This window comes from Oncorhynchus nerka, linkage group LG7 (genome assembly GCF_034236695.1).
Source record: "Oncorhynchus nerka isolate Pitt River linkage group LG7, Oner_Uvic_2.0, whole genome shotgun sequence".
NCBI classification, from domain to species: Eukaryota; Metazoa; Chordata; class Actinopteri; order Salmoniformes; family Salmonidae; genus Oncorhynchus; species Oncorhynchus nerka.
Genome location: NC_088402.1, coordinates 51,645,090 through 51,717,178, shown reverse-complemented (window position 1 = coordinate 51,717,178; position 72,089 = coordinate 51,645,090). Strand labels below are relative to the sequence as shown.

General features: G+C 42.9%; 1 pseudogene; it reads right to left on the bottom strand.

Annotated features, from left to right (window-relative positions):
- Positions 1-15,521: 15,521 nt before the first annotated feature.
- Positions 15,522-63,793, bottom strand: LOC115131891 (cadherin-like protein 26; annotated as a pseudogene).
- Between the last annotated feature and the right edge of the window lie 8,296 nt (positions 63,794-72,089).

Genomic DNA, 72,089 nt, shown 5'->3' with positions numbered 1-72,089 from the left:
TTCAGAGCTCGTGCTGCTAGGCGACCTAAACTGGAACATGCTTAACACCCCAGCCATCCTACAATCTAAACTTGATGCCCTCAATCTCACACAAAATATCAATGAACCTACCAGGTACCTCCCCAAAGCCTTAAACACGGGCACCCTCATAGATATCATCCTAACCAACTTCCCCTCTAAATACACCTCTGCTATCTTCAACGAAGATCTCAGCGATCACTGCTTCATTGCCTGCATCCGTAATGGGTCAGCGGTCAAACGACCTCCACTCATCACTGTAAAACGCTCCCTGAAACACTTCAGCGAGCAGGTCTTTCTAATCGACCTGGCCGGGGTATCCTGGAAGGATATTGATCTCATCCCGTCAGTAGAGGATGCCTGGATATTTTTTTCAAATGCCTTCCTAACCATCTTAAATAAACATGCCCTTGGTTCTCCCCAGAACTGACTGCCCTTAACCAACACAAAAACATCCTATGGCGTTCTGCATTAGCATCGAACAGCCCCCGTGATATGCAGCTGTTCAGGGAAGCTAGAAACCATTATACACAGGCAGTTAGAAAAGCCAAGGCTAGCTTTTTCAAGCAGAAATTTGCTTCCTGCAACACTAACTCAAAAAAGTTCTGGGACACTGTAAAGTCCATGGAGAATAAGAACACCTCCTCCCAGCTGCCCACTACACTGAAGATAGGAAACACTGTCACCACTGATAAATCCACCATAATTGAGAATTTCAATAAGCATTTTTCTATGGCTGGCCATGCTTTCCACCTGGCTACTCCTACCCCGGTCAACAGCACTGCACCCCCAACAGCAACTCGCCCAAGCCTTCCCCATTTCTCCTTCTCCCAAATCCGTTCAGCTGATGTTCTGAAAGAGCTGCAAAATCTGGACCCTTACAAATCAGCCGGGCTAGACAATCTGGACCCTTTCTTTCTAAAATTATCTGCCGAAATTGTTGCCACCCCTATTACTAGTCTGTTCAACCTCTCTTTCGTGTCGTCTGAGATTCCCAAAGATTGGAAAGCAGCTGCGGTCATCCCCCTCTTCAAAGGGGGGTACACTCTTGACCCAAACTGCTACAGACCTATATCTATCCTACCATGCCTTTCTAAGGTCTTCGAAAGCCAAGTCAACAAACAGATTACCGACCATTTCGAATCTCACCATACCTTCTCTGCTATGCAATCTGGTTTCAGAGCTGGTCATGGGTGCACCTCAGCCACGCTCAAGGGCCTAAACGATATCTTAACCGCCATCGATAAGAAACATTACTGTGCAGCCGTATTCATTGATCTGCCCAAGGCTTTCGACTCTGTCAATCACCACATCCTCATCGGCAGACTCAACAGCCTTGGTTTCTCAAATGATTGCCTCGCCTGGTTCACCAACTACTTCTCTGATAGAGTTCAGTGTGTCAAATCGGAGGGTCTGCTGTCCGGACCTCTGGCAGTCTCTATGGGGGTGCCACAGGGTTCAATTCTTGGACCGACTCTCTTCTCTGTATACATCAATGAGGTCGCTCTTGTTGCTGGTGAGTCTCTGATCCACCTCTACGCAGACGACACCATTCTGTATACTTCTGGCCCTTCTTTGGAACACTGTGTTAACAACCCTCCAGGCAAGCTTCAATGCCATACAACTCTCCTTCCGTGGCCTCCAATTGCTCTTAAATACAAGTAAAACTAAATGCATGCTCTTCAACCGATCGCTACCTGCACCTACCCGCCTGTCCAACATCACTACTCTGGACGGCTCTGACAACTACAAATACTTAGGTGTCTGGTTAGACTGTAAACTCTCCTTCCAGACCCATATCAAACATCTCCAATCCAAAGTTAAATCTAGAATTGGCTTCCTATTTCGCAACAAAGCATCCTTCACTCATGCTGCCAAACATACCCTTGTAAAACTGACCATCCTACCAATCCTCGACTTTGGCGATGTCATTTACAAAATAGCCTCCAATACCCTACTCAACAAATTGGATGCAGTCTATCACAGTGCAATCCATTTTGTCACCAAAGCCCCATATACTACCCACCATTGCGACCTGTACGCTCTCGTTGGCTGGCCCTCGCTTCATACTCGTCGCCAAACCCACTGGCTCCATGTCATCTACAAGACCCTGCTAGGTAAAGTCCCCCCTTATCTCAGCTCGCTGGTCACCATAGCATCTCCCACCTGTAGCACACGCTCCAGCAGGTATATCTCTCTAGTCACCCCCAAAACCAATTCTTTCTTTGGCCGCCTCTCCTTCCAGTTCTCTGCTGCCAATGACTGGAACGAACTACAAAAATCGCTGAAACTGGAGACACTTATCTCCCTCACTAGCTTTAAGCACCAACTGTCAGAGCAGCTCACAGATTACTGCACCTGTACATAGCCCACCTATAATTTAGCCCAAACAACTACCTCTTTCCCAACTGTATTTAATTTATTCATTTATTTTGCTCCTTTGCACCCCATTATTTTTATTTCTACTTTGCACATTCTTCCATTGCAAAACTACCATTCCAGTGTTTTACTTGCTATATTGTATTTACTTTGCCACCATGGCCTTTTTTGCCTTTACCTCCCTTCTCACCTCATTTGCTCACATTGTATATAGACATGTTTATACTGTATTATTGACTGTATGTTTGTTTTACTCCATGTGTAACCCTGTCTCGTTGTATCTGTCGAACTGCTATGCTTTATCTTGGCCAGGTCGCAATTGTAAATGAGAACTTGTTCTCAACTTGCCTACCTAGTTAAATAAAGGTGAAATAAAAAATAAATAAAAAAATCACCCGCAACTTGCATTCAGAATGACTGCCAGGGTAGGGAAGATTGAAACTGAGAGATTGAAAATCTCAATCATCTAAACTGGAATAACCATCTCAGTAATGGATGCAGTAAAAACAATTACTTGGATTAGTTCAGAAAACGCTATGTTATTCATCTTTGTGTAGCATAACATTTATCAAACCAATCAATGCAAAAACAACAGGTATAACAGTAAATCAACATTTCAGAACATCTCCCTGCAATCTCCCTGCAATATATGGTTCTTTATAGAACCATTCTTGCTTTTCAAAGAATCCTTCTTGCCTTCCAAAGAATGATTAAAGAACCCTTTCTTGCAAAAAATTGTTATTCTGATAAAAACAGTTCTTGGTAGAACCCTATTTCTCCACAAATAACTCCTTTGTAACCCTTTTTTTTTCGAAGAGTGCATCACTTTCCTTGCAGTAGCAGAGAGAACAGTCTATGGCTTGGGTGGCTGGAGTCTTTGACAATTGTCGGGGTCTCCCTCTGACACTGCCTGGTATAGAGGTCCTTGATGGCAGGGAGCTCATCCCTAGTGATGTAAGTTTTTCCTGTAAGACACCAGTGAACATGCACAATGCATGGTGTAATGACTGTCTGCTGCTTTTTTACTGCAAGGTCCACACACATTAAAAGGATATTGGTTGACTTGAGAAAGATTCCACGTGTCTGCCAGGATGTTTGTTGTGACTGTGTGGTGATACAAAATACAATCGTACAATACTGTAACACAAACGCAACATGTGAAGTTGTTACGGTTTTCTCTGACGAGGAGGTGTAGCAAGGATCAGACCAAAATGCAGCGTGGTAATTTTGATACATGTTTAATAAAGAAAGAACACGAACAATACAAAACAAGAAACGTAACGCGAAAACCTAAACAGCCTAATCTGGTGCAAACTAACACAGAGACAGGAACAATCACCCACGAAACACTCAAAGAATATGGCTGCCTAAATATGGTTCCCAATCAGAGACAACGATAAACACCTGCCTCTGATTGAGAACCACTTCAGACAACCATAGACTTTTCTAGAAAACCCCACTATACCACAATCCCAATACCTACAAAAAAAAAAAAAATTAACACACCACATAATAAACCCATGTCACACCCTGGCCTGACCAAAATAATAAAGAAAACACAAAATACTTAGACCAGGGTGTGACAGAAGCATTGGTTGCACGTTTCATGAGCTGAAATAAAAGATCCCAGAAATTTGCCATATGCACGAAAAGCTTATTTGCACAGATGTTTGCACAAATTTGCACAGATGTTTGCACAAATTTGTTTACATCCCTGTTAGTGAGCATTTCTCCTTTGCAAAGATAATCCATCCACCTGACAGGTGTGGCATATCAAGAAGCTAATTAAACAGCATGATCATTACACAGCTGCACCTTGTGCTGGGGACATTAAAAGGCCACTCTAAACACAACACAATGCCACAGATGTCTCATGTTTTGAGGGAGTATGCGATTTGCATGTTGACTTCAGGAATGTCCAACAGAGCTGTTGCCAGAGAATTGAATGTTCTCTACCAATGCCATTTTAGAGAATTTGGCAGTACATCCAAACGGCCTCATAACCACAGACCATGTCTAACCACGCCAGCCCAGGACCTCTGCGTCCGGCTTCTTCACCTACGGGATTGTCTGAGACCTGCCACCCGGACAGCTGATGAAACTGTGGGTTTGCACAACTGAAGAATTTCTGAAGAAAATGTCAGAAACCGTCTCAGAGAAACTCATCTGTGTGCTCATTGTCCTCACCAGGGTCTTGACCTGACTGCAGTTCAGCGTCGTAACCAACTTCAGTGGGCAAAGGCTGACCTTCGATGGCCACTGGCACGCTGGAGAAGTGTGAATCCTGGTTTCAACTGTACCGGGCAGATGGCAGACAGCGTGTGCAGTTTGTTGATGTGATCAGCGTGTCCCATGGTGGCGGTGGGGTTATGGTATGGGCAGGTATAAGCTATGGACTACGAACACAGCTGCATTTTATCGATGGCAATATGCACAAAGAGATACCATGAGGAGATCCTGAGGCCCATTGTCGTACCATTCATCCGTCATTCACACCTCATGTTTCAGCATGATAATGCACTGCCCCATGTCGCAAGGATCTGTACACACAGTAATTCCTAGGAGCTGGCCTGCATACTCACTAGACATGTCCCACATTGAGCATGTTTGCACAGCCATTGAAGAGGAGTGGAACTAAATTCCCAGGCTACAATCAACAGCCTGATCAACACTGTGCAAAGGAAATGTGTCAGGCTGCCTGAGGCAAATTGCGGTCACATCGGATGCTCAGTCGATATTGGATAAATTATAACAATTCTAAACGTTTGGAGTATCTTTGATGACCGTTGCAAATGTATTCTGATGAAAGCCATGTGAGCCAATACAGAGCATACGTCTGATACTTTGCCAGGAGTAATTTCAACACCTTTCTCCACCCTATACCCATTACCATCACACAGGAAGCATCAATCTGTTGAACAAATACTAAGACAGAAAGCCACTGTAAGTCAGTATCAGATCAGATAACAGACGTGTTATGACAAAGGAACTTCCTCGAACCCAGAGGGTTGTAACATTTGACATTATTTTGATTTCAGCCATTGTGCTATGATTATGTGTGGGTTGGATAGGGAGGGTGAGGATATGATGGTATAATATTTGATTGGGAAGACAAGACAGGCTCTGTCCATTTATGACGGCATAGAGTAACACATATTTTATACAACGATACACTTTTTTTATACACGCATGTTCTGTCCTGAAGATGCATCATCGAGGCAGGCCAAAAACAGCATGGTGACAAACAGTGGTGGCTTGGCTAGAAGAGGTCTCTCAGGGCACAAGCTGTGGCCAAAGACAGACTCCAGTGTCTGAAGATTGTTGCGACCTTATGTTGCACCTGGAAGACAGTAATACACTTTTTAGACAATCGTCAAAATGTGATTCAGATTATAGAATGCTTATGACTACAACGCTACACATGCATCATAAAGGTCACATTGCTCCATCCAACATCCACACTCTCTTTTTCGTGTCAAACCGGTATAACATCGTCTGTCGACATACGCTTATCGAGAAGGCCAGAGCAGGCTGTGAGCGTGTGTTCCACTACAGGTGTCTGTGGAGAATAATTTGCATATTTACAGGGCTTATCAGTGGTGATCTGATACGCACACACAAGGATAGTCATTGCAGTGTCTTGTTACTATCTGTCCCTGTGTCAAAGGTCTAGGTGATGCTGGTAAGGCGGAGCCAGGCGCAGGACACAGAGATGAGTAATAACCGTAACTTTACTCAAAAACAATATTCCATGAAGAGGACAAATAATCCAGGTATCAAAACAAGACAACTTGACAATAACAAACACGCACAAAACCAAGGGGGAAACCAGAGGGTTAAATAGGGAACAATGATTATGGAATGGAAACCAGGTGTGTGCAATGAAGACAAAACAAATTGAAAATGAAACGTGGATCGGTGGTGACTAGAAAACCGGTGACGTCGACCGCCGAACGAACAAGGAGAGGGACCAACTTCGGCGGAAGTCGTGACACCCGGACAGGTAAAAAATAATAAACATCACAGATTTCGGTAATGGAGCAAAATGAAGGCAGTTGTACCATTTAAAAATAAATAAAAAATACATCTACAACAGATTTCACAACCCATTGTGTGCCCTCAGGCCACTACTCTCCTACCATATACAGTACAAGTCAAACGTTTGGACACACACATCAAATCAAATCAAATTTTATTTGTCACATACACATGGTTAGCAGATGTTAATGCGAGTGTAGCGAAATGCTTGTGCTTCTAGTCCGACAATGCAGTAATACCCAACAAGTAATCTAACTAACAATTCCAAAACTACTGTCTTGGGTAGGTGTAAGGGGATAAAGAATATGTACATAAGGATATATGAATGAGTGATGGTACAGAGCAGCATAGGCAAGATACAGTAGATGGTATCGAGTACAGTATATACATATGAGATGAGTATGTAAACAAAGTGGCATAGTTAAAGTGGCTATTGATACATGTATTACATAAGGATGCAGTCGATGATATAGAGTACAGTATATACGTATGCATATGAGATGAATAATGTAGGGTAAGTAACATTATATAAGGTAGCATTGTTTAAAGTGGCTAGTGATATATTTACATCATTTCCCATCAATTCCCATTATTAAAGTGGCTGGAGTTGAGTCAGTGTGTTGGCAGCAGCCACTCAATGTTAGTGGTGGCTGTTTAACAGTCTGATGGCCTTGAGATAGAAGCTGTTTTTCAGTCTCTCGGTCCCAGCTTTGATGCACCTGTACTGACCTCGCCTTCTGGATGATAGCGGGGTGAACAGGCAGTGGCTCGGGTGGTTGATGTCCTTGATGATCTTTATGGCCTTCCTGTAACATCGGGTGGTGTAGGTGTCCTGGAGGGCAGGTAGTTTGCCCCCGGTGATGCGTTGTGCAGACCTCACTACCCTCTGGAGAGCCTTACGGTTGAGGGCGGAGCAGTTGCCGTACCAGGCGGTGATACAGCCCGCCAGGATGCTCTCGATTGTGCATTTGTAGAAGTTTGTGAGTGCTTTTGGTGACAAGCCGAATTTCTTCAGCCTCCTGAGGTTGAAGAGGCGCTGCTGCGCCTTCTTCACGATGCTGTCTGTGTGAGTGGACCAATTCAGTTTGTCTGTGATGTGTATGCCGAGGAACATAAAACTTGCTACCCTCTCCACTACTGTTCCATCGATGTGGATAGTGGGGTGTTCCCTCTGCTGTTTCCTGATGTCCACAATCATCTCCTTAGTTTTGTTGACATTGAGTGTGAGGTTATTTTCCTGACACCACACTCCGAGGGCCCTCACCTCCTCCCTGTAGGCCGTCTCGTCGTTGTTGGTAATCAAGCCTACCACTGTTGTGTCGTCCGCAAACTTGATGATTGAGTTGGAGGCGTGCGTGGCCACGCAGTCGTGGGTGAACAGGGAGTACAGGAGAGGGCTCAGAACGCACCCTTGTTGGGCCCCAGTGTTGAGGATCAGCAGGGAGGAGATGTTGTTGCCTACCCTCACCACCTGGGGGCGGCCCGTCAGGAAGTCCAGTACCCAGTTGCACAGGGCGGGGTCGAGACCCAGGGTCTCGAGCTTGATGACGAGCTTGGAGGGTACTATGGTGTTGAATGCCGAGCTGTAGTCGATGAACAGCATTCTCACATAGGTATTCCTCTTGTCCAGATGGGTTAGGGCAGTGTGCAGTGTGGTTGAGATTGCATCGTCTGTGGACCTATTTGGGCGGTAAGCAAATTGGAGTGGGTCTAGGGTGTCAGGTAGGGTGGAGGTGATATGGTCCTTGACTAGTCTCTCAAAGCACTTCATGATGACGGAAGTGAGCGCTACGGGGCGGTAGTCGTTTAGCTCAGTTACCTTAGCTTTCTTGGGAACAGGAACAATGGTGGCCCTCTTGAAGCATGTGGGAACAGCAGACTGGTATAGGGATTGATTGAATATGTCCGTAAACACACCGGCCAGCTACTCATTCCAGGGTTTTTCTTTATTTTATTATTTTATAAATTGTAAAAAGACATCAAAACTATGAAATAACACACATGGAATCATGTAGTAACCAGAAAACAAATCAAAATCCTTGTGTTCAAGCATTCAAGAACAAAACAAATATAGATAGATACTACAGTATGCCAAGTTAGTGCTACCAACAGAAAATGTGGGAGGGTAAGACTGGAAATGGTCAAAATGAACAAAGTTACACAGCAGCATTTTTGGAGAGGGAGGACCTCTTCTGATTTTGCAGTGAAGCATAGCAGGTACAGCTATGGCAGCTTGCTGGTTGTTACTGACTGACGTAAACCATTGCCTTTTATCTGGTCTATAATTACCTGTTGCCTATTTATCCGTAACTCTTTCAGTCTCAAATATCCAGCACTAACCCCTATCATCTTCTGTACCGAAACCCTATTCCAATCTGTTACAGTAGCATAACCTCCTTCTTTACCACGCCCCTAAGGAGACAATGAAAGATTTGATAAATGCCCAAGCTAAGCCCATGCTGTTTGTCTCTATTGCTGCAGTTAAACATTTTTATACTGCATAACTTGCCATAACATGGGAAAAAGTGTATATGTCAGTACAATTGCTCTAATCCATTATTAACGAATGGAGTGAAGGACCCACCCCTCAGTCAATCAGTGTAATCACATTCTCCATTCATGAACAAAACCAACAAGGTTGTTGACTGTATGGGAGGCGAATTCATCTCCCATGTCATTTACAGTAGATGGTGGGTACCAGTGTTGGGGAAGCTACTCTGAAATCAGTTTACCAAACTACTAATTACTTGACACTGGAAGAAGTTAAGCTACACTAAATCTAACCTTCAGAAAAATACAGTTTATTTAACTAAAGCTACTTTTAAAAAAATAGTTCACTACATCCAAGCTACTGTACTTCGTGAAAACGTGTCATATCTAAATCTGAAATGACTACAAATTGCAGGAACAAATCCTTCTGGGGTCATTTCTTTTTACAGAGTGTGTAATTTGGCCTATTAAACACAAAACAATATGTTTCAAGTGATAATTAAGATGGTCTGATGCTGAAAAGGAAAGGCAATTTGGTAACACTTCATTTGAAGGGGTCCTAATTACAGTGAAATTACATATGTACTTATCTGTAATTACAAAGATGTTACAACGAATGCTTGATATCATGCTTGTTACAAATATTAAAGTTCACAATAGCATCCCATCCAGTGGAGGCTCCTCAGAAGAGGTCAACCATCCTCCTCAGTGAATTTCATACAAATAAAAATAGTGAAACATAAAAAAAACTATACTAAATATATTCATGTCACCAAATAATTGATTAAAACACTCTGTTTTGCAATGCAGGTCTACAGTAGTTTCGGCAGCACTCTGTAGAGTGGCACTATGGTGTAGCCGGAGGACAGCTAGCTTCTGTCCTCCTCTGGGTACATTGACTTAGGAGGCTCATGGATCAGGCGTGTATTCATTATGCCGATTGTGTTAAAAAAGTTTCTTAAACGAAAGCAAACGAAACGGGAATGAACATACCTAAATTTGTCCAATAGAAACTCTAATTTGCAAATGTTGGCTTTATGATTACACTCTAGATTAGCTAGATGCAGGTGAGAGTCTGCAAGGCGGTATTGATTGTGTCATTGTCTGTCACCTTGACTATTCAAAATTCTCTCAACCTGTGCAACTACATTGTAAACTTTCTTTCATAGGCTAGGTTGTAGCAGGGTAGCCTTGGGCAGCAGGGCAGGGTAGCCTAGTGGTTAGAGTGTTGGACTAGTAACCGGAAGGTTGCAAGTTCAAACCCCTGAGCTGACAAGGTACAAATCTGTCATTCTACCCCTGAACAGGCAGTTAACCCACTGTTCCTAGGCCGTAATTGAAAATAAGAATTTATTCTTAATTAAAACCTCTTGAGACTCTAGGGGCATTATTTCATTTTTGGATGAAAAAATCGTTCCCGTTTTAAACAAGATATTTTGTCACGAAAAGATGCTCAACTATGCATATAATTGACAGCTTTGAAAGAAAACACTCTGACGTTTCCAAAACTGCAAAGATATTATCTGTGAGTGCCACAGAACTGATGCTACAGGCGAAACCAAGATGAAACTTCAAACAGGAAGTGAGCAAAATTTTTGAGGCGCTGTTTTCCATTGTCTCCTTATATGGCTGTGAATGCGCCCTGAACGAGCCTACACTTTCTGCCGTTTTCCCAAGGTGTCTGCAGCATTGTGACGTATTTGTAGGCATATCATTGGAAGATTGGCCATAAGAGACTACATTTACCAGGTGTCCGTCCGGTGTCCTTTGTCGAAATTGGTGCGTAATCTTCAGCTGCAAGCATTCTTCCATGTGATTCAGAGGAGAAAGCAGACTTCCACGAACGATATATCATCGAAGAGATATGTGAAAAACACCTTGAGGATTGATTCTAAACAACGTTTGCCATGTTTCAGTCGATATTATGGAGTTAATTTTGAAAAAAGTTCGGCGTTTTGATGACTGAATTTTCGGGGTTTTTTGGTAGCCAAACGTGATGAACAAAACGGAGCGATTTCTCCTACACAAAGAATCTTTTTGGAAAAACTGAACATTTGCTATCTAACTGAGAGTCTCCTCATTGAAAACATCCAAAGTTCTTCAAAGGTAAATGATTTTATTTGAATGCTTTTCTTGTTTTTGTGAAAATGTTGCCCGCTGAATGCTACGCTAAATGCTACACTAGCTATCAATCTATTTTATTTCATTTGCGATTTTCATGAATAGTTAACGTTGCGTTATGGTAATGAGCGTGAGGCTGTATTCACGATCCCGGATCCGGGATGGCTAGTATCAAGAGGTGTTCTTAACTGACTCGCCTAGTTAAATAAAGGTTAAAAAAACACAAAAAAAAAACCTCATGATGGAAACAGGGAAAATGTTAGTATCATGTAGGAGCCTAAACCTATCCATGTTACATTGAGCTGGATGAATGGAATATGAATGACAGTCATCCAATATGCTGTAATAGAAATAAGGCCATGTTCATAAAAATAGTGATCATCCTCCCTCATCTTAAATGGCACTGATCTCAACAACTCACCAGTGCTATTGGTCAGTGCTATTCAGTATCCCGGGGATGTCCTCACCTAACCCTAATCTAATCTTAACCCCTTACCTAACCTCAACCTAACCCTAACCTTACTCTTACCTTAACCATTTAAAAACTGTCAACTTCAATTGGGTAGGGACGTCTCTAGGATCTGAATAGCACGGACCACAACATATTTCAAACTGCACAAACCACTGTGATTAGTGTTAGCCAATTGAAAACTGACCACCTCACTGACATAACTCTGCAAAAAAGGCCTCTGGAGTCTGATGCACAGGCCTAATGGCAAAGACGGGTTTACAAACGGTTCACTTAAAAAATACTTTAAATTGTTAAAAACATTTTAACGGTGCATTTGACAATTGGTCAATTACTTTAACCGCCAATATTTTTTTTTTACACATTAATAAACAGTTATGGTTAAAATTGTGAGATAATCATTCCTGCTTGCCAAATTGTCATCCTATTAAGCTTGGTTAAGTAATGGTTTAAAATGATAAGACAAACTCTTATTCCATCATGTAACCGTGGAAGGGTTTAACCGTTGAGGAAAATGTGCACTTTTGGATGGGATGCATTGGGGGCAATTATTTACTTATAGCAGGAATTAAGGCATCTTGTCAAGATCTGCACAACACCCTCTAAATAAGGACGACCTCGAATGTGCCCAAGTCTTAACACTGACGTCATGTGACAGTGCACAAAGAACAAGGTTGTGAACATCAGTGTGCAAAGTGTTGTAGGTCAAAATCGCCAACACAGTAGAGAGAAAGTATGTTTTTCATGCAATTTGAGGAGCTTTTTTGGATACATCTGCTGGACAATTTAGCATAGGTAGTTAGCTAGCTAGCATTTGCTAGCTAGCTAGCCTACTGTGTTGGCTAGCCAGTTAACTGTGGCTAGCTAGCAAACTTTAGCTGGCATTTTTGATCTGCCTACAAACTAGGCTAGCTTAGTTTACTAACCACAGAATATACTTTCCATGCAATCTGTTGAGTTGTTTGGGATTAGCTAACAAGCTACCTAAAGCTGGAAATTATGCTATGGTCACGACTAGCTAGCTACCTAGCTAGCTAACGTTAACTGGGCCCGATGGTCTTATCTTCCCTGAACCTTGTTAACAGGGTATCCGTACCCCAAGGGTTATACGTGAGACACACCCAGCATGTTAACATTAGCTAGCTACTTGTGTCAACACACTATGCATAACATTCATTTTCAATGTATCTAAACGCTAGGTAAGCACTATTATTGCTAGTGGGATAACACAACAACTAGCTAGGTAGCTAGGTATGCCTAAACTATAGAAATCACGATGATGAGTGTCTATGAAAAAATTGTCATATATCATTTTTCTCTACCACAGAATTCTGCAAGGTCTCAGACTCCAGGACGGGGAAATTCAAGAAAGAAACAGATGAAGACAGAAACAGTTGTAGATGTCCATTTTGTAAGATCAATGTCTGCTGAAATTGAATTTGCATAATGCAAAAATCCCCATAAATATCTGTCAGTTTAAGCTAAAGATGTATCAATTTTGTATGGGATGCGTCTTAATCCACCTATGTAACACTTCCTCGTCTGCGGCGAAACAGAGCTAAAGCAGTGTCTGTTAGACCACGAGACATCCCGAAAATCAGTCTTCTCCCAAATCGTCTGTAGCGTCTGCAAACTATTACTACCCCTCTATGGGAAGATAAGACTCCCGAACGCGACGGTGTCCTCCATTTTGCAGTATGTGACAGTGCACAAAGAACAGGGTCACCTCCACAGGCGTCTTGGGACTCTGAAGTCAATCTGCCAACTTCTGTCTGTAGCGTCCGAAACAGTTTGGGCAAAAACAATAATATGACCCATCTATGTAAAGGTGAGACTCTCACAAACACTTACATGCTTTGCTCTATGATGCCCACAGGCCTAACAAGACTCGTCTGAAGGTTCCCCAGTACCAGTTGAAAAAAAATGAATGGTAAGTACAGTATACTGTATATAGAGACTGCTTGGATACAAAAAAATAACTCATGTTTCCTGATCATTCTCAGATATAGGACAGAGACTTCAGAACAAACATCATTTAGATTTTTTTGGGGGGGGACTATCTGTTGTTCCATGTAGTGAATCTGTTATTCATTTAGTTTGTATGGGCTAATAGCACAATGGGAATAAGGACCAAACATTTTTTTCATCAAATAATGTATTTATTTATATTTACAGGTACATCAAGGGGTCTTAACATTCAAAATCAAATAGCTACGTAAATGATCCTTGGTATGACATCCCCCCTTAGACTCTTAAGGCTTATTAAAAAGCGAAGAAAAACACAAGCATGTTGTTCTAAATTAACTATCTAGGTCAGTGTTACCCAACTCCAGTCTTCGGGTATCCCAAACAGTACACATTTTTATTGAAGCCCCAGGCAAACACAACCTGATTCAACTTGTCAACTAATCGTTAAGCCCTTTATGAGTTGAATCAGGTTTGTCCAGGGCTACATCAAATGTTTAATGTTGGGGATAGTCCAGGACTGGAGTTGGAAAACAATGATCTAAGCTACTCACCAAATTAGGCTACATATGTATGTTATTGAGGAGGCCTATATGTTTGTTTAATCTAATTAATCAATTTATTAACAATATAAACCCTTAATTTTTGGTAAGAAATGTAAGATATTTTTAGATGTTGCAATAAAGTTGACTAAAGTAGAAGCTCATCTTATGTTTGTAGGTATTTTCACTTGGTAATGAGTAGTAAGTAATTACTGTAACGATTGTCGTTGGTGGAAGAAGGTGAGGACCAAGGTGCAGCGTGGTACATGTTCGGCATTTTATTAAATATAACTGAACACTAAATACAAAGTAACAAAAGGCACAACCGAAACAGCTCCGTCAGGTGCAACCCACACTAAACAGAAAATAACTACCCACAACCCATAGTGGGAAAACAGGCTGCCTAAATATGGTTCTCAATCAGAGACAACGATTGACAGCTGCCTCTGAATGGGAACCATACCAGGCCAAAACCAGAAATACAAAACATAGAACAAAAACATAGAAAAATAACATAGAACGCCCACCCTAGTCACACCCTGACCTAACCAAAATAGAGAATAAAAAGCCTCTCTATGGCCAGGGCGTGATAATTACATTGAAATACACTTAACTTAAACTAGCTAAATCCTGTGTAACGCCTATTAATTCATTGTACTTATGCAGACATTACATGTACTCTGTGGTATACTAATGTGTTTATTTTCTCACTTAGGTGGGGATTCCGGAAGCTTTAAATTGAGGGCCAGGTTGTCAGGATGGGTAACGTACTATATAAGTACACATTAAGTACAAGTAAGTACCCCTCAAGATACACTTCATTTTAACTAGCTAAATCCTGTGTAACACCTAGTAAGTACTTATGTAGATATTACATCTACTCTGTGGTGGGTTTATCCTCTCACTTGGATGGCAAGGAGGTTAAGGTTGTCATAATGGCAAATGTACACATTAATTCCAGGTTATTTTTTTAATAAATATTTTAAGCCACTTGGGTAAATTCATATCCATATCCTAAGCAGAAAAAAGGCCATAAAAAGTATGATTCACACAATGCTCATGTTCCCACAGAAGTGGTGTTGACATATAGAAATTTCTATCGAAGTCATAGCATTGAAGTAAATCTCATTCCGGCATAACCAGTAGATCAAGAGATTATACAATTCTGTTGAAAATACTATGAAGCGTGACGATGATAAAAAAAACACATAACATAACAAAACGCCATACAAACACACCCCAGCCCTGTCAAAACCGAAGTCCATAAAGCCATCCGAGCATGATACGGTTTATTCAGTACAGTAAGTTCATCATTCATTGTGTCAGACAAAAATATCAGCAGTCTCTCCCAGTCCTTCTTCTGGGTAAAAGCCAATCCACAACAGTTTCGGTCTGTAAGAAAATGCCCCACTGATGTCGATAATGCCAGGCTTGATCCAAAATCACAATGGAGGAATTTTGATATAGCTGTGTCATCTTCAACTGATAGGTCACCACCCCCCCCATTCACCTCAAACAGGGGACGATGACAGACGTGTCTAATAAGCACCATTTCCCAGTCCAGCCAGGTGTGTGTGTCTACACCCTAATGTTCCTCTCCTACATGTCCTTGCGACAGATGCCCCCCAGGGTGTTGAACTTTGACCCCAGGTCCCCTAGGAACTCCAAGTCATCCCCCAGGTTACTTAGCGATAGCTCATCCAGCGACTGGCACTTGCTGCCTCTCCCCTCATATCTGTACTCGTAGGGTTGGTAGTCCACCTCATCTCCAATCATATACAGCCTCTGGGGAACCAATATGCCAGCGTTAGAGGATGTTAACTATTAAACTTTTCAATAATTACATTTCTACAAGATCTTAAACAACTCTCAACAGTAGTAACTAATGAAGTACTTATAATATATCCAACTGAGGGATATTTCTTACAATAAAGAATGTATGTAGTAGCGAAAAGACAAATATCACCACCATAGTTAGTTACTGTTTTCAAGACCACATGGTGCATCATTCACATCTCAACATAATTGTCCGTCTCTGTTTTCACAGCACAGGCTATTTGTGACATTTTCTACACGTCACATACGTGTCAGTTCGGATGTTTTAAACCCTCGTACTGTACAAACACCTGGTGTTACACAGTACTCTACCACGCTAATACAAAGGAGTTGTGCTAAAATGCCTCTTAGTGAGGATTACGGGTCTCATTGTGTGATTACACAGGGGCTGGCCTGAGGTGGTTCCTCCTCTGGGACCCACAGATCCCTCTCTGGGGCCCTTGGGCCAGTGTACACACAACTGGTTCTGTAATGGCTGTGTTGCTTGGGGACAGGTATCTTACCCGGTCTATGTGCTCTGAAATGTGCTGGTCCGACAGCAGGCCGAAGCAGCGTGAGTACTTTGAAGAGTTACTCTAAGGAGAGAGCAGAGGAGCCGTGAAAACACAGGAAAACAAACATGAAGGCAACAATTTCATGCAGTGTGTATGTATCAATGGTGTGTGTGGTGTCAAGTAGACACGATTCTGATAGTTAGTGCACAGCAACACTTACCCTCATGGTATTGTTCCTGCTTGCAGTCCACGCCTGGTACTGCAATTGGAAAATTCACATTCACATTGTTGATATGAGAATTATCGACTGCATTAACGCACCCACTTCACTGTATAAATCATTGATAACCTGTAGTTAATATGTAATAACCTGTCATAAATTGCATCTATACAACTGTCAAATCATATACAGGGCCTCCAGAACGTATTCACACCTCTTGACTTGTTCCACATTTTGTTGTATTAAAGCCTGAATTTAAAACGGATTTAAAAAAATATATATATATATATATCATTCTCACCAGTCTATACACAATACCCCACAAAGTGAAAAGATAACTGTAACTAGGCCACTCAGGAACATTCGATGTCGTCTTGATAAGAAACTCCAAGCTCATCATTAAGCTCTGAGCCCTGGGTCGGAAGCCTGCCCTGTGCAACTGGATCCTGGACTTCTTGATGGGCCGCCCCCAGGTGGTGAAGGTAGGAAACAACACCTCCACTACGCTGTTCCTCAACACAGGGGCCCCAAAAGGGTGCGTGCTCAGCCTCCTCCTGTACTTCCTGTCCACCCATGACTGCGTGGCCACACACGCCTCCAACCCAGTCATCAAGTTTGCAGATGACACAACAGTAGTAGGCCTGATTACCAGCAATGACGAGATAGCCTACAGGGAGGAGGTGAGGACCCTGGCGGTGTGAAGCTAGGAAAATAACCTCACCCTCAACATCAACAAAACAAAGGAGCTGATCGTGGACTGAGAGCAGAGGGAGCACGCCCCTATCGACATTGACGGGACCATACTGGAGAAGGTGAAAAGCTTCAAATTCCTCTTCGTACATATCAATAATAATCTGAAGTGATCAACCCACACAGAAAGCGTGGTGAAGAAGGTGCAACAACACCTCTTCAACCGTAGGAGGCTAAAGAAATTTGGCTAGGCCCTTAAGATCCTCACAAACCTTCACAGATGCACAATTGAGAGCAGGGCTCTCCAGAAGGTGGTGCAGTCTGCTCAACACTTCACCAAGGGAACACTGCCTGCCCTCCAGGACACCTATAGCACCTGACTTCACAGGAAGGACAAAAAGATAATTAAGGACATCAACTACCCGAGCCACCCTGCTATCGTCCAGAAAGCGATGTCAGTACAGGTGCATCCACGCTTGGACTGAGACACTGAAAAAGGCCATCAGACTGTTAAATAGTCATCAATAGCCAGCTACCACCCAGTTACTCAATCCTGCACCTGAGAGGATGCTGTCCTATGTACATAGACATGGAATCACTGGTTACTTTAGCAATGGAACTCAAGTCACTTTAATATTTTTTTACATAATGTTTTACTAATTTCATATGTATATACTGCATATTACAAATAGGTCTATCTTCTGTATACCAACCCTACCTTGTCACAACACAACTGATTGGCTCAAACTCAGTAAGAAGGAAAGAAATTCCACAAATTAACTTTTAACAAAGCACACCTGTTAATAATTGAAACGCATTCCAGGTGAATACCTCATGAAGCTGGTTGAGACACTGCAAAGAGTGTACAAAGTTGTCATCAAGGCAAAGATTGGCTACTTTGAAGACTCAAATATGAAATATATTTTGATTTATTCCGTTTTTTGGTTACTACATGATTCCAAATGTGTTATTTCATAGTTTTAAAATCTTCACTGTTATTCTATAATGTACAAAATAGTAAAAATAAAGATAAACCCTTGAATGAGTAGCTGTGTCCAAACTTTTGACTGGTACTGTATATACAATTGAAGTCGGAAGTTTGCATACACCTTAGTCAAATACATTTAAACTCAGTTTTTCACATAATCTGTCTGTAAACAATTGTTGGAAAATTACGTGTGTCATGCACAAAGTAGATGTCCTAACCGACTTGCCAAATCTATAGTTTGTTAACAAGAAATTTGTGGAGTGGTTGAAAAACAAGTTTTAATGACTCCAACCTAAGTGTATGTAAACTTCCGACTTCAACTGTACGTATACACACGCCGGTCTCCGACATTGCTTGTCCTAATATTTATATATTTCTTAATTACATTATTTTACTTTTAGATTTCTGTGTATTGTTGTGAATTGTTCGATACTACTTCACTGTTGGAACTAGGAACACAAGCATGTCGCAATAACATCTGCACAATATTTGTATGCGACAAGAACAGTTTACAGCTAATTGTATGTGCTGTACAGAGATGACGTTGTCATTCAGAAATCATGTTAAACACTATTATTGCACAAAGAGTGAGCCAACGCAACTTATTATTTGACTTAAGCACATTTTTACTCCTGAACTTATTTAGGCCTTATCAAAGATGGTTTTATTATTATTTTTTTAAATATTTTATTTTTGCATTTTCCAATTAAGAACATTCAAAACAAAAGTGAAAAGATATTAGACAACGATAGGACAAAGTGACAGTAACAGACGAGCGTAACAAAAATACAAAATAATTATAATTATATAAACAAACATACAATAAGAAAAAAAAGAAAAAGAAAAAATAACGAGACATTGGATCACCTGCCGTAGGCTACATATTATACGTTACGTGTGAAACATTATGTGAGGATTATATATAGATTCAATCAATGAGATGTGGGGGGAGATTCTCCATATAGTCAATAAAAGGTTGCCAAATTCTGTAAAATGTCTTTAACTTATTCCTCAAGCAGTAAGTGATTTTCTCCAAAGGGATACAACTATTAACTTCCGATAGCCACATTGCAACTGGCAGGGAGGAATCCAATTTCCATTTCAAGGCAATACATTTCTTGGCAATCGCTAGCAATATTTCTGTTAGCTTTATAGTCTGGCTTTGCCTAAGATTGGTGTTAGTAAAGTTACCCAGTAGACAGACCTCCGGGTCTAAAGGGAATGCAACCCCGTGAATTGAGGATATGGTATCGCATACCCCCTGCCAGAAACCGTGTAGTTTTGAACACTGCCAAGTGGAATGGAGGAATGTTCCTTCATCTGAGCCACATCTAAAACATAGGGAGGAGATATCTGGGTTGAACATGTGCAGTCTAGATGGGGTGATATAGAGCTGATGGAGGAAATTAAACTGGATCAGTCTGTATCTGGAGTTCAATGTGGATGTAACCCCATCCCTGCATAGGTCACTCCATAGATCCTCATCAAGATCAATACCCAGATCTTTCTCCCATCTAAGTCGGGGTTTATCTAGCCCAGGCAGTGTTAGTCCTGACATAAGAGCATTGTAAACACGGGAAATGGTCTTGAACAGCATTTCGCTACACTCGCATTAACATCTGTTAATAACCATGTGTATGTGACAAATAAAATTTGATTTGATTTGAACAGTGGTTGGTCTGCGTGGCAGAGTTGTTCAATAGGTGACATCTTAGGTAGGTTCCATTGTCCCTTGAGAGTCACCCTAATAAAGTTTCGTAGTTGTAGGTAGCTAAAGAAGTCCCTGTTAGGCAAGTGGTATTTCTGTTTCAGCTGATCAAAAGACATAAGAACTCCCTCCCCGTAACAATGTTCCAGAAGAGTGATCCCCTTATCAGACCATGGTCTAAAGTTACTATTCTGGAAAAACATAGGGATCAATCTATTGTTCCATAAAGGGGTTTTAGGGGAAAGGAATCCCCCTCGTCCGAACAGCTCATGCAGTTTGCACCATGCCAGGACAGAATGTATGATTAAAGGGTTGTCTGTGATGGTTTTTATAGATTTTCTGTCCCATGTGTAAAACAAATCTGCCCCAGTGTCATCATTTACCTCAAGCTTTTCAATGTTCAACCATGAGGGAGAGGGACCATTGTCAAACCTCTGAGCCAGAAACCTAGACTGTGCAGCCCAGTAGTACATTCTAAAATTGGGGAGGTTTAAGCCCCCTTGACTGTAATCAAGGGTCAGTTTATCCAGGCCAACCCTAGGGGTTTTGCCGTGCCAGATAAACCGTCTGGTCAGCTTGTCGAGAGAGGAAAAAAATGCTGCGGGAACAGGGATAGGGAGAGATTGAAACAGATATAGAAACCTGGGAAGGACATTCATTTTAGTTACATTGATTCTACCCAGTAGAGTGAGAGGTAAGTCCATCCATTTACAAAGGTCAACCTCCACCTTTTGCAACAAACTGGCCAGATTGAGTTTATAGAGGTTGTTCAGATTACCATCCACCATTATGCCCAAATATGTGAAGCCCATAGGCGACCATCTAAAAGGAAACTTGTGCTTGATGGTATGATGGTCAAAGACAGACAACGGTAAGATTTCGCTTTTATCAAAATTGACCTTATATCCAGAGAAAGAACTATAACACTGTAGTAGGATCTGCAAGTGAGAGAGGGAGTGTTCTGGGTTTGTTAGAAATAAGATAAGGTCGTCCGCAAAGAGTGATAATTTATGGCTATGGGGGCCCACCTCAAAGCCATGTATGTCAGGGCACGTTCTAATAGCCTCAGCCAACGGTTCGATGGCGAGGGCAAAGAGGTGGGGGCTAATTGGGCAACCTTGTCTGTTCCCCCTATAAAGAGGGAAAGAGGAGGAAGTAATCCCATTGGTAGCAATCCTAGCTTTAGGAGATTTGTAGAGTGATTTTATCAAATTTACAAACACGGTACCTAAACCAAACTTTTCCAAGACGCGAAAGAGGTATGGCCATTCAACCCTATCAAAGGCCTTTTCAGCGTCGAGGGAGACTGCGACACTAGGTATTTTGTTTTTGTTAGCAAGGTGAATTATATCAAAGAACCTTCTGAGATTATTGGAGGACAATCTATTAATTATGAAGCCAGTCTGATCTGGGTTGACCAACAGAGGAAGACATGACTCCAGTCTCTTAGATAGCATCTTGGTGATCAGTTTACAATCTGTGTTAAGGAGAGAGATTGGTCTATAGGAGGCGCACTTTAGCGGGTTTTTCCCTTTCTTGTGGATTACAGTAATCACTGCTTGAGAGAAGGACTCTGGAAAGCAGTTGTCTTCTCTGGCTTTTTTAAGTACCTCCAGAAGGTAGGGGACCAACAGCTCCCTAAATTCTTTATAGAACTCTGGAGGGAAGCCATCTTCCCCAGGAGATTTATTAGAAGGTAAGGATTTAATGGCCTCCAACAATTCAGGAACTGAGAAGTGTTCACTCAGGCGCTCGCTGTCTTCCCCTGACAAGCATGGGAGGTTGAGAGAGGAGAGAAAGGAGTCGATCTCTGATAGATCATCGCTTGATTGGGAAGTGTAGAGGTCTTCATAGTATTTCTTAAAAGTATTATTAATTTCAGTAGGGTCGAAAGATATCTCATTAGTAAGAGTTTCTATGGCATTAATTGTCCTCTTACTTTCCTCTGCTTTCAGTTGCCATGCCAATACTTTGTGAGCTTTCTCTCCAAGCTCATAATAACGCTGTTTTGATTTAGTGATGGCCCTCTCAGCTTGATATGTGTTCAGAATATTATATTTAAGTTTTTTATTTACCAAAAGCCTGTATAGATCTTTAGTCGGGCCTCTTTGGTAGGTTCTCTCTATAGCTTGGAGATTTCAGATTCAAGGGCACTCAGTTCCGCACCGTGTTTTTTCTTCAGCCCTTTAGTATAGGAAATAATCTGTCCCCTCAGATAGGCCTTCAATGTGTCCCAAAGAATGAAACTGTCAGGAGCAGAGGGTTTGTTTGTCAAAGTAAAAATATTGATCTGCTCTTTGATGAATGCACAAAATTCAGGTTGCTTTAGGAGTGTAGAATTTAGTCTCCATCTATATGCTCCATTTACCTTGGTAGGAATGGAGATTGATAATACCAGAGGAGAATGGTCACTAAGCAATCTGGGGAGATACTCGACATCTAACACTCTATGAAACAGTTATGTCGAAAGTAAAAAGTTATCTATGCGTGTGTGTGTCTTGTGTGGGTGTGAATAAAAAGAGTAGTCCCTATCCTGTGGGTACAACTGTCTCCAGATGTCTAGTAAATTGAGATCTTTCATGAATGACATGGTGAGCTTGCCGGCTTTGGTAAGAAGTGAGGGTTTATCAGAAGACCTATCAAGAACTGTATCTAAGCAAAAATTTAAATCTCCTCCAACCAGTAGCCATCCTGGTGGTGCTTGAGCAACCTGAAGGAAGACATTCTGAATAAACATATGGTCATCGAAGTTAGGATAGGGTCCAAGACTCTGAAAACATATGCCCCTGCACCAAAACAAACCTGCAAGAGGGATCAGAGATAGTGTTGTTGACGCAGAAGGGGATGTGTCTACTTATCAAAATTGCAGTTCCTGAATAGAAATCTATCATATGCAGATAATTAGGAAATGTTTCAAATTTGGTTTGAGCACAAAAGTGACCTGTGTGTCTATTTAGGAAGGAAACAATAAACATAGAAAAAAAATAAAAATAAATCCCACCCACCCCGATTGTCAGACTAAAACAACAATCCCAACAAGCAAACATGAATACACTTGTAGAGATACGTTGCTGCTCGCTTTCCATCTTGCTCTTACTAGCTAAACCTTGGCATAAACTAAAACCTGCGAGCTCTCTAAATTGAAAACAAACGTTGTGAATAGATATTTATGGCTGAATATTTACTGCCCACGGTAAGAGATGCTTGAGTCTCTTTTCGGAAGATTAACATAAACGAGGGGGAAAGCAGTGGGCCTAAACCCACTTATTGCTTCGCCCAGTAGATATGGACTAAACCAAAATATACTCTCCTGTAAATGTAATAGAACTCACCCCGGGAAGATACGGTTAGTTGAAAATGTACAAATCAATTATAGTGACCGGGAGATACCAGCAGTTCAATCCGGATAAGAGAAAACAAACAAACTGAATTTGATCCCCCAGAGAGACCGTCCTGGCTCAGACGTTGCTCAGTTCTTTGAGAAAAGTGTGCACTTCTCCCGTTGTGTTGAAGAGATGGCTTCGGCCTTTGTACTGAACTTTCATCCGCGCAGGGTGGATGAGGTAGCCGGTGATGTTCTTCTCCTTCACCAAATTTCCCTCCAAATACACCTCTGCTGTTTTCAATCTGGATCTCAGCGATCACTGCTTCATTGCCTGCATCAGTAATGGGCCCGCGGTCAAACGATCACCCCTCATCACTGTCAAACACTCCCTAAAACACTTTTAGTTGACCTGGCCCGGGTATCCTGTAAGGATATTGATCTCATCCCATCAGTTGAGGATGCCTGGTTGTTCTTCAAACGTAATTTAAATAAGCATGCCCCTTTCAAAAAATGTAGAACTAAGAGCAGATATAGCCCTTGGTTCACTCCAGACCTGATTGCCCTCGACCAGCACAAAAACATCCTGTGGCGTACTGCACTAGCATCGAATAGTCCCCGGGATATGCAACTTTTCAGGGCAGTCAGAAACCAATACACACAGTGAGTTAGGAAAGCAAAGGATAGCTTTTTCAAAAATAAATTTGCATCCTGTAGCTCTAACTCCAAAAAGTTCTGGGACACTGTAAAGTCCATGGAGAATAAGAGCACCTCCTCCCAGCTGCCCACTGCACTGAGGCTAGGAAACACTGTCTCCACTGATAAATCCACGATATTCGAGAATTTCAAGAAGCATTTCTCTACAGCTGGCCATTCTTTCCTACTGGCTACCCCAACCCCAGCCAACAGCTCCACACCCCCCACAGCTACCTGCCCAAGGCTCCCCAGCTTCTCCTTCACCCAAATCCAGATCGCAGATGTTCTGAAAGAGCTGCAAAACTTGGACCCGTACAAATCAGCTGGGCTAGACAATCTGGACCCTCTCTTTCTAAAAATTTCAGCCGCCATTTTGTTGTTGCAACCCCTATTACAAGTCTGTTCAACCTCTCTTTTGTATCGTCTGAGATTGTTAAAGATTGGAAAGCTGCCGCGGTCATCCTCCTCTTCAAAGGGGGTGACACTCTAGACCCAAACTGTTACAGACCTATATCCATCCTGCCCTGCCTTTCTAAAGTCTTCGAAAGCCAAGTTAACAAACAGATCACTGACCATTTCGAATCCCACCGTACCTTCTCCGCTGTGCAATCCAGTTTCCGAGCTGGTCACGGGTGCACCTCAGCCACGCTCAAGGTACTAACAATATCATAACCGCCATCGATAAAAGACAGTACTGTGCAGCCGTTTCCATCGACCTGGCCAAGGCTTTCGACTTTGTCAATCACAGTATTCTTATCGGCAGACTCAACAGCCTTAGTTTCTCAAATGACTGCCTCGTCTGGTTCACCAACTACATCTCAGATAGAGTTCAGTGTGTCACATCGGGAGGGCCTGTTGTCCAGACCTCTGGCAGTCTCTATGGGGGTGCCACAGGGTTCAATTCTCAGGCCCACTCTTTTCTATATGTCAATGATGTCGTTCTCGCTGCAGGTGATTCCTTGATCCACCTCTACGCAGACGACGCCATTCTCGTTTTTGTACACTGTGTTAACAAACTTCCAAATGAGCTTCAATGCCATACAACACTTCTTCCGTGGCCTCCAACTGCTCTTAAACGCTAGTAAAACTAAATGCATGCTCTTCAACCGATCGCTGCCCACACCCGCCCGCCCGACTAGCATCACTACTCTGGACGGTTCTGACTTAGAACATGTGGAACGCTGCCAAACATACCCTCGTAAAACTGACTATCCTACTGATCCTCGACTTTGGCGATGTCATTTACAAAATAACCTCCAACACTCTACTCAGCAAACTGGATGCCCCATATACCACCCACCACTGTGACCTGTATGCTCTCGTCGGCTGGCCCTCGCTACATATTCGTCGCCAGACCCACTGGCTCCAGGTCATCTATAAGTCTTTGCTAGGTAAAGCTCCACCTTATCTCAGCTCGTGGTCACCATAACAACACCCACCCGTGTCACGCACTCCAGCAGGTATATCTCACTGGTTACACCCAAAGCTAACACCCACTTTGGCCGCCTTTCCTTCCAGTTCTCTGCTGGAACGAATCTCTGAAGTTGGAGACATATCTCCCTCACTAACTTTAACGATTAGCTGTCTGAGCTGCTTACCGATCACTGCAGCTGTACATAGCCCACCTGTAAATAGTGCACCAAACTACCTACCTCATCCCCATATTGTTTTTATTTACTTTTTTTGCTCTTTTGCACACCAGTATTTCTACTTGCACATCATCATCTGCACATTTATCACTTCAGTGTTAATATGCTAAATTGTAATTCTTCGCTACTATGGCCTATTTATTGCCTTTCCTCCTTACTTCATTTGCACACACTGTATATAGATTATTCTATTGTGTTATTTACTGTACTTTTGTTTATCCTATGTTTAACTCTGTGTTGTTTTTGGTCGCATTGCTTTGCTTTATCTTGGCCAGGTCGCAGTTGTAAATGAGAAGTTGTTCTCAACTGGCCTACCTGGTGAAATAAAACACTATAACATTTTCATCAGTTTCCAGATTTAGCCAAGGAAGAGTGGTCTTTTGGCCAGGTTTTGATTTCCTTGTAGGCATTTGTAGGCTGGATTGTGGATAGAAAAACCTGACTGTCAGCTTCCACATTTTTACAGGACAGAAGATTCCAGTTAATTTCCGTAATTGCTTTTTCAAAATCATTTAACTCACCCTTAGGTATTCTGAGCTGATCAGGCTTGCAGTGCCTTGCAAAGATATTCAACCCCCTTTGGCATTTATTTTTTATTTTGTTGCATTACAACCTGTAATTTAAATTCATGTAATGGAAATGCACAACATTGTCTAAATTGGTGAAGTGAAACGAAAAAAAATTACTTGTTTCAAAAAATTCAAAAAATGGAAAAGGGGGGGGATCACGTGACCCTTGAACGAGATGGCCGCATGAACTAAGAGCTCCGCACAAGTAGTTTCCAGTTCCTAATCTTACCTCCACTCCAAGTTCACACTCATTTTAGCTTTAGTGAGAAAAAGTCATGGCGGCTACAAAAGGCGACACTACAGCTGACATTTTTACCCGGACTCGAGTATTAGCGACGGAAAAAGCCTCCAAGAAGAAGCTAGCTTCAGAAAAAACTAGCGCCATTAGCCAGGAGCAAGAGAACCCGCTCCCCCAAGAGGGACAACGAATGCCAACCTCGCACTCTGTCGAAGACATCCTTTCTGAGTTGAGATCCCAACGTACAGAACTAAACACCAAATTAGATGCCATTAACTCTCAGCTCAGTGCGATAGGGGGCAAGGTGACAATCCTGGAAAACGCTTTGCCTGACATCAACAACAAGATAACCATAAACGCGGGGCGCCTGGACGAGGCAGAGGGGCGAATCCTATCCATGGAAAACTTATTATGGAAACAATAGCATATGCTAAAAAGAAAATCGAGCATCTGGAAGAGAAAACAGAGGACCTGGAAAACAGGGGGCGAAGGAATAATTGTGTTCTATTCAATCTGGGCGAAAAAGAAGAGGGAAACATGCCACTGATCCGCTACCTGCAAGACTAACTTCCCGAGTGGCTCCACCTGCCCACCGACAGGCCCATAGAACTCGAGAGAGCTCACCGAGCACTGAGGCCCCCACCAGCAGCCAGACAACCACCGCGCCCAATCACCATACGTTTCCTGAGATTCACCGACAAGGAACGAGTCCTACAGGCGGCGAAAAACAACACCATCACAGTGGGAAACGCCAAACTCGCTTTACACCAGGACCTGTCAGCTGGAATACGCCGAAAGCGCCGAGAATTTGACGAAGTGAAGAAATACTCCATTGACCGAGGGATCTTCAGGGGATTCAAATACCCAAACGAGCGCAGGATTCTTCACCAAGGAGCCTTGCGACACTTCAAAACTCCCGAAGAGGCAAAACGTTTTTTGAAAGACAATCCTGGCCAATGAGAAACAGACCAATGACTAAATGCGATTAATGCCATTACTAAAGGAGGTAAGACAACATATAGCCGATATCCAGAGACCCACCCCCTAAATGTCATTATAGCTGTCCAATTTATATTTATTTTCCTTTAACTGAGAGGGATGGGCTGTATAGCCTAACCTAGGCCTACTAATGTTTCAGCCTACTTTTATTTCCCTGTTTTTTTGTTGTTGCTATTATTTCCTGGGGTTCCCTATGTCCCTTGGGGGAGGTATATGTAGGCTGGGCTATTGATTTTATTTTTCTCCCCTCTTTTACTGTGGTCTGGACGAGGGCAACTGTGTTATTTACTCAATGCGGGGTGGAGAGGATGAGGCATTTCTTTGGTGGGGAGAGGGAGACGTTGTGCGTTGCTAACTGTTCCCGGTTTTTGTTTTATTCGGAACACAGAATTGAGACTGAGCGGGGGTAATAGATCCAACGGGATGTGTCGAGTTGTTTGGGAACTCGGCTGGGGTGTTCAGAGATTATTATTTTATGTACACCATTTATTTTCCTTTTATGTGAACGCAGCTGTAATTACTATCCACTTTTACCCAGCGATGACTTGCACTAAAGTTCGATTACTGCTCGATGACGATGACTAGTACCTTAAATCTATTGACATGGAACTGCCATGGTCTAGGGCATGCAATAAAACGAAAAAAGATACTATGTGCTCTAAAAAAAGGAAAAAGCAGACATTGCGCTATTACAAGAGACACACCTCTGTGATGCTGAACATGCCAAACTCCGCAGAGCTTGGGTGGGACAGGTGTATTTCTCATCTTTCAAATCAAACAGTAGAGGCACAGCCATACTTATCCATAAAAATGTTCCATTCATAATCGACAAAAACATATCTGATCCGGAGGGGAGATTTATTTTGATAACTGGGTCACTATATGGTCAACCAATTACTATATTAAACATATATGCCCCTAACACAGATACTCCTGCCTTCATGTCAAAAATTATAACCCTGTTCAATGAGCATTGTGTCTCCTTTGGCGTGGTGGCCGGAGATTTTAATTGTACCCTTAACCCAACCCTAGACAAATCATCTCAAGTCCCCACCACAAATCCTAGATCTGCAAAGATGTTGAACTCTCTTACTAAAGAGATGGGACTGATAGATATCTGGAGAGAGAATAATAGCTCATCTAAGGACTATACATACTACTCTAATGTCCATAACACCTACTCCCGTATAGATTACATTTTTATCCCAAAGAGTTTCATAAATTCAGCCACTTGTACAATCGGATCCATAGCACTTTCAGATCACGCCTTTGTCCACCTCCGCTTTGACCTCTGCAAAAACATCCCGAGGTCAAAGAGCTGGAAATTCAACACCTCCATGCTATCAAATGACGAATTCCATACATTGGTAACTACATGGATAGACAACTACACACAAGACAATAAAGATTCTCCTGTTTCTCCGGCCACAATGTGGGACGCTGCTAAAGCCACACTAAGAGGTCATCTAATTGCATATGCTTCCTCTAAGAAAAAAGCAATGGAAGCACACAGGCTAGATCTTGAGAGGGAGCTGGAATGCTGTGAAAAAATACATAAACAATCCCTAGACAGCACCTCCTGGAGTCATCTTAAAGCAGCCAAAGCCAAACTGAATTTGGACTACACTCGGGAGATAAAAAAAAGTTTTCTTTACTAAACAGAAATACCATGAGTATAGCAATAGGCCCAGTAGATTGCTTGCTTACCAATTAAAAAAGGAGCAGTCAGAGCGTACAATCATGGCTATCCGAACAGCAGAGGACGAGGTCACATATGACCCAAAAAAGATCAATTGAACTTTTCATGATTTTTACTGCAAACTATATACCTCTGAGAGAAAACACACAGAGGCAGAACTCCACTCTTTCCTAGAGGGAATCTCGCTACCTAAACTATCAGAGACCGACCAGCAAGATCTCAACTCCCCCTTCACTCCTGAGGAGATCCTGGAGGCCATGCCACCTAATAAGTCCCGAGGCCCAGATGGATTCCCCAGAGAGTTCTACAAAGCTTTTTGGCCCCAGCTCAGCCCTATCTTCATGCCAATGCTGGAGGATTTTTGCAAAAACGGAGTTCTCCTAGACTCAATGCACACAGCTCGCATTACAGTGTTGCTAAAAAAGGACAAGGACCCCCTATCCTGCTCGTCCTTCCGGCCCATAAGCTTGTTGGATTTCGACTATAAAATAATTACCAAATTGCTCGCCAAAAGACTAAACACTCTTCTTCCCAAAATAATAAAAGCGGACCAAACTGGATTTATTAGAGACAGATACTCTTCTGATAACATTCGCCGTCTTTTTGATATTATTGATCAAGTAAACGCACAAAAGACCCCTGTCCTGCTGGCTTCACTGGATGCTGAGAAGGCGTTTGACAGGATAGAGTGGAGCTTTCTGTTTTCAGTCTTAGAAAAGTTCAATATGGGCCCAAATTTTATTAAATGGATCAAATCACTATACTCTCATCCAAATGCCATGGTGACTACTAATGGACTGAACTCTGACAGATTCCCTCTGGAACGGGGCACAAGAAAAGGGTGCTCGCTGCCCCCGCTGCTCTACTTGTTGGGGGCGGAGCCTCTGGCAGAGCTGATAAGGAGCAATCCAATTATTACGGGTGTTTCTGCAGGTGGCCTGCAGCACAAGATTTCGCTTTACGCGGATGATGTCTTGCTCTACATATCCAACCCTGAGAAATCCCTCCCTCTCATTTTAGACACAATTGCTCAGTATGGCAAGTTTTCAGGTTATAAGATCAATTTTAACAAATCCACTGTCTGCCCTCTCAATATTACACTCACCAGCTCTATGAAGACACTTTGTCCTTTCCAATGGAAAACACAGGGGTTTCAATACCTCGGGATCTTCATAACACCAGATCTGAATAGCCTTTTTAAGGAAAATTATCTTCCACTCCTGGATCGAATCAAGAACGATCTCCAAACCTGGATCTCCCTCCCAATTAGCTTAGTAGGAAGAATTAATGTAATCCGTAAGAACGTCCTCCCTAGACTGAACTACTTATTTCAGATGCTCCCATGCTATCTCCCAGTTTCCTTCTTCAAAACAACTAACCAAAGCATCACCAAATTTATATGCGGCAATAAAAAACCTAGGATCAAGTTTTCCACTTTATCAAAACCTGAATCTAAAGGTGGTCTTGCCCTTCCCTCCCTTCAATTGTACTACTGGTCTGCCCAAATCCGCAACATGCTAACATGGATCACAAACAGACAAGAGTCAACGTGGATTCAGATAGAAGCCCAATCCTGTGGTTCATTGCCCTTAAGCTCAATTATATTCATTAATAACTTTAGTGAAGTGGGCAACATAGCCAAAACCTTTGCGATTTACAGCACCCTACTAGCGTGGAGGGACTGTAAGAAATACCTGGGCATTTCCTCCCAAATATGTTCTCACTCGCCTATAGTAGGCAACCCAGACTTGCCAAAAGCCCTGAGGGATGCCAACTTTTATCTTTGGCATACTCTAGGAATCAGGACCTTTTCAGACCTATTTCATCAGAAAACCACTACACTGAAATCCTTTCAAGAGCTCTGCAGTGAATTCGATGTGCCAAGATCCCATTTTTTAAAATATCTTCAAATTAGACATGTAATTTCCTCATTTACCTCCAAGAGGAGGTTTAGAACTCAGTTGAATGAAGTTGAAACCCTTCTTGTCACAGCACAATCCATTAAAGGCAAAATATCTTACATCTATAGACTCCTTACTGAGAAAGGAAGCTCCTCCTTTACTCCTTTGAAAATAATCTGGGAAAAGGACCTTGGTCTGACTATCAGTGATGAGTTATGGGCGGAGGTTTGCGACAGGGTATACTGCTCCTCTACCAGTGTAAAAATGAAAGAATCTAATTACACATTTTTGTACAAATTTTATTATACTCCTTTGAGACTCCATAGAATGAAAACAGATATGTCTGCTAACTGTAAAAGATGTACCTCTGAAAGTGGAACCTATATGCATGTATTTTGGAGCTGTAGGGAGATTGCCAGATTCTGGCAATCTGTACATACTGCTGCACAGAAAATACAAGAGGTACAGTTTGATATGACCCCGTGTATCTATCTTCTTAATGCCCAGCAGGACTTTGTTCTTGATCCTGACAGAGAAAATGTGCTTATGACTATTACATACTTTGCTAAGAAATGCATTCTCCTATTGTGGGCCTCTAATACCCCCCCTACATTTAAAATGTGGATTGACCAGATTGTTGACTTTCTTCCTCTTGAAAAGCTCACCTATGACCTCCACAAGAGACAGCCCAAGTTTGATAGACTCTGGTCTCCACTATTCAACTATATTTCAAACTGGACAGAGTGAACGGGGTGACTAGGGAAATGTGCAGATACATGTTGTGTAAGGTACTGTAAAACCTAAAAACGAATTATTGGCCCGTCGTCTCAGCGAATGCTTGAAATAGCTGATAAGAACCTTGATAGTGCTGCTGCAAATGTTATATGTTTTTTTTGCGTGTTGTTATTTTAATTTCGTTTTTGAGTACGTGTGCGTATGTGTGTGTGTGTATGTATATGTGTGTATGTATGTATGTACGTACGTATGTATGTATGTATGTATGTATGTATATATATATATATATGTACAAAGGAAAATATATAGATTTAAGAAAAATAAATGCTTTTATTTGACTTTATCATTCATTTTAATTGTATTTTTATTTTTTCAAATATATTATTATTTTTTGACTTTTTATTTTTTTAAAGCCTGTCACATCTGTGAATGTGGAATGTGTTTTGTTGGTTGATTGAAAAACAAGAAAACTTAATAAAACTTGAAATAAAAAAATAAAAATGGAAAAGTGGTGTGTGCATATATATTCACCCCTTTTTCTATGAAACCCCTAAATAAGATCTGGTGCAACCAATTACAATTAGAAGTCACATAATTTTTACACCTGCATTTACACCTGCATTGTTTGCTGTTTGGGGTTTTAGGCTGGGTTTCTGTACAGCACTTTGAGATATCAGCTGATGTACGAAGGGCTATATAAATACATTTGATTTGATTTGAATTAGTTAGATTGCGTACAGGTGGACTTCATTTAAGTGTCACATGATCTGTCACATGATCACACCTGTTCTGAAAGGCCCCAGAGTCTGCAACCGCACAAAGCAAGGGGCACCACCAAGCAAGCGGCACCATGAAGACCAAGGAGCTCTCCAAACAGGTCAGAAACAAAGTTCTGGAGAAGTACAGATCAGGGTTGAGTTATAAAAAATATTTGAAACTTTGAACATCCTACGCAGCACCAATAAATATATATTGGCACCACAAGAATATGGCACCACAACAAACCTGCCAAGAGAGGGCTGCCCACCAAAACGCACGGACCAGGCAAGGAGGGCATTAATCAGAGGCAACAAAGAGACCAAAGATAACCCTGAAGGAGCTGCAAAGCTCCACAGCGGAGATTGGAGTATCTGTTCATAGGACCACTTTAAGCCGTACATTCCACAGAGTGAAGAGTGGCCAGAAAAAAGGCTTTGCTTAAAGAAAAAAAATAAGCAAACACGTTTGGCATGTGGGAGACTCCCCAAACATATGGAAGAAGGTAATCTGGTCAGATAAGACTAAACTTGAGCTTTTTGGCCATCAAGGAAAATGCTATGTCAGGCGACACCTCATCACCCCGAGAACACCATTCCCACAGTGAAGCATGGTGGTGGCAGCATCATGCTGTGGGGATGTTTTTCATCAGCAGGGACTGCGAAACTGGTCAGAATTGAAGGAATGATGGATGGTGCTAAATACATGGAAATTCTTGAGAGAAACCTGTTTCAGTCTTCCAGAGATTTGAGACTGGGATAGAGGTTCACCTTCCAGCAGGACAATGGCCCTGAGCATACTGCTAAATCAACACTCGAGTGGTTTAAGGGGAAACATTTAAATGTCTTGGAATGGCCTAGTCAAAGCCCAGACCTCAATGCAATTGAGGTATGGGTGTGAGTTAAAGATTGTGGTGTGAGTTAAAGATTGCTGTACACCAGCAGAACCCATCCAACTTGAAGAAGCTGAAGCAGTTTTGCCTTGACTTTTTGTATTGACTTTGGTGGTGGTGGGGGGGGGGTAGTTATGCAAGTTATGCAAGTTCTGTTTTTGTTTTGTTTGTTTGTTACAAAATATGTTATATCTTCAAAGAGGTAGGCATGTCGTGTAAATCAAATGATACAGACCCTCCAAAAAAATCCATTTTAATTCCAGGTTGTAAGGCCACAAAATAAGAAAAATGCCAAGGGGTGTGAATACTTTCGCAAGCCACTGTAAACAAAGATAAACAATCCATCGTTACTTTAAGACATGAAGCTCAGTAAATATTTGAAAATGTCAAGAACTTCCAAGTGCAGTCGCAAAAACCCTCAAGCTCTATGATGAAATTGGCTCTCATGAGGACCGCCACAGGAAAGGAAGACCTAGAGTTACCTCTTTTTTTTGTCTATCTTTTATGTAACGTTTATTTAACTAGGCAAGGCAGCAGACAATAAGTTCAGTAGAGTTACCAGCCTCAGAAAATGCAGCCCAAATAAATGCTTCACCGAGTTCAAGTAACAGACACATCTCAACATCAACTGTTCAGAGGAGACCGCGTGAATCAGGCCTTCATGGTCAAATTGCTGCAAAGAAACCACTACTAAAGAGCACCAATAAGAAGAGACTTGATTGAGTCAAGAAACACGAGCAACGGACATTAGACTGGTGGAAATCTGTCCATTGGTCTGATGAGTCCAAATTTGAGATGTTTGGTTCCAACCACTGTGTATTTGTGAGACGCAGAGTTGGTGAATGGATGATCTCGCAAGTGTGGTTCTCACCGTGAAGCAAGGAGGAGGTGTGATGGTGTGGAGGTGCTTTGCTAGTGACACTTTCTGTGATTTATTTAGAGTTTAAGGCACACTTAACCAGCATGGCTACCACAGCATTCTGCAGCGATACGCCAACCCATCTGGTTTGCGCTTAGTGGGACTACCATTTGTTTTTCAACAGGACAATGACCCAAAACACCTCCAGGCTGTGTAAGAGCTATTTTACCAAGAAGGAGAGTGATGGCGTGCTGCATCAGATGACCTGGCCTCCACAATCACTGGACCTCAACCCAGTTGAGATGGTTTGGGATGATTTGGACCACAAAGTGAAGGAAAAGCAGCCAACAAGTGCTCAGCATATGTGGGAACTCCTTCAAGACTGTTGTAAAAGCATTTGAGGTGAAGTTGGTTGAGAAAATGCCAAGAGTGTTCAAAGCTGTCATCAAGGCAATGGGTGGCTAATCTGAAGATTCTAAAATATATTTTGATTTGTTTATTAACAGTGTTTTTGGTTACTACATGATTCCAATTGTGTTATTTCATAGTTTTGATGTCTTCACTATTATTCTACAATGTAGAAAATAGTTCAAACAAAGAAAACCCTATGAATGAGTAGGTATGTCCAAACCTTTGACTGGTGCTGTAAATCAATAGTTTTTTGTATTCTGAAAATGTCTGAAACATTAACTTTCTTGACCATGCTATAGGTCATGTAACTGTTTGTTACACACAATATGCTTTGTGGACTTCACCGGACAGATGTTGAATTCGAGAACTTTTTGGAATGACACTGCAAATGTTCAAGTACCCCTCTAGTAATCCCTTGGGTTTAGCTCATGGGTCCCAGATGACTCGAGAGTGATATATATATATTTTCAATGTTTTCTGACTGCTGGGTTTAGGCCGTTTAGTTTTGATTGGGGGTAGTTTGGTAGTGCAATTAACTATCCCTCGTGCTTGCACTGGATGCGAGGAACTAATTAAAACAGCTTGCGTGCCAGAAGCAGAGTCGGTAATCGCGTATTGGGACTTGTTTACACTATGTCTGGACAGTCAAAGTTCGTCTTGGAGACGGACCACTCAAGAGAAATCATGGAACCATAGCACTCCACTGCCATCCACTGCTTTCCACTCTGGTGAGTTTTTATAGCTTGGTGGTGTTAGGCCCAAGGTTGAAGTGTCCGTCCCTGGAGAGCAGGAGGGTAGTCAACAGGTAGCTTAGTAGTTTCCGATAGGTGTTGAAGGACTTGTTTGTTACTCCCAAGTGTTTCAGTAAAGTAGGAAGTTAGGTAGTCTTGGCCATTAATCAGGACATCATGCTGTGTCCTGTCCGGAGATGGCATTCCCCGACTCCGACAGTAGATTCATTGTGTCATCCCAGCAAGGATGCACTGAAATTATTAAGAGAACACAGCTACATAGCTGACAACTTTACTAGAGTTATAACGCATAATTGCGCTTTAAATCTTTGTGAGTTATTTAGCTATGGTCGGCATACACAACCTGGTCTCAGAGCATTTCGTAGTATTCTGTATCTAAAGCCGAGATACTCTACTGTGGTTAGAGTTGATAGTTGGTCAGAGTGGGCGTAAAACGCGAATGTCTAGCAACCTAAAGGTTGTGAGTTTGAATGTCAATAACGGACAACTTTAGCATTTTAGCTAATTAACAACTTTTCAACAACTTACTACTTTTAGCTACTTTGCAACTACTTAGAATGATAGCTAACCTTTCCCCCAACCTTAACCCTTTTAGCTAACCCTTCCCTGAACCTTAATCATTTAACCAAACTCCTAAACTTAACCCGAACCCCTAGCCTTGCTAATGTTAGTGAGCTAGCTAACATTTGCTACCTAGCTATAATTCTTAAAATATCATATATTTTGCAAATTCGTAATTACGTTTTGCGAATTTACATTTTGTAGGTTTGCAAATTCACAACACATAATATGATTTATAATTCGTAATATATCAGACAAAATGGTGATGAACATCCACAAATTAATGCATATCATACGAAACATAACCTATCAAACTAAAAGCTTGTCTTGAATGTTCTCACACCCTGATCTGTTTCACCCCCCTCCAGGTGTCGCCCATCTTCCCCATTATCCCCTGTGTTTTTATACCTATGTGCTCTGTTTGTCTGTTGCCTGTTCATCTTGTTTGTTCAAGTCAACCAGCGTTTTGTCCAAGCTCCTGCTTTTTCCAGTTTCTCGCCCTCCTGGTTTTGACCGTTGGCTGTCCTGACCCCGAGCCCACCTGCCTGACCACTCTGCCTACCCCCGACCCTGAATCTGCCTGCCGACCTGTACCTTTGTCCCCCTCTGGATTTCCGAACTCTGCCTTTCCCTGATCCTGATCCTGCCTGCCACCCGGTACCGTTGCCCCACCTCTGGTTTACTGACCCCTGCCTGCCTTGACCTGTCTATTATTAAACCAATATTAAACTATTGTTTATTCGATGTGGGCTGTATCTGGGTCTTACCTTCATACCTGATAGATTTACGTACAGAATAATACGGAATGCTCTGAGACCAGGTTGGCATACACCTGCTCTTTTAGATAAAATAACAGAATATGGAGGAGAAGCAGCACCTGCCATACCACTGTCCCTTCGATCTGCTATCTTTCTTTACAGTATTAGGAGAACCAACAAGTTGAATACATATTGGCTCAAGACATTTCAGCTTTTCCTTTTTTATTAACTTGTACATTATTTCTGCAAACATAATTCCACTGACATTATGTGGTTTTGTGTGTAGGCCAGTGACACAAAATGTAAATATGATCAATTCCGGTAGTAACACAACAAATGTATAAAAAGTCAAGGGGTGTGACGTGTGAACACTTTCAGAAGGCACTGTATGCAGCGCTAAGGTAGAAAAAGGAGGGTTATGTTGCCCCCTTGTGGCTGCCTGGAGCAGATGTCACTTACCTTGCCTTGCCCGTCCTGGCTTCTCAGAGTTCCGTTGGCTTCGCTCATTCTCTGGAATGTTCCCCATCCTGAGATCCCTCCCTCTCCTGAGGAGGATAGCTTGGTGACCTGGGGAGAGATGGAGGATAAGTACTGAGACAATGGGCACAACTGCCATTATACATGAAATACCTTATAATGTACACTATATACACACAAAAGTATTTGGATTAGCCTATTATAGCCACACCCGTTGCTGACAGGTGTATAAAATCAAGCACACATCCATGCAATCTCCATAGACAAACTTTGGCAGTAGAATGGCCATACTGAAGAGGTCAGTGACTTTCAACATGGCGACATCATAGGATGCCACCTCGCGTTCTCTGGAGTGATGAATCACACTTCACCATCTGGCATTCTGAAGGACAAATCTGGGTTTGGTGGATGCCAGGATAACGCTACCTGCCCGAATGCATTGTGCCAACTGTAAACTGTGTTGGAAGAATAATGGTCTGGAGCCCCTTAGTTCCAGTAAAGGGAAATATTAACGCTACAGTATACAATGAATAACATTCTAGACGATGCTGTAGTACTTCCAACGTTGTGGCAACAGTTTGGGGAAGACCCTTTCCTGTTTCAGAATGACAATCCCCCCTTGCACAAAGCGAGGTCAATGACCGGCCAGCACAGAGCCCTGACCTCAACCCCGTCAAACACCGTTGGGATGAATTGGAATGCCGACTGCGAGCCAGGCTAATCTTGCTAGCTGTAGCGTTATCGTTATCTTGGGAATCAACAACGTTTTGGTCGTCCTTCTTGCCTCTCGGTCGGAGGTCCATGGCTCTTTGGGAAGGTAAGTACTTCACAATTTATTAGCCGATGTTAGAATATTGTTTCAACGTTGTTATTTAGGTAAAAATAGAATAACTTTGAAGAGCTCGGTTTGTCAACGTCTGCTCAGCTCCGCGGCATCACATGCTCCCCAGAGGGTTTATTTTTAAAGGGATAGTGCATATTAATCAACGTTTCAGTAAAAGTGCCGGTTTTAGCCACCTGGCTAATTTTCAACAGCAGTGCAGATAGACAATGAGCACACGCAAAGCAACAAAACAAAATGTCAGACCCTGCTCTGTTTCACCTGTCTTGTGCTTGTCTCCACCCCCACCAGGTGTCTCCCATTTGTCCGCATTATCTCCGGTGTATTTTCTGTTTGTTGCCATTTCTTCTTGTCCTGTGAAGTCCCACCAGCATGTTCCCATGTTTCCTGTGCTCTACTTTTTGTTTTTCTTACTCTTCCCAGTTCTGACCTTTCTGCCTGTCCTGACCTGTAGTTTTAAGAAAGGTAGAGTCCAGCCAAAACACATAAATGAGTAGATTTATTTAGTGAGCTAATCACCTTTGTTCACCTCTGACTCAGAAACCTCCTTTATAGTGAAGACAGCTTGAGTGTCATTCACTGGCACTGAGCCCAAGAAACCAGTGGAGGAGAAAAGTGAGTACCTTGCCAGAGACAACAAAGTATGAGTTGAAGGCTGTTGCTATTTTGACTGCATCCTGTGATAGACTGACATTCACGTTGATTTCTAGTATTTTTACAGTGTTACTATTGTCTTTCCCTGTCAGCTTCTTTAGATTCTCCCAGATCAATTTAGAAATTTCCTTAGCTTCACCAATTATGTTAATAAAAAAGTTTGCCCTGGCCTGTCTGATTTCTTTCATTGTCTTATTTCTCTCAACTGTCACACCTTGGTCATTGTATTTTGTGTTTTTGTCATATGTTTGGGTAGGCCAGGGTGTGACATGGGTTTATATGTTATGTTTCGTATTGGGGTTGTATTATTTGGGATTGCGGCTGATTAGGGGTGTGGTATAGGCTTGGCTGCCTGAGGCGATTCTCAATTAGAGTCAGGTGCTTTCGTTGTCTCTGATTGGGAACCGTATTTAGGCAGCCTCAGTTTCGCTTTGTATTTCGTGGGTGTTTGTTCCTGTCTCTGTGTTGTAGTCACCAGATAGGCTGTAATTAGTTTCACGTTCTGTTTGTTGTTTTGTATTCTGAGTTATTTCATGTACCGCAGTTCATTCATTAAAGTCATGAGTAACCAACACGCTGCATTTCGGTCCGACTCTCTTTCCACAAACGAAGAACATCGTTACATCAACATGGTAAACCTACATCTATCATGTTCTAATTTGGACTTCAGGGCTGTTTTTGGTGCATGATCTCGTTCTTTCACACAAATTATCAAGGAACCCACCAGGTACAACCCTAAATCCGTAAACATGGGCACCCTCATAGATATTATCCTGACCAAATTTCCCTCCAAATACACCTCTGCTGTTTTCAATCAGGATCTCAGCGATCACTGCTTCATTGCCTGCATCAGTAATGGGCCCGCGGTCAAACGATCACCCCTCATCACTGTCAAACGCTCCCTAAAACACTTCTGCGAGCAGGTTTTTCTAATTGACCTGGCCCGGGTATCCTGTAAGGATATTGATCTCATCCCATCAGTTGAGGATGCCTGGTTGTTCTTCAAACGTAATTTCCTCACCATCTTAAATAAGCATGCCCCTTTCAAAAAATGTAGAACTAAGAGCAGATATAGCCCTTGGTTCACTCCAGACCTGATTGCCCTCGACCAGCACAAAAACATCCTGTGGCTTACTGCACTAGCATCGAATAGTCCCTGGGATATGCAACTTTTCAGAGCAGTCAGAAACCAATACACACAGTGAGTTAGGAAAGCAAAGGATAGCTTTTTCAAAAATAAATTTGCATCCTGTAGCTCTAACTCCAAAAAGTTCTGGGACACTGTAAAGTCCATGGAGAATAAGAGCACCTCCTCCCAGCTGCCCACTGCACTGAGGCTAGGAAACACTGTCTCCACCGATAAATCCACGATATTCGAGAATTTCAAGAAGCATTTCTCTACGGCTGGCCATTCTTTCCTACTGGCTACCCCAACCCCAGCCAACAGCTCCACACCCCCCACAGCTACCTGCCCAAGGCTCCCCAGCTTCTCCTTCACCCAAATCCAGATCGCAGATGTTCTGAAAGAGCTGCAAAACCTGGACCCGTACAAATCAGCTGGGCTAGACAATCTGGACCCTCTCTTTCTAAGATTTTCCGCCGCCATTTTGTTGTTGCAACCCCTATTACAAGTCTGTTCAACCTCTCTTTTGTATCGTCTGAGATTGCTAAAGATTGGAAAGCTGCCGCGGTCACCCTCCTCTTCAAAGGGGGTGACACTCTAGACCCAAACTGTTACAGACCTATATCCATCCTGCCCTGCCTTTCTAAAGTCTTCGAAAGCCAAGGTAACAAACAGATCACTGACCATTTTGAATCCCACCGTACCTTCTCCGCTGTGCAATCCAGTTTCCGAGCTGGTCACGGGTGCACCTCAGCCACGCTCAAGGTACTAACAATATCATAACCGCCATCGATAAAAGACAGTACTGTGCAGCCGTTTCCATCGACCTGGCCAAGGCTTTCGACTTTGTCAATCACAGTATTCTTATCAGCACACTCAACAGCCTTAGTTTCTCAAATGACTGCCTCGTCTGGTTCACCAACTACATCTCAGATAGAGTTCAGTGTGTCACATCGGGGGGGGCTGTTGTCCAGACCTCTGGCAGTCTCTTTGGGGGTGCCACAGGGTTCAATTCTCAGGCCGACGCTTTTCTATATGTCAATGATGTCGCTCTCACTGCAGGTGATTCCTTGATCCACCTCTACGCAGACGACACCATTCTGTATACATCTGGCCCGTTTTTGTACACTGTGTTAACAAACTTCCAAATGAGCTTCAATGCCATACAACACTTCTTCCGTGGCCTCCAACTGCTCTTAAACGCTAGTAAAACTAAATGCATGCTCTTCCACCGATCGCTGCTCACACCCGCCCGCCCGACTAGCATCACTACTCTGGACGGTTCTGACTTAGAACATGTGGACAACTACAAATACCTAGGTGTCTGGCTAGACTGTAAACTCTCCTTCCAGTCTCATGTTAAGCATCTCTAGTCCAAAATTAAATCTAGAATCGGCTTCCTATTTCGCAACAAAGTCTCCTTCACTCAGGCTGCCAAACATACCCTCATAAAACTGACTATCCTACTGATCCTCGACTTTGGCGATGTCATTTACAAAATAACCTCCAACACTCTACTCAGCAAACTGGATGCCCCATATACCACCCACCACTGCGACCTGTATGCTCTCGTCGACTGGCCCTCGCTACATATTCGTGGCCAGACCCACTGGCTCCAGGTCATCTATAAGTCTTTGCTAGGTAAAGCTCCACCTTATCTCAGCTCGTGGTCACCATAACAACACCCACCCGTGTCACGCACTCCAGCAGGTATATCTCACTGGTTATACCCAAAGCTAACACCCACTTTGGCCGCCTTTCCTTCCAGTTCTCTGCTGGAACGAATCTCTGAAGTTGGAGACATATCTCCCTCACTAACTTTAAGCATCAGCTGTCTGAGCAGCTCACCAATCGCTGCAGCTGAACACAGCTGTTACGGGAAAATATAGTTTAGATGATCAATTGTATACATTAATGATTAGAACCATTTATGCTAATACTATTATGTTATGATTTGAAAAGTATGGGTTCTTAATTGTACTGTTACTGAAAATGTAAGCAGAAATGAATTGTGTCTGTGTCTCCTGGGAAAGTTTAAGAAGGAGGGATAAGATAGTTTTTCAAACAGATAAGAATGTTTTGGTTGGATTCCATTAGGGGAGATAAGTTATCCTTTAGACAGGTTGGAATGTAGTTTTTGAGGGGAGTGAAACTATCTCCAGGTCCGAATACTACGCCATTATAAGGCTGGGAGAGGGTGTGAAACTGATGACGTCATTTTATGTCTTCTTTCTTTAAAATGTAATGTTCTTTGTATTTTGGGTCAGTACTCTCTGGAATTAAACGCTCTTTAACCTGGCTTTTAAGACTGGTCTCGATCTACTTCATGCATAATTAATGAACTTACAACTCATTAAATGAATTAGAAATGAGTGCTAATTGGTTTTGGCAATTAAAACATTAAAGGAATTTAGAATTCCTCTATCAACAGCCCATCTGTAAATAGCCCATCCAGCTACCTACCTCATCCCCATATTGTTTTTCTTTACTTTTTTTGCTCTTTTGCACACCAGTATTTCTACTTGCACATCATCATCTGCACATCTATCACTTCAGTGTTAATTTGCTAAATTGTAATTCTTCGCTACTATGGTCTATTTATTGCCTTTCCTCCTTACTCCATTTGCACACACTGTATATAGATTATTCTATTGTGTTATTTACTGTACTTTTGTTTATCCTATGTTTAACTCTGTGTTGTTTTTGGTCGCATTGCTTTGCTTTATCTTGGCCAGGTCGCAGTTGTAAATGAGAAGTTGTTCTCAACTGGCCTACCTGGTGAAATAAAAAACTATAACATTTTCATCAGTTTCCAGATTTAGCCAAGGAAGAGTGGTCTTTTGGCCAGGTTTTGATTTCCTTGTAGCCATTTGTAGGCTGGATTGTGGATAGAAAAACCTGACTGTCAGCTTCCACATTTTTACAGGACAGAAGATTCCAGTTCATTTCCGTAATTGCTTTTTCAAAATCATTTAACTCACCCTTAGGTATTCTGAGCTGATCAGACTTGCAGTGCCTTGCAAAGGTATTCAACCCCCTTTGGCATTTATTTTTTATATAGTTGCATTACAAACTGTAATTTAAATTCATGTAATGGAAATGCACAACATTGCCTAAATTGGTGAAGTGAAATTTAAAAAATGTTGGGTGTGGGTGTGAATACTTTCGCAAGCCACTGTAAACAAAGATAAACAATCCGTTGTTACTTTAAGACATGAAGCTCAGTCAATATTTGAAAATGTCAAGAACTTCCAAGTGCAGTCGCAAAAACCCTCAAGCTCTATGAGGAAATTGGCTCTCATGAGGACCGCCACAGGAAAGGAAGACCTAGAGTTACCTCTTTTTTTTCTTCTATCTTTTATGTAACCTTTATTTAACTAGGCAAGGCAGCAGACAATAAGTTCAGTAGAGTTACCAGCCTCAGAAAATGCAGCCCAAATAAATGCTTCACCGAGTTCAAATAACAGACACATCTCAACATCAACTGTTCAGAGGAGACCACGTGAATCAGGCCTTCATGGTCGAATTGCTGCAAAAAAAACACTACTAAAGAGCACCAATAAGAAGAGACTTGATTGGGCCAAGAAACACAAGCAACGGACATTAGACTGGTGGAAATCTGTCCATTGGTCTGATGAGTCCAAAATTGAGATTTTTGGTTCCAACCACTGTGTCTTTGTGAGACGCAGAGTCGGTGAACGGATGATCTCGCAAGTGTGGTTCTCACCGTGAAGCAAGGAGGAGGTGTGATGGTGTGGAGGTGCTTTGCTAGTGACACTTTCTGTGATTTATTTAGAGTTTAGGGCACACTTAACCAGCATGGCTACCACAGCATTCTGCAGCGATTCGCCATCCCATCTGGTTTGCGCTTAGTGGGACTACCATTTGTTTTTCAACAGGACAATGACCCAACACACCTCCAGGCTGTGTAAGAGCTATTTTACCAAGAAGGAGAGTGATGGCGTGCTGCATCAGATGACCTGGCCTCCACAATCACCTGACCTCAACCCAGTTGAGATGGTTTGGGATGATTTGGACCACAAAGTGAAGGAAAAGCAGCCAACAAGTGCTCAGCATATGTGGGAACTCCTTCAAGACTGTTGAAAAAGCATTTGAGGTGAAGTTGGTTGAGAAAATGCCAAGAGTGTTCAAAGCTGTCATCAAGGCAATGGGTGGCTAATCTGAAGATTCTAAAATATATTTTGATTTGTTTAACACTTTTTTTGGTTACTACACGATTCCCATTATGTTATTTAATAGTTTTGATGTCTTCACTATTATTCTACAATGTAGAAAATAGTTAAAACAAAGAAAACCCTATGAATGTGTAGGTATGTCCAAACCTTTGACTGGTGCTGTAAATCAATAGTTTTTTTGTATTCTGAAAATGTCTGAAACATTAACTTTCTTGACCATGCTATAGGTCATGTAACTGTTTGTTGCACACAATATGCTTTGTGGACTTCACCGGACAGATGTTGAATTCGAGAACTTTTTGGAATGACACATCAAATGTTCAAGTATCCCTCTAGTAATCCCTTGGGTTTAGCTCGTGGGTCTCAGATGGCTGGGTTTATGCCGTTTAGTTTTGATTGGGGGTAGTTTGGTAGTGTAATTAACTATCCCTCGTGCTTGCACTGGATGCGAGGAACTAATTAAAACAGCTTGCGTGCCAGAAGCAGAGTCGGTAATCGCTTATTGGGACTTGCTTACACTATGTCTGGACAGTCAAAGTTTGTCTTGGAGACGGACGACTCAAGAGAAATCATGGAACCATAGCACTCCACTGCCATCCACTGCTTTCCACTCTGGTGAGTTTTTATAGCTTGGTGGTGTTAGGCCCAAGGTTGAAGTGTCCGTCCCTGGAGAGCAGGAGGGTAGTCAACAGGTAGCTTAGCAGTTTCCGATAGGTGTTGAAGGACTTGTTTGTTACCCCCAAGTGTTTCAGTAAAGTAGGAAGTTAGGTAGTCTTGGCCATTAATCAGGACATCATGCTGTGTCCTGTCTGGAGATGGCATTCCCCGACTCCGACAGTAGATTCATTGTGTCATCCCAGCAAGGATGCACTGAAATTATCAATAGAACACAGCTACATAGCTAACAATTTTACTAGAGTTATAACGCGTAATTGCGCTTTAAATCTTTGTGAGTTATTTAGCTATGGTCGGCGTACACAACCTGGTCTCAGAGCATTTCGTATTATTCTGTATCTAAAGCCGAGATAGAGTGGATAGTTGGTCAGAGTGGGCGTAAAACGCGAATGTCTAGCAACCTAAAGGTTGTGAGTTTGAATGTCAATAACGGAAAACTTTAGCATTTTAGCTAATTAACAACTTTTCAACTAATTACTACTTTTAGCTACTTTGCAACTACTTAGAATGATAGCTAACCTTTCCCCCAACCTTAACCCTTTTAGCTAACCCTTCCCTGAACCTTAATCATTTAACCGAACTCCTAAACTTAACCCTAACCCTAACCCCTAGCCTTGCTAATGTTAGTGAGCTAGCTAACATTAGCTACCTAGCTATAATTTTTAAAATATCATATATTTTGCAAATTCGTAATTACGTTTGCGAATTTACATTTTGTAGGTTTGCAAATTCACAACACATAATGTGATTTGTAATTCGTAATATATCAGACAAAATGGGTGATGAACATCCACAAATTAATGCATATCATACGAAACATAACCTATCAAACTAAAAGCATGTCTTGAATTTTGTCACACCCTGATCTGTTTCACCCCCCTCCAGGTGTCGCCCATCTTCCCCATTATCCCCTGTGTTTTTATACCTATGTGCTCTGTTTGTCTGTTGCCTGTTCATCTTGTTTGTTCAAGTCAACCAGCGTTTTGTCCAAGCTCCTGCTTTTTCCAGTTTCTCGCCCTCCTGGTTTTGACCGTTGGCTGTCCTGACTCCGAGCCCGCCTGCCTGACCACTCTGCCTACCCCCGACCCTGAATCTGCCTGCCGACCTGTACCTTTGTCCCCCTCTGGATTTCCGAACTCTGCCTTTCCCTGATCCTGATCCTGCCTGCCACCCGGTACCGTTGCCCCACCTCTGGTTTACTGACCCCTGCCTGCCTTGACCTGTCTATTATTAAACCAATATTAAACTATTGTTTATTCGATGTGGGCTGTATCTGGGTCTTACCTTCATACCTGATAGATTTACGTACAGAATAATACGGAATGCTCTGAGACCAGGTTGGCATACACCTGCTCTTTTAGATAAAATAACAGAATATGGAGGAGAAGCAGCACCTGCCATACCACCGTCCCTTCGATCTGCTATCTTTCTTTACAGTATTAGGAGAACCAACAAGTTGAATACGTATTGGCTCAAGACATTTCAGCTTTTCCTTTTTTATTAACTTGTACATTATTTCTGCAAACATAATTCCACTGACATTATGTGGTTTTGTGTGTAGGCCAGTGACACAAAATGTAAATATGATCAATTCCGGTAGTAACACAACAAATGTATAAAAAGTCAAGGGGTGTGACGTGTGAACACTTTCAGAAGGCACTGTATGCAGCGCTAAGGTAGAAAAAGGAGGGTTATGTTGCCGCCTTGTGGCTGCCTGGAGCAGATGTCACTTACCTTGCCTTGCCCATCCTGGCTTCTCAGAGTTCTGTTGGCTTCGCTCATTCTCTGGAATGTTCCCCATCCTGAGATCCCTCCCTCTCCTGAGGAGGATAGCTTGGTGACCTGGGGAGAGATGGAGGATAAGTACTGAGACAATGGGCACAACTGCCATTATACATGAAATACCTTATAATGTACACTATATACACACAAAAGTATTTGGATTAGCCTATTATAGCCACACCCGTTGCTGACAGGTGTATAAAATCAAGCACACAGCCATGCAATCTCCATAGACAAACTTTGGCAGTAGAATGGCCATACTGAAGAGGTCAGTGACTTTCAACATGGCGACGTCATAGGATGCCACCTCGCGTTCTCTGGAGTGATGAATCACACTTAACCATCTGGCAGTCTGACGGACGAATCTGGGTTTGGTGGATGCCAGGATAACGCTACCTGCCCGAATGCATTGTGCCAACTGTAAACTGTGTTGGAAGAATAATGGTCTGGAGCCCCTTAGTTCCAGTAAAGGGAAATATTAACGCTACAGTATACAATGAATAACATTCTAGACGATGCTGTAGTACTTCCAACGTTGTGGCAACAGTTTGGGGAAGACCCTTTCCTGTTTCAGAATGACAATCCCCCCTTGCACAAAGCGAGGTCCATGACCGGCCAGCACAGAGCCCTGACCTCAACCCCGTCAAACACCGTTGGGATGAATTGGAACGCCGACTGCGAGCCAGGCCTAATCGCCCATAGCCTGACGTCACTAATGCTCTCGTGGCTGAATGGAAGCAAGTCCCCGCAGCAATGTTCCAACATCTAGTGGAAAGCCTTCCCAGAAGAGTGGAGGCTGTTATAGTAGCAGATGGGGGGGACCAACTCCATACTAATGCCCATGATCTTGATATTATTATGTTCGACAAGCAGGCGTCCACATACCTTTGGTCATGTAGTGTACACTGATGCCCTACTTCATCAGCTAGGTGTATCCTCCATCAGAATTGTGTACCACTGTTGTCACCACTATTTTGTTGAGCTAAGTAATGCCATGATGCGCATGTTAGATAATGACAGGGTGATAGTGTAAATGCACAAAGTGCTAAATGACACTATAATTGAGGACCATAAAGAGTTAAATTGTGTTTTGCACACTGTGATGTAGTACCACTCAACATATAACTATGAGACGTATACCACTGAGACCGGTAGAAGGAACATGCAATGCTCTTTGATACATCTCTCATAAATAGATGACACGGGTCAAAGACAATGCTATTCAGTGCAATCGAACCGTCGGGGATAGTACAACTGGTCCAAACTGTAGTAGATAAAACATTGGCAATTTACAAAGTTCCCCAAACTTCAGAATGAGCTAGAGCACGGCTCTTCAACCCTGCTCCTGGAGAACTACCCTCCTGTAGGTTTTCACTCCAACCCCAGTTGTAACTGACCTGATTCAGCTGATCAACGAGCTTATTGTTATCATCACGTGCACTTGTTTTGGGTTGGAGTGAAAACCAACAGGACAGTAGCTCTCCAGGGAAAAGTAGTTCAAAGATATGTTCAAACACAACATGTTTTAAAACATATACTTGTTTCCGTTTCGCTGAATTTAGGCTGGAACTTCAACACAGGTTTGTCAGCAAGGCTGTCACTTACCACGGTCCTCCCTGTGGTTCTGTATGTCTCATTGGTCTCTTGGGTCATCTCATTGGTCTCCTGAGTAAGCTGTCCGATCAGAGAAGAGAGTCAAGCACAGCATAAATAGCCTCTGCCGAGTACCCAAAAACCGGATGTTTCGGTTTTCAGAGGATATCGAAAGAGAGCTTTTGAACCAAGGTGACACTCTTAACTTTACTGGATTGGTTGAACAGTGCAGAAGAGAACGTCCCCCAACAGTTTATTTTCTTCTCGTCAAGACCAGTATGTAGAGCAAGGGTCTCCAACCCTGTTCCTGGAGAGCTACCCTCCTGTAGATTTCTGCTCCAACCCCAAATTTAACTAACCTGGTTCAGTTTATCAACCAGCTAATTAGAATCAGGTGTGCTAGATTACGGTTGGATTGAAAACCTACAGGACAGTAGCTCTCTAACAACAAGAATCTAGTTTCAGGCATTTCCTTTAAACAACAGGGATTTAGACCGTGATCACTGTGTTGTCGTGAAATGGTGGAAGATGAAGTACAGATGTAGGATCTTAATTTGATCACCCTTTTGCAGTAAAAATGCAAGAAATGTAAAACTTTTAGTGCATTTGAGGTTTAAAAAGGCTTCTCTAGTTTGTCATTTCCACTTTTACATTTCAGACTTAATTTTCCCTTACGAAAACTGATGGCACTTTATAATACCTCCAATTACAAAGCATTTATAATGGAATAGTAAATAGTTAATTTAATTTAATTTATGAATCATTACTCCAGTCATGAGATGTTTAATATAGGTCCTTATAAACCATTTACTAATCATTAGTTAAGTATTTTTGTGTGGGCTATTTATACTTTATAAATACTTTATAAATGTTTTGAGTGACATTGTGAAACAAATGTTGCAAGGATTTGAGGAAGAGTAATGGGAATGTTTTTTTTGCTAATGTTTTGCAACCTTTCAAATGCAAACTAATCATTAAACAGGGAAAGTTATTCTACACACAACAGCTGGCAGGACCAGCCAGTTTTTGTCTAGTGGGTTTGTCTAGTGGGTTTGTATTCTTTCCTTGTTACTGATATGTGCTTCCATTGCTTCACTCTTTAAACAGCAGACAATTTTTCACACAAGGCTTTGCTTGGCTGGACCTTTACTGGGCAGGTAGTAACTATTTAAACGTAATAGGATAGCTCAGCAAAAATAAATATTCCCATATTCCTTTCCTTACCTCGTAAGCAGTCTATGGACTGCTCTTAATCTCTCGTGGACAGACTGTAAATGCTCTGTAATAGCTACTGTAAATTGGACAGTGCAGTTAGATGAACAAGAATGTATCCTTTCTGCCGAAATAAGACATGTCTATGTCCTGGAAAGTTTGCTGTTACTTACACTGTCACGCTAATCACATTAGTGCGCGTTAGCTCAACCGTCCCGGTATAGGTTTAACAGATAGAATGTCTACCAATGGCATGTCCAAATTACACTGGTCACACAAAACATTTCTAAAGTATTTCTAAAGTAAAAATAGCCCACACTTTAGACAAGACCACGCAAAAAGACAAGTAATGATTATTTAATGGTTTATAAGGATCTATATTACATGTCTTATAAATGATCTTACGAATCATTATTAAATACGTTAAACGTTGTTTACAAATGTGTGAGTAACTAGGTTAATAACATTTACAAATGTGTGAGTAATGATTAATAAATTATGAATAAACAATTTACTAATGTATTATAATTATGTGAGGTTTTTATAAAGTTCTACCTGAAAATGTATCAACGCCTACAAAAATGTCCATGAATTATAATCCACATAATAATTCACATTTCCTGTTGGTGCAGGATTATTTCCCTGCAGAAGCAAACTGGATCAGATTAAGCTAGCTACTACATCTGTATGTAGTAACTAGTATTGTTGTTGTGGTTGAAAGAGTTAATAACATGATTATATGAAGAGGTGTAGCGTAGCAGATAGAGCGGTAAAGGTAGATAGTAGCTAGCTCTGTTCAACAGTAGGGCTATCTTACAGTTTGGAGACTTGGCTCTAACTCATTCTCCTTTGACAAGCTGATGGCATGCTTGTACCAACAAGTCCATCCTGTTTAGGAAACCATCATAAAAGATTATGCACGATATAATTATCGCACCTCATAAATCTTCTAAATGTTTACTATGCCCTCTAGTGCACACTGTGCCCTACACAATCCACTATTTTAAATATCTTAGTTCACATTACTTCACTCTATTTTTTTCCGTACACTCCATACATCTCTAGTACACACTACTATGATATGCCTTTGTTTTGTACTTTACCCCTTTTTCTTCCCAATTTTGTGATATCCAATTGGTAGTTACAGTCTTGTTCCATCGCTGAAACTCCCCTACGGACTTGGGAGTGGCGATGGTTGAGAGCCATGCGTCCCCTGAAAGACGATCCTGCCAAGCCGCACTGCTTCTTGACACAATGCTCGCTTAACCCGGAAGCCAGACGCACCAATCTGTCAGTCGCAACACCGTCCAACCGGCAACCGTAGTGAGATTGCAGGCTCCCGGCCCGCCACAAGGAGTCGCTAGAGCACGACGGGACAAGGAAATCCCGGCTGGCCAAACCCTCCCCTAACCTGGAAGTCGCTGGGCCAATTGTGCACCGCCTCATGGGTTTCCAGGTCATGATGCAGTGCCTTAGACTGCTGTGCCACTCGGGAGGCCGCTGTCTGTACTGTATTCTATACTTAATACAAAAGACAAGTCATCCAAGCCGATCAACTAGGCCTACAGGTGTTTACAAGCAAGTGTAACTGCCACCTTTTCCGGGGCCACCAACACATTCTTTTAGCAGACTGGTTCATCTTCCCTGCACAGTCAAACTAGACATGGAAGTGTGGTTTGGAGAATGTGGTCACTTTGCATGTGGCACATGTGCTCATGAGTCACAAGTCAAGAGTCACACCCAAATCATGTATGTGTGCTATTTTACTGTCTCTCATTGGTACAATAGAAAATAAATTATGCTTGTGGTGACAGAACCTGCTTCAGTTCGTGCTTTCCATACTTATATAGTACATATTAGAGGGAAACACACACCCTACACAGAGTCACCTGTAACTGTCATTGTATGAATGACTTCTATTAACTCTATTAACTCCACCTAAACACAGCTCACAAAGCCATACAACGAATCGGTCAAATTACTAAAACATCACGCATAATGCACAATAAGGCACAGACGCTTGGGTTGAGTAAAGTCCCTTTTCTTTAACTGACATGCACATATGTATACACACACACACACACACACACACACACACACACACACACACACACACACACACACACACACACACACACACACACACACACACACAGCATTGAAAAACCATAGACCAGGTCATGATGAAATAAGGGTTGTGAAGCAGAAAGAGATGTTAAAGACAAAATTAAGAATAAGAAGAGAGGAAAGTAAGGATAGTGGCAAGTTTACCTTTATGCCTGTGGTGGCCTGCTTCATTCCATCTACCACGTCCACGGCTACATGGTTGGAAGTGGTGCGAGCCAAGATCAACATGGGCTCACCCTAAGAGAGAGGGACAGGGGGCGAGAGAGAGGAGGAGGGAAAATAAGGAGGATAGGGGCATGAGAGATGAGGAGAGGAGGAGTGGAGGCCGGAGAGAGGAGGAGTGGAGACAGGAGAGAGGAGGAGTGGAGACAGGAGAGAGGAGGAGTGGAGACAGGAGAGAGGAGGAGTGGAGGCCAGAGAGAGGAGGAGTGGAGGCCAGAGAGAGGAGGAGTGGAGGCCGGAGAGAGGAGGAGTGGCCAGAGAGAGGAGGAGTGGAGGCCGGAGAGAGGAGGAGTGGAGGCCAGAGAGAGGAGGAGTGGAGGCCGGAGAGAGGAGGAGTGGAGGCCGGAGAGAGGAGGAGTGGAGGCCGGAGAGAGGAGGAGTGGAGGCCGGAGAGAGGAGGAGTGGAGGCCAGAGAGAGGAGGAGTGGTGGCAGGAGAGAGGAGGAGTGGAGGCCGGAGAGAGGAGGAGTGGAGGCCAGAGAGAGGAGGAGTGGAGGCCAGAGAGAGGAGGAGTGGTGGCAGGAGAGAGGAGGAGCGAAGGCCGGAGAGGTTAGCAGAGATGATTGGAAAAGAAGAGGAGTTTAGGAAAGCAGTAGAGGAACGAGAAGGAGAAAAGGGGTGAGGAGAGAAGAGAACATTAAAAGAGGAAATGACAAGAAAAATTTAAAGTTATTACAACATGAAACATGTCAGATTACATACAGAGGGAGAACACCTGTCTTGCCATGAGTACGTACCAGTAAAGTCCTGTCATACCCAGACCTGCCACACGCAGACTCAATGACCACAATGATGTAAGCACATCACAGCCCGGTAAGGGATTGTATTGTACACTCCTGTCTGTGTGCTGAACACCCCAAACATTGCACATTGTGTACAAATAAATAGCTAATAAACCTATATTATTACTGCACACACACGAGCACACACTTGCACGCGTAACCCACATGCACACACCCCCACACACCTTGCAAGCGGAGCCCCCTCCCTCCTCGTTGTAGTTGATAAGAGTCTGGTTTCCCTCGTCTTGCAGATTGAGGGGGAGGTGTGTGAACGTCTTACCGCCACACTCACACAGCAGGAGGAAAAGCAGCAGCACTGGAAGAGGGACACACAACCACAGTGTCACTACTAACAGTTGTACGTATAACATAGCATTTTACAGTACAAACAACTCAAGGGTGTATAAAGTCATGGTTGCATAACACTTCATAGCATGTCACTGCTATATTACTGCTACCGATCAACATGTTCTAGCAATATTGCATCACAAGTTTGATCTCAATTCGATAGATGTGATTTGGATTAGACTGAATTGGTATCTTTCAAATCTTTCTCCACTCCAGATTTCAGGCTATAAGCACTACGGTTAGTTCTAAGACTGTCTGAGTAACTGACTTTACTGATTGTCCGCCTACTCTCTAACTATCCCTTATCTCTATCTACAGTACTCCATACCTATTCCCTTCGAACTCACGTAAGAGGAGAAGCAGTCCAGCCAGCAGTAGTCCTATAGCGGCCAAGCCCAGGCTGGAGGTCCGGGGTAGAGAGGCCCTACACTTGTCCCCTCCCCCACAGTCACACACCATAACCTCGACAGTGTCATTTACAGCCATCCCTTGCTGGTCCTGGATCACCAGAGGTACTGTGTAGTTACCGTACGGCAGACTCTTGAGACTGACCAGACCCGCCTCCACACCTGACCACCAGGGAGAAAGAGAGAGAGAGGGATGGAAGGAGAGGAAAATAAGGTAGGGGGTTAATTATACTCAATGCTGTGCAGCGTTGAAGGACCTGACATCTCAGTATTTTTTGTATTTTTCCAGGTGAGCAGGTTGTGTTGAGATTGGCTGAAATGTCCATGTGCATTTATGGACTTTATAAGAGGTCTATGACAGCTATACAACCCTTCAGCTCTGTACGGAAATAGTAGATGAATATATATCAGGATAAATGCAGAGCTTTGGTGTGTGTGTATATGGATGTGTGTGATTCTGCTAACCAGTGGCAGGGTCCAGTTTCCAGCGGCTCTTCAGTGCTTTGTCTCCGTCGTCCGCTCCCAGGGAGAGGAAACAGGGACATCCAAAGGGATGGTTGTCCTTGTCTGATACCGGCACAATCACCTTGTTACCACACATCACCAGCTTCTTCTCCACCACATAGGGCGTGTTATCATTGATATCCCCCAGGTGGACCAGAATGGTGCCTGTAGCCGTGGCAGGGGGCTCCCCTGAGAAACGAAGGCAGAGACTTTGAATACTTTATTATGCTCAATACCATACACATATGCACAGTTGATGAAGTGGGATGTTTAGCAAAGTATATTTCAACTTAGTTTTTCACAATTCCTGACATTTAATCCTAGTAAAAATTCCCTGTTTAAGGTCAGTTAGGATCACCACTTTATTTTAAGAATGTGAAATGGTAGATTAATAGTACAGAGAATGATTTATTTCAGCTTTTATTTCTTTCATCATATTCCCAGTGGGTCAGAAGTTTACATACACTCAATTAGTATGTGGTAGCATTGCCTTTAAATTGTTTAACTTGGATCAAACATTTCAGGTAGCCTTCCACAAGCTTCCCACAATAAATTGTGTGAATTTTGGCCCATTCCCCCTGACAGAGCTGGTGTAACTGAGTCAGGTTTGTAGGCCTCCTTGCTTGCACACGCTTCTTCAGTTCTGCCCACACATTTTCTATGGGATTGAGGTCAGGGCTTTGTGATGGCCACTCCAATACCTTGACTTTGTTGTCCTTAAGACATTTTGCCACAACTTTGGATGTATGCTTGGGGTCACTGTCCATTTGGAAGACCCATTTGCGACCAAGCTTTCACTTCCTGACTGATGTCTTGATATGTTGCTTCAATATATCCACATAATTTTCCTGCTTCATGATGACATCTATTTTGTGAAGTGCACTAGTCCCTCCTGCAGAAAATCACCCCCACAACATGATGCTGCCACCCCCGTGCTTCACGGTTGGGATGGAGTTCTTCGGCTTGCAAGCCTCCCTCTTTTTCCTCCATTCATAACGATGGTCATTATGGCCAAACAGTTCTATTTCTGTTTCATCAGACCAGAGGAAATTTCTCCAAAAAGTACTTTATTTGTCCATATGTGCAGTTGCAAACCGTAGTCTGGCTTCTTTGTGGCGGTTTTGGAGCAGTGGCTTCTTCTTTGCTGAGCGGCCTTTCAGGTTATGTCGATATAGGATTATTTTTACTGTGGATATAGATACTTTTGTACCTGTTTCCTCCAGCATATTCACATGGACCTTTGCTGTTGTTCTGGGATTGATTTTGCACTTTTCGCACCAAAGTACATTCATCTCTAGGAGACAGAACGCGTCTTCTTCCTGAGCAGTATGACGGCTGCGTGGTCAAATGTTCTTTACACTTACGTACTATTGTTTGTACAGATGAATGTGGTACCTTCAGGCATTTGAAATTGCTTCCAAGGATTAACCTGAGTTGTAGAGGTCTACAATCTGAGGTCTTGGCTGATTTCTTTTGATTTTCCCATGATGTCAAGCAAAGAGGCACTGAGTTTGAAGGTAGACCTTGAAATACATCCACAGGTACACCTCCAATTGACTGAAATAATGTCAATTAGCCTATCAGAAGCTTCTAAAGCCATGACATCATTTTCTGGAATCTTCTAAGCTGTTTAAAGGCACAGTCAATTTAATGTATGTAAACTTCTGACCCACTAGAATTGTGATACAGTGAATTATAAGTGAAATAATCTTATCTGTAAACAATTGTTGGAAAAATGACTTGTGTCATGCACAAAGTAGATGTCCTAACCGACTTGCTATAGTTTGTTAAACAAGAAATTTGTGGAGTGGTTGAAAAACAAGTTTTAATGACTCCAACCTAAGTGTATGTAAACTTCCGACTTCAACTACATACACACAGCTGCATGCAAGCACACACACACAAACACATGCACACACACACACTACACACTAACCGTTGTCTATGGCTTGGATTAGAATAGTGTAGATGTTGTCTTTGTCGACGTAAGGTGACTCCCGGTCCATCTTCTTCACTGTAGTAACCTCTCCTGTCTTGGGATCTATGGTGAACCAGCCTGCCTGGTCCTCAACTAACTCATACCTGGTCAGGACATGGAGAGGACAGACGGACAGACAGACAGACAGACAGGCAGGCAGACAGGCAGACAGGTCAACACATGGCTTTTCCTTACTGCCATAAGTAATAATGGTGAAACCAACTTACACAAAGGCTTCAAATAATGTGCAGATGCTTAATGTGAACACACAATTTCAATATACACTACATGACCAAAAGTATGTGGACTCCTGCTCGTCAAACATCTCATTCCAAAAGCATAAATATGGATTTGGTTCCCCTTTGCTGCTATAACAGTCTCCACTCTTCTGGCAAGGCTTTCCACTAAATGTTGGAACACTGCTGCGGGGACTTGCTTCCATTCAGCCACAAGAGCATTATTAGTGAGCTCATTAGTGAGGTCGGCACTTATGTTGGGTGTTTAGGCCTGGCTCGCAGTCACGGTTTTATTTACTCCCAAAAGGGGTTGAGGTCAGGGCTCTGTGCATACAAGTCAAGTTCTTCCACACCGATCTCAACAAACCATTTCTGTATGGACCTCACTTTGTGCATGGGGGTGTTGTCATGCTGAAACAGAAAGGGCCTTCCCCAAACTGTTGCCTCAAAGTTGGAAGCACAGAATCGTCTAGAATGTCATTGTTTGCTGTAGCGTTAAGATTTCCCTTCACCGGAACTAAGGGGCCTAACCCGAACCATGAAAAACAGTCCCAGGCCATTATTATCCTCCACCAAACGTTACAGTTTGCACTATGCATTGGGGCAGGTAGCATTCTCCTGGAATCCGCCATACCCAGATTAGTCCGTTGGACTGCCAGATGGTGAAGAGAGAGCGTTTCCATTGCTCCAGAGTCCAATGGAGGTGAGGTGCTCAATTGTATACACCGGTCTGCCACGGGTGTGGCTGAAATAGCCGAATCCACTAATTTAAAGGGGTGTCCACAAACCTTTGTATATATATTGTATATATATCACAACCTAGGTGAATGAAGAATCATTATTATTATGATGTTTCTGAGGCATAACATGTTATGCCACCCACCTGATCTTTTCCACATCTGAGTCAACGTCGGTGACTTTGGGTTTGTACAGCACCTTTCCCACCTCCTGCTCTTCCTTTCCATACACTTTTGTCACTTTATTGTCAAACACCGGGGGGTCGTTCACGTCAATCACCTTCACAGTCACGTTGACTGACTGGGGGGGCACAGTCAGGGTTTTACCATGGGACACGGCCCCGCCGGAGCTACACACAAACAAAGGCTCCTCGTTCTCCACGGCGATCTGCACATTGGTCAACGTTGTCTTCTCAAAATCCTTCCCCTGAGAGAAATACACAAACAGTCAAATCATCACTAACTGTTCAATCACAACACTACAAAAAGAGGGCTCGCAATTCTAACCAATTACTGAGCTTTTATTATATAAAATGGATCAATCAAGTAACAAAATTTTTATCTTGTCAGCACATTTTCGTGACTTTTTAAAATGTATTGCAGCAGCAAAATCAAGCATTTTGGAATGCAACTACCGTATCACAAAAAACTCAGCGAAATCCTGGAGGGACTGACTAAGTAATGTTCATGCTCAGGACATTGTTGGCCTACTCATGTAAGGGCATAAGGTCAAACAGACTCACCTTGATGACAGTCATTATGCCCTCGTTGGTCTTGGGGTCGGTCTCGATCTTATAGTTTCCTTCCTCGTTCCCCTTCACAATGGAGTAAACGGCTCGCCATGCGGGGGTGTTGGGGGTGTCTGCATCAGTCACAGCCACTCGGAGTATCTCTTTATTGGATTCCATCTCCATCATGTGAGTATTGTACTGCAAAGAAAGGCGGTAAAGTAAGTATTTGTGCTTAAAAAATCAATAAAGACTTTTTCAATCAATCGATCAATTGTTCAATTGATCAAACAACCAATCAACCAACAAATCATTGAACCAATCAGTCAATCAATCAATCAACTTGGAACTTACGGTCTTGTCTTTGAACACTGGCTGGTGAGTGTTGGAGTCCATTATGTGGAGGTTGACCACTGCAGTTGAGGACAGGGCTGGTATCCCATGATCCCGAGCTTCAACAACCACTTTATACATCTTTACTTTCTACGTGAACAACAACATAAATTAAATATTGATCCACCATTTTACATAAAGTTATTGACTGTGTGTGTGTGTGTGAGAGAGAGTTTGTGCGTCAATTGTGTGTGTTTGCACATGCTGTATGTAATGATGTGTGTGTCATAGTGGAGCCTTACGTCATAGTCAAAGCAGCCGGTGAAGGTGAGCTGGCTCATCTTGGTGCCCTCCACGTGCTTCAGGTTGATCTTGGGCTCAGCTGGCTCTGAGACAACACCCTTATACTGATGTTGGAGTTCTGTGTGTTCACCTGATCCATGTCCCTGGCTGTCAGAGGTACTGGCAGATACCCTGATACGGGGAGGGGGGGGGGGGGGGGGAGAGTAGGGAGGAAAGGTGAGAAGGAAAAACAGGAATAGGAGGAGGAGAAGAGAGGAAATGAGTTCCCCTTTACATGTTCTCTATGATCAAGAAAGAGCAGCCACTTGCCACTTGATTTCTCAGCCGAACGCAACAACTGCCTGGTTCTTGGGCGAACAGTCTAGCTAAAGAATACTTTGTACAAGGCTTATATACAGGCACATGATTTACAGCCTTTGTGTGTACTGACCCTCTGGCATGTTCTCTTTTACACTGGCTTTCATGACAGGGTGCTCAAAGTAAGGGGCGTTGTCATTGATGTCCGTAATCGCCACGTCGAACGTCAGAGTCTTGTCCACAAGCGCACCAGTCTCCTTGTCAATGATGTCAAACATAATCTGTGGGAAATAATATATTACTGCTATGTTAAGGTATTCCGTTTGTCTGTCTGTCCATCCGTCTGTCTTTGTCTTTTGATGCTTACATGAAAGAAGGGGTGTGTCTCCCTGTCGATAGGCTTGTGTACGTACACCACTCCATCCTCGTCGTCGATGGAGAACACGTCCACCGGTTCCTCGGTCACTCCAGTTCCAGATAAACGGAACTGATGACTTTTGAAAAGAGCTGTTTTATCGTTGAACATCTGGAAAGATGACCAGTTTTCAGGGCGGTAGAGGGTTGGAACTGTTCTTCTCTTGAATGATTATATACTATTTATGAGCCCAGTGGTTTTCTACCTTTACTGAGGTAGCATGTGTAGACAGATTTGTCTTGTTTGTTGCTGTATGAATGTTTTTACCTGTGTGGCGAATTTAGGGAAAGGTCCAGGGTCCTCCTCCAGTAGCTCAATTGTGGATAGGACCCACCTTCTTTTGGAACGCAGCAGCAGCTCCTTTAGGAAATCAGAGAAGGTGAGGGGAAGAGGGTCATTGTACCTGTGTTTTTAAACTCAAATGTATTTTATACCCATGACATACCCTCTTTTCCCGCTTGTTCAGTGTATAGTTGCCAGTGTCATGTGCCAGTGCTAATGCAACCGTCATGGAGACCTGGTGATAGAAGGGTGCAAACATGTAATTAGAGAGGATATATTCACAGGTGTGTGTAGTAAAAAATAAAGAAAGATGAAGGTATGAATCATTGCAGGTGACAGACCTGTGGAAGCCATCATGATAGTGGGAGAGTTTGGATGTACTGTATAGTGGCGTGCGTGTGTGTGTGCGTGCATGATGAGTAATGATGATGGTGGGAAGTACATTATATGCAGCAGGGGATGATTGTATGGAGCCGTGTAAGATAGAGGACATTGCTATTTTGTGTATTGTCTGTATTAGTCTCACATGTCAGAAAGGTGCAATACAAACACATTGCGCGATTAACTGAGCACTGTAACTATTATTGTAAAAAAAGGCCACCCTGCTCGTCTCCTCTACCTAACTTCCCCTCAAGGTCCCTTCAGTTTCTCTTAAGTCCCAGGCTGGTTTGCCACCTGGGCGCCCGTCGGACCCGGACGTGGACCCTGGCCTACCATGATCCCGGACGTTTCCGCATTCGTCGCCGCTTGCACAGTTTGTGCACAGAACAAGACTACTCGGCAAGCTCTGGCTGGTCTCCTCCAACCTCTGCTTGTCCCCCACCATCCATGTTCCCACATCTCCCTGAACTTTGTCACGGGTCTAACCCCGTCTGATGACAACACCACCATCCTGACCGTGGTGGATCAGTTCTCTAAAGCCGCCCACTTCATTCCTCTGCCCAAACTACCCTCTGCCAAGGAGACGGCCCAGGTCATGGTGCAGCACGTCTTCCGGATCCATGGACTGCCCCTGGACATGGTCTCCGACCGGGGTCCTCAGTTCTCGTACCAGTTCTGGAAGGAGTTATGCACCCTCATTGGGTCGTCGGCCAGCCTATCCTACGGGTTCCACCAGCAGTCCAACGGCCAGTCGGAGTGAGCCGACCAGGACCTGGAAACCTCCCTGCTCTGCCTGGTCTCCGCCAACCCCACCACCTGGAGCCAGCAGCTGGTCTCAGTGGAATACGCCCGCAACACCCTTTCCTGCTCTGCCACGGGCATATCACTGTTTGAGTGTTCCCTGGGGTATCAGCCCCCGCTCTTCCCTGAGCAGGAAGAGGAGGTCGGCATACCTCCTGCCCAGATGTTTGTCCGCCGCTGTTGTCATATCTGAAGGAGAGCCTGGTCAGTCTTCCTCAAGATCACCTCCAGGTATTGATGACAAGCGGATCGCCGGTAACATCTCGGCTCATATCGTTACGGGCAGAAGGTATGGTTATTCACTCGGGATCTGCCCCTCCTGGTGGAATCCCGCAAGCTCTCCCCCCGGTTTATTGGCCCATTTCCCATCTCTAGAATTATTAGTCCCTCTGCTGTTCATCTTCTGTTGCCCCGTAACCTTCGTATATACCCTACCTTTCATGTATCCCGTATTAAGCCCGTGTCTCACAGTCCTTTGTCTTCCATTTCCAGGCCCACCCCTTCTCCCCGTGTCATCGGTGGCCATCCGGCCTGAGGGTTCGACCACAGGGCAGGGGTTTTCAGTACCTGGTTGACTGGGAGGGTTATGGCCAGGAGGAGAGGTGCTGGGTCCCCGCTAGGTACATCCTGGACCCAGCCCTCATCGCCGACTTCTGCCGGAACCCCGATCAACCAGGTATGCGCCCAGGTAGGATGCCTGGGAACCCAAACTTTTGAACGGTAGTGTATATGTATATTGTATAGTTATAAACCTTAACTAGTACTGTTTACATGTGTGCATATCTTTGTCTTATAGAACGACAGCAATAAGATTCCAAGTCATTCGGATTACCACAATCATATAAACATCCTCAAATAGAAACAGCGGTGTCTGTGTGTGTGTGTGTGTGTGTGTATGTGTGTGTATGCGTGCGTGTGTGTGTGTGTGTGTGTGTGTATGCGTGCGTGCGTGTGTGTGTGTGTGTGTGTATGCGTGTGTGTGTGTGTGTGTGTGTGTGTGTGTGTGTGTGTGTGTGTGTGTGTGTGTGTGTGTGTGAGCATGTGGTGTTGACCAAGTGTTCAGTATGGGCCTCAACATCATGTTCTAACCGGACAGCACTATAGTGGGCAGAACCAAACCAATCAGTTATAAGTATATAGTGGGTGAGGTTATTCACAGCCGACCGCACAGACGGGTGAGGGCATAACAGCCAAATGGTAATGAAACCACATACATTTTATCTTCTACACTCTTGGATAAAAGGGTTCCAAAAGGGTTCTCTGGCTGTCCCCATAGAGTACCACAGTATGATTCATAATACCCATATAACCTAGCAGTCAAACAGGAAAATGGTTCCAATTGTTTTTCCACCATTAATTTTTCCCATTGGAGTTTTTAGAAACATTTTCGTGTAGGCTTACCCTGGCGTGACGTTTTGATAACCGTGTAACCAGCTCTAGGACAAGGTGACTTTTATCAATATATTCGCCTGTATTTACCCCCCCCCCCCCAAATTAAATGCTAATTTGGGGAAAATGAATATAGCGATTGGAACCTTTTTTTTATGGGTATTATAATACCTTAACTTTGGGGCTCTATACAACAACTCTTTTTGGTTCAAGATTAGAAAGAACCCTTTTTGGTTCCAGGTAAAACACCTTTAGGTTCCATGTAGAAACCAAAAGGGTTCTTTAAAGGGTTCTTCGATGGGGACAGCCGAAGAACCCAATTCGATTCCAGGCAGTGTACCACAGCAAACAGAGAGCAACAAGGCACGAGACACCTTCACTTTGTTTACAGCACAGAAAATATGCCATGCAAAGTTGCATTCCATACATATGTGTCATGGACACCAAACATTTCATAGACATTTTTTATAGACATCAAATATATAAAAGCTTGAAGACCCACTAAGGGATAGTCACCTTGGGTTGGTAGACTTGGTAAAGGGATGGTTAAATTGAAAATATGCAGCACAAATGAACAACTTAAAGTATATTTATTCAGAGTCAGGCTTTAGAACTCAATGGGGTGTGTGTTATGAGGATTTAAAGCGGCAATCAGCAGTAGAAAAAATAACAAAGCCTTCTCCCGCTCGTTTCGGTTAAAAGCTGAGGGATGGGACTGGAGAAATGTAACCACTCTCAAATTCATAGACGGAGCTACGGACGCAAGGACTCCATGATATAAAAATGAGCGTTTTAACCATGTTTTGGTTGTTTACACTTACTTTGTTTGCAAACATTGGAGTAAAACAATCTTGTATTTTTAGTTCAGATGGGGTACAACATTGTTAAGTTATCAATGGGTACATAATCATTCATTTATGTCCAAAGCTGTTATGGTTGAACGCAAGGTGAGGTTTATAACAATTGAGTTGGGATCACTGCAACCAATTGACATGTAGAATACATAAAAATATATTTGTTAGAGACCACAAAAGAAGAAAAGCTTGAAGACCAATGACACCCGATAAATGATCCAATAATTATAAGGAATGCTAATAATTATTGGATTATTTTTGAATAAATGAGCCAGTTTATTTTTACCACTTTTTTCTCCCAAATTTCGTGATATGCAATTATATTCTTGTCTCATAACTGCAACTCCCCAACATGCTCGGGAGAAGCAAAGGTCGAGTCATGCGTCCTCCGAAACATGACCTGCCGAACCACACTTCTTAACACCTGCCCGCTTAACCCAGAAGCCAGCAGAATCAATGTGTCAGAGGAAACATTGTTCATCTGATGACTGAAGTCAGCCTGCAGGTGCCTGACCTGCCACAAGAGCCCGATGAGCCAAGTAAAGCCCCCCCAGGCCAAACCCTACCCTAACAACACTGAGCCAATTGTGGGACTCCTGGTCACGGCCAGTTGTGACACAGTTTGGGATCGAACCCGGGTCTGTAGTGACGCCTTAGACTGCTGCGCCACCTGGGAGACACCCTTTAATTCATTTTTTGACTTTAATAAAAAATATAGCCATTGAGATGCCTCTGCAGGTCGGGGGCAATACTTAAGAAGACCAGAGTGACTCAGCCCCAATCAGAAAAAGGGAGTGGCTTGTTTAGCTTTCTCTACCGTCTCTGACTAAACATAATTAAAACCACTGGCAGCCATTTTGTGCGATTGTTCATAAGGTAGGCTAGATGGACTCATAACCTTTCAGTGTTCAGAGAGAAAAAACTCAGTGTCACACTAATATTATGATATACTGCACCCACATGACACTTCCGTGATCTACATTTCAGTACAACATATAGTATGACAAAGTACTTTTTTAAAAGTATACACTCACATTCTCTAGATAAGATCATCTGCTAAATTACTAGAAGGTAAAAATGCGTGTGTTTACCGTTTACCGAGGCTGGTTTTGTACTCACCGTCAGCAGAAGACAGGACACCTTCGCCATTTTGGACCGTTCCTCTTGATATCCTTTGGGTAAGTGTCAAGAACTCAAATGTGGCAGAGGTACTTGAGACATTTGGTACAGGCAGCATGTGAGGGACGGCCCCCTATCCCTCCAGGCTCACTGAGCATCTGACACAGTCGTTTCCCACCCCCTTTGTCCTAGACATGTGTCCTCACCAAGTATGTGTGTGCGTGAGAAAGAGAGATTGTGTATGTGTGAGAGTGTGTGAGTGTAGGTGTTTATACTTTGTTTAGTATATACGTGTGTGCATGTGTGTTTGTGTGTGCGTGTATAGGTGTGCCACTAATAACCTGTTGCTGCTATGTGACACATCTCAGGTCTCCAGAGCTTTAGTGAGGGGCGTAGTTTGCGAGGTCAGAGTAAGACCCTCTCTCCCTCTCTGCCGGTCTCATATTTGATTGATGCTCGTCCTACAGGGCGAGATGACTCATCCTCGGCACTACCCAGGTTTCTAGGGTTATGTCTAAATCAGAAAGGATTTTATAGGCCTGCAGACAATACAAATGCTGTTGTTGGAATTTTGTATTGTATTCAAGGTTTAGGTCAATCAAGTGTAGTAGGTTGTGTGTCCAGGTTTAATCAGAATTGCAGATGGCAGAGGGTTGGCGCAGTGCACATTATAAACACAAGTTAAACAAATATTATCCCAGCCTATCCCTCTCCTCATGCCCCAACCCTTTGCAACGCAAGTATTTCTCAGAACACAACCCAGTAATCTGCTTTGCGTCCTGGGGGTATGAGAAGATGCCAGAATTTTACGACAAAGTGCTCTATGCTCTAGGAATAGAGAGATGTTTCATTTATTTTTTTGCTATGGTTGACTGACAACACTAAGATGGCTAGATGACAAGACCACACTTGTTAGAATCTCCATTGGCACTACATCTGACAGAGACATTTACATTTTTCTCCAGGAGCACTTGTCGGATAAGGTATCCATTTACACCTGACCACCTTCTTAGTGTCTTGATAGTGTGGGAATCAATGGATTCATCCAAATGCTACTCATGAATTTTACTTTGACGTCTCTTAGGCAAAGAGTCATTTGGCGAGAGGTACTTAACACATTCCTCCCTGTTTTTCCTTGTAAGAGAGAGTAAAAGTACCTGTCTGGCACAACCAGTTATACTATCTCGCTCTCATCATCAGCTCCACTAGTGCCCATGGGCTTTATAACATACCAGTGATTAACAAAACTATTTTCCACCCAACCTCAACTCCAGGAAGAGACTCCTGAAGGTTGAATGCAAACTGAAAATTGGTTGGTACTCTGGATAGCTATTTTTGTGTTTGAATGTATTTGTATTTATTATGGATCCCAATTAGCTGCTGCCAAAGCAGTAGCTACTCTTCCTGGGGTCCAGCAAAATTAAGGAAGTTTATACAATTTTAAAACATTACAATACATTCACAGATTTCACAACACACTGTGTGCCCTCAGGCCCCTACGCCACCACTACCACATATCTACAGTACTAAATCCATGTGTATGTATAGTGCGTATGTTATCGTATCTGTCTGTGTGTATGCATGTGTCTGTGCCAATGTTTGTGTTGCTTCACAGTCCCAGTCTGTTTAAAAAAAAATGAATTTTACTGCTTGCATTAGTTACTTGATGTGGAATAGAGTTCCATGTAGTCATGTCTCTATGTAATATTGTGTGCCTCCCATAGTCTGTTCTGGACTTGGGGACTGTGAAGAGAACTCTTATGGCATGTCACGTACAGTGGGGAGAACAAGTATTTGATACACTGCCGATTTCGCAGGTTTTCCTACTTACAAAGCATGTAGAGGTCTGTCATTTTTTATCATAGGTACACTTCAACTGTGAGAGACAGAATCTAAAACAAAAATCTAGAAAATCACATTGTATGATTTCAAGTAATTAATTAGCATTTTATTGCATGACATAAGTATTTGATACATCAGAAAAGCAGAACTTAATATTTGGTACAGAAACCTTTGTTTGCAATTACAGAGATCATATGTTTCCTGTAGTTCTTGACCAGGTTTGCACACACTGCAGCAGGGATTTTGGTCCACTCCTCCATACAGACCTTCTCCAGATCCTTCAGGTTTCGGGGCTGTCGCTGGGCAATACGGACTTTCAGCTCCCTCCAAAGATTTTCTATTGGGTTCAGGTTTGGAGACTGGCTAGGCCACTCCAAGACCTTGAGATGCTTCTTGCGGAGCCACTCCTTAGTTGCCCTGGCTGTGTGTTTCGGGTTGTTGTCATGCTGGAAGACCCAGTCACGACCCATCTTCAATGCTCTTACTGAGGGAACGAGGTTGTTGGCCAAGATCTCGCGATACATGGCCCCATCCATCCTCCCCTCAATACGGTGCAGTCGTCCTGTTCCCTTTGCAGAAAAGCATCCCCAAAGAATGATGTTTCCACCTCCATGCTTCACGGTTGGGATGGTGTTCTTGGGGTTGTACTCATCCTTCTTCTTCCTCCAAACACGGTGAGTGGAGTTTAGACCAAAAAGCTATATTTTTGTCTCATCAGACCACATGACCTTCTCCCATTCCTCCTCTGAATCATCCAGATGGTCATTGGCAAACTTCAGACGGGCCTGGACATACGCTGGCTTGAGAAGGGGGACCTTGCGTGCACTGCAGGATTTTATTCCATGACGGCGTAGTGTGTTACTAATGGTTTTCTTTGAGACTGTGGTCCCAGCTCTCTTCAGGTCATTGACCAGGTCCTGCCGTGTAGTTCTGGGCTGAACCCTCACCTTCCTCATGATCATTGATGCCCCACGAGGTGAGATCTTGCGTGGAGCCCCAGACCGAGGGTGATTGACCGTCATCTTGAACTTCTTCCATTTTCTAATAATTGCGCCAACAGTTGTTGCCTTCTCACCAAGCTGCTTGCCTATTGTCCTGTAGCCCATCCCAGCCTTGTGCAGGTCTACAATTTTAACCCTGATGTCCTTACACAGCTCTCTGGTCTTGGCCATTGTGGAGAGGTTGGAGTCTGTTTGATTGAGTGTGTGGACAGGTGTCTTTTATACAGGTAAAGAGTTCAAATAGGTGCAGTTAATAAAGGTAATGAGTGGAGAACAGGAGGGCTTCTTAAAGAACAACTAACAGGTCTGTGAGAGACGGAATTCTTACTGGTTGGTAAGTGATCAAATACTTATGTCATGCAATAAAATGCTAATTAATTACTTAAAATCATACAATGTGATTTTCTGGATTTTTGTTTTAGATTCCGTCTCTCACAGTTGAAGTGTACCTATGATAAAAATTACAGACCTCTACATGCTTTGTAAGTAGGAAAACCTGCAAAATCGGCAGTGTATCAAAAACTTGTTCTCCCCACTGTAGGGTATGCATGGGTGTCCGAGCTGTGCGCCAGTAGTTTAGACAGACAGCTCTGCGCATTCAGCATGTCAATACCTCTCATTAAAAAAAGTAGTGAAAAAAAAAGCACTTTCAGCCAGGAGAGATTGACATACATATTATTAATATTAGCTCTCTATGTACATCCAAGGGCCAGCCGTGCTGCCCTGTTCTGAGCCAATTGCAATTTTCTTGCAAAAGTCATTTTTTGTGGCACCTGACCACACGACTGAACAGTAGTCAAGGTGCGACAAAACTAGGGCCTGTAGGACCTGCCTTGTTAATAGTGTTGTTAAGAAGGCAGAGCATCACTCTATTATAGACATACTTCTCCCCATCTTAGCTACTTCTGCATCAATATGTTTTGACCATGACAGTTTACAATCTAGTGTTACTCCAAGCAGTTTAGTCATCTCAACTCGCTCAATTTCCACTTTAGTTATTATAAGATTTTGTTGAGGTTTTGGGTTTGGTGAGTGTTTTGCTCCAAATACAAATGCTTTTAGTTTTAGAAATATTTAGGGCTAACTTATTCCTTGCCACCCACTCTGAAACTAACTGCAGCTCTTTGTTGAGTGTTGCAGTCATTTCAATCACTGTAGTAGCTGACGTGTATTGTGTTGAGTCATCCGCATACATAGACACTCCGGCTTTACTCAAAGTCATTGGCATGATGTTAGTAAAAACTGAATAAAGCAAGGGGCCTAAACCGCTACCCTGGGTAATTCCTGATTCTATCTGGATTATATTTGATAGGCTTCCATTAAATAACACCCTCTGTGTTCTGTTAGACAAGTAACTCTTTATCCACATTATAGAAGGGGGTGTAAAGCAATAACACATATGTTTTTCCAGCAGCAGACTATAAACAACAATATCAAAAGCTGCACTGAAGTCTAACAAGAAAGCCCCCACAATAATTGTTTCATCAATTTCTCTCAGCCAATCATCAGTCATTTGTGGAAGTGCTATGCTTGTTGAGTGTCCTTCCCTATAAAAATGCTGAAATTCTGTTGTCAATTTGTTTACTGAAAAAATAGCATTGTATCTGGTCAAACACAATTTTTTCCAGATATTTACTAAGGGTTGGTAACAGGCTGATTGGTCTGCTATTTGAGCCAGTAAAGGGGGCTTTACTATTCTTGGGTAGTTTAGTTTCCTCCAGGCCTGAGGCCACACACTCTCTAGTAGACTTAAATTGAAGAGTGGCAATATCATCTGTTATTATCCTCAGTAATTTTCCATCTAGATTGTCAGACCCTGGTGGCTTGTCATAGTTGATAGACAACAATCATTTTTTCACCTCTTCCACACTGACTTTTCAGAATTCAAAAGTACAATTCTTGTCTTTCATAATTTGGTCCGATATACTTGGATGTGTAGTGCCAGCGTTTGTTGCTGGCATGTCATCCCTAAGTTTCCTTATCTTGCCAATGAAAGTCATTAAAGTAGTTTGCAATATTAGTGGGCTTTGTGATGAATGAGCCGAGTTGGCTTTTTTCCCAAAATTTCATTTAAGATGCCCCCTTTTTACTATCCTCTTTATATAATTTATCTTTGTTTCATAGTGTATCTTATTTTTATTTTTATTTAGTTTAGTCACATGATTTCTTAATTTGCAGTATGTTTGCCAATCAAACCATCTGCGTCCCATGTCTGCATCTGGGTCTCGCCTTGTGCCCTTATAGTACGAACTATCGTGACACAAGGCGATACCCAGATGCAGACACAGGAGGCAGATGGTTGGTGTTTAAGATGTTTAATAATCCAAAAGGAGTAGGCAAGACTCATGGACAGGCAAAGGTCAAAACCAGTTCAGAGTCCAGGAGGTAGAGAGTGGCAGACAGTCTCAAGGTCAAGGCAGGCAGAATGGTCAGGCAGGCGGGTACAGAGTCCAGAAACAGACAAAGGTCAAAACCGGGAGGACTAGTAAAAGGAGAATAGCAAAGGCAGGAGAATGGTTGGTTGACTTGGAAACGTACAAGACGAACTGGCACAGAGAGACAGGAAACACAAGGATACATACACTGGGGAAAACAAGCGACACCTGGAGGAGGTGGAGACAATAACAAGGACAGGTGAAACAGATCAGGGTGTGACGGCCCCAGCAGACTTGGACCAGCTCAGCTACACTGTTTCAATGCAGGGAACCACCATTGAGAGGCATGAGGAGCTGCTATTACGGAGCAAATCAGGGAGTTAGCTCATAGGCAGCCTGTCACCTTTGAGAACCCCCAACCACCTAGTAACTTTTTACCGGTGAGTTTGTACATGCTACCCTGGCTCCCTGAGAACCCCGCTTACCACCTCTGGAGCGATATTCTGGGGATCTTGGTACCTGCCGGGGTTTTCTTTCTCAGTGCTCCCTTATTTTTGAGCTACAGCCATCTTCATTTCCTTCGGACCTATCAAAGATAGTGTATATTATTACACTAATGTCAGGAAGGGCGCTCTCCTGGGCTACGACAGTTTGAGTGCAACAATTTGCCATTTGTCGTCATCTGGAGGATTTCATGGCAGAGATGAGGAAGGTGTTGGATTCATGTTGAATGGGCCGGTCTCTCATGCAGCCTCACGGTCTGGTGAGGCTGGGAGCTCCGAGGATCTAAACCCGAGGTAGAAGCCACCGGAGAGGGAGACAGAGCCGAGGACGAAGACGCAGGTACCTCCGGATCCGATCTTGATTGGGAAGCCACCATTGACGAAGGCGGAACCTCTGGATCCAGGGCGGCAAATGTGATTCCCAGACTGTTGAAATGATTTGAGATCAGAGAAAGCACAATTCTAGCCTGTAATTTTGATTATATGCATGCAGCAGTATTAGAAGGAGGACCCTCAAACTGCCCTGGCCCCATGGGTGTTTTCATCAAATTTAACCAAACTTGATAACTTAAGCAAACAGAGGCATATGTGGAGTCAATGGAATGAACCTCAACCTATAACAACATCAGTCAATTTTCCTAGTGGATAAGAATGACGGTAGTGTTCCAACATTTCATACAGGTACTTACATGTTTTGTAATTTAGCAGCAACAGTAACAAGTTCAGAAGTGTTCAAAAAGCCATTCCAATTTACTTGGTTGTATGACCTTTAAAGGTTTCACCTAGAGAGCTTAAGGTCACCTACACTCACCAACATGCTTGCCTTTTACTCACAATAGGTACTTATTTATTGAATAATTCTATTTATAATTGTACTCTTGATCTTGACTCAGAAAAAGAGAGAGAGAAATTGTACACATACGCAAATATTTACTTGGGAGAATGCCACACTGGGTTGTTTCTTTTAATGTTGAAATACCACTCTTTGATCTTGCTCACCCTCTTTATCACCCTCTCAAGTTCAAAGAAAATGGGTGTGATTAAGGTGTGCTGAGCTGGAGGTAATGGTAATAGCAGAAACCAAATCAGAAAATCCAGTCTACATGTAGAGTGAGTGACGATGTATTATGTTGCTACATTTTGGATCCCTTTCAACTGTCATATGAAGGGAGGTACAGTACATTTCTTGACTGAGAACAAATGAAACCAAACTGCTGAAGACTACCACTAACTGAACCCAATCATGCAGCAAAGAGACTCATCATGTATCAGTGTGTTAGAATTCAAATCAAATCAAATTTTATCAGTCACATGCGCCGAATACAACAGGTGTAGTAGACCTTACAGTGAACTGCTTACTGACGAGCCCTTAGCCAACAATGCAGTTAAAAAAAGTAACAAGTAATTAAAGAGGAGCAGTAAAACAACAATAGCAAGACTATATAGAAGGGGGTACCGGTACAGAGTCGATGTGCGGGGGAACCGGTTAATTGAGGTAATATGTACATGTGGGTAGAGTTATTAAAGTGACTATGCATAGATGATAACAACAGAGAGTAGCAGCGGTGTAAAAGGGAGGGCAATGCAAATAGTCTGGGTAGCCATTTGATTATGTGTTCAGGAGTCCCATGGCTTGGGGGTAGAAGCTGTTTAGAAGCCTCTTGGACCTAGACGTGGCACTCTGGTACCGCTTGCCATGCGGTATCAGAGAGAACAGTCTATGACTAGGGTGGCTTGAGTCTGATAGATTTTAGGGCCTTCCTCTGACACCGCCTGATATAGAGGTCCAGGATGGCAGGGAGCTTAGCCCCAGTGATGTACTAGGTAGTTTGCACTGCCCTCTGTAGTGCCTTGCGGTCGGAGGATGAGCAGTTGCCATAGCAGACAGTGATGATACCTTTCAGGATGCTCTCGATGGTGCAGCTGTAGAAACTTTTGAGGATCTGAGGACACATGCCAAATCTTTTTAGTCTCCGGAGGGGTAAAAGGTTTTGTCGTGCCCTCTTCACGACTGTCATGGTGTGCTTGGACCATGTTAGTTTGTTGGTGATGTGGACATCCAAGGAACTTGAAGCTCTCAACCTGCTCCACTGCAGCCCTGTCGATGAGAATGGGGACGTGCACAGTCCTCTTTTTCCTGTATTCCACAATTATCTCCTTTGTCTCGATCACATTGAGGGAGATGTTGTTATCCTGGTACCACACTGCCAGGTCTCTGACCTCCTCCCTGTAGGCTTTCTCGTCGTTGTCGGTGATCAGGCCTCCCACTGTTGTGTCATCGGCAAACTTAATGATAGTGTTGGAGTCGTTCCTGGCCGTGCGGTCATGAGTGAAGAGGGAGTACAGGTGGGGGCTGAGCACGCACCCCTGAAGGGCCCCTGTGTTGAGGATCAGTGCGGCAGATGTGTTGTTACCTACCCTTACCACCAGGGGGTGGCCTGTCAGGAAGTCCAGGATCCAGTTGCAAAGGAAAGTGTTTATTCCCAGGGCCCTTAGCTTATTGATGAGCTTCGAGGGCACTGTGGTGTTGAACACTGAGCTGTAGTCAATGAACAGCATTCTCACATACAGTTGAAGTCAGATGTTTACATACACCTTAGCCAAATACATTTAAACTCAGTTTTTCACAATTCCTGACATTTAATCCTAGTACAAATTCTCTGTCAGTTAGGTCAGTTAGGATCACCACTTTATTTTAAGAATGTGAAATGTCAGAATAGTAGAGAGAATGATTTATTTCAGCATTTATTTATTTCATCATATTCCCAGTGTGGCAGACGTTTACATATACTCAATTAATATTTGGCAGGATTGCCTT